We start from the raw sequence: 57,738 nt of genomic DNA, 5'->3' as shown, positions 1-57,738 counted from the left end.
CCTTACGATCAGCCAGGACTGTGCTACACTCTTTGCACCTGTTACTCTGTCCGCTTCCCCTTCTAACCATCATGGCGTAGAGGCTAGGAGCTCAGGTGTCTCACATGAGTCATTTACTCGGATTGCAGCGCAGGGACCTGAGGCCCGGCTCTGGGAGGGGCCAGGACAGAGTGGGGAGGACAGGCCCTCGAGGAGGCCCCACCTGCCTGAGACTCAGGGAAGTGGACACCCTGAGCCACGGTGGAGCCAGGGCCCTGCCCAGTGCCCCCTCCAACGCTCTGCCCGCGTGGGCTCGTCTCCAGAGCCCTGGCACTTGACACCATCTCATTTGAGAGACCCTCCAGGTTCCAGAACAGAGAAACCCACACCCCCTCCCATGTGAACCTCACCCCCTCCCATGTGAACCCCACCTCCTCCCATGTGAGCCCCCACCCCCTCCCATGCGAACCCCCCCACCCAGTTCCCATGCCACAGTGTGGCTGGGGGTGGGGTCCTGCCTGGAACAAGAGCGCTGGCTTCAGGATCACCTAGCCCCGCTGTTGCAGATAAGCCAGCTGAGGCCCCGAGAGCCACTCGGTAATGTGGGCAGAGTGGGACTCAGACGCAGGAGCCCACCTGGCTAGCGCACCTCCGCCACCTGCTCGCCTCTCCGCTGCCCATCCAGGGCCAGACCCAGTTCTGTGCCCCTCCTTCCCCTGCCCAGCCCCCGCCAGTGATCTGATTGAGCAGGAGCACAGCTGGGGGAGGGGACGCACTGCCTAAGCCGGGGTGGAGGTAGGGGTGCTGCAAGACCTGCTCCCCACAGTGGGCCTCCCCCCCTCCTGGCTGCCGAGTACGGGCATTCAAGCCTTCAGGTCCCTGAGTCATTCAGCAAATACTCTCAGGCTCTTCCTGCCCATCTCAGAGCAGAGGCACCTCCTCGGGCCACCAGGCACCCCCAGGTCTCCGGGACCATCCCACGTATCCATTCATTCATTCACTCATTCATCATTCATTCAACAATCACTGAGGTCCTACTATGCACCAGTCACATGCCAGGGTCTCCTCTCCTCCCGCCACCCCTCCTCCCTTCCTCCCTCCCTCCGTCAGCTCCCCCCCTTCCCCACTTAACCCTGTGGCCCCTGAGCCCCGGCGAAGAGGACAAACCCTGGGGGTGCTGGGGCGTCAAGGAGCCCAGAGGAGCCCAGGCCGCCGCGGGCTGTCCCACTGACAGGCGCACACACGCCCCGCGGTTACCTGGTGTGGCCGGGGCAGCAGGCAGCCGCTCTCCAGCGGAGGGAGGCCCAGGAGGTACTGGCGCCGGCCTGGGGGCTGCCAGCCTCTGCGCCCCCCCCCGCCCCCCCCCCCTTGCCTGTGGCCTCCACCCGGCCAGGCGCATGGAAAACCCAGCCCAGCCCAGGTGACTTCCTCTTGTGTCATGGAAAGTGAGGGTGACGAGGGCAGGAAACCCCCGCCAGGGGTCTGGGGTCTGAGTGGGGGCAGGGGGCCTGAGGCCTGGAGGGGGAGAGCAGGGTAACTGATGGGGCGGGGGCTGCAGGGAGGGGCTCGAGGAGGCATAGGAGGGGGCCTGGGGGGCGGCTGGAGGGGGGGCCTGGGAGGGCCAGCGCCCCTTGCATGGGGATGGGCAGGGACCAGCCCGCGGCCCGAGGCCCGAGGCCCGGGACACAGCAGCCCAGCCCTGAGCTGCCTTCAGTTTTCCAGGGACAAACAAGTAAAAGAGACGAGAAACCGTAGCCTCGCGGGCGAGGAAGACTCGGCTCAGACAAGAGGCACAGCCTCTGCCTTTGGTTCGCGGGGGAGGCGGGCGGTGCCCAGGGCTGTGAATGGAGGGACGTGGGTTCAGACTCCGCAGGCCAAGGGGGGTCCCTGCTGAGCCTCAGTTTCCCCGTTTGTGACACGGAAAACCCCGCCCCCTTCTCAGGGAGGCTGGGAGGACGGAGGAGGCCACCCCGGCTCCCCCAGGGGCTCAGTGGCAGCTCTTCCCTCTCAGGCTGCAGCGATGGAGCCGCACGGGCATCAGCGGAGGCTGCTCACGGTGCAGCGGGGGCTGTGAGTGCTGAGGGGCCGCTGGAGGCCGGCGGGCGGGAAAGCTCACCGCTCTGCGCCTAGAGCTCGGCCTGGACAAAGATGCGTTGAATGAGTGAACGAACAGATGAATGAAAGTGCTGGGGTTACCAGAGTCCCGGGACGCCGCAGTGCCACCTCCAAACCCTGTGAGGCGGTGCGTGTGGCCCCCAATCGCACCTATTCCCTGAGCCAAGGCCTCAGTCCCCCCCCCCCCCCCCCCCGAGGACCTGGTTCGAGTGCCCGCCACCCCAGGCCGCCCGGCTCTGGCATCTCGGGCAGGAAGCACGCAGGAGCCAGGCCGCCATGCGAACTGGGCCAGGTGGTTTCACCAGGAGGAAGTTGACAGTTCAACTTCAAACACGGGCGGCGGGGCCCCGCTGCTGCTCCGGTGCCACCCAGCCCACGCGCCGCCCCGCCCTCCTCCCTGAGAGGGAGACACGGGCCAGACGGCCTCACCCACCGCCAAGCTCGCGGCGGAGGCAGGAGGAGGCCGTGCCCATGGAGTCGCTGCCAATGCCGCTGGCCGCCCTCTGCCTGCTGGGGGTGCTGGGTGAGTGCCCCGGGGGCGTCCGCCAGGGTCCCTGGGCTCGGGGTGCCGGGAGGAGATGCAGTGCGCCCCTGGGTCTGACTCGAAGGCCCGCATGCCCCTCTCGGGAGAATCACGCAGGCAGGGCAGGGCCACCAGGACTCCTGTCTGAGCCCCCAGCCCCTGCTGCACCACCCCCTGACCCCACTCTGCTCTCTCCTGCCCTCGTGGGAGCCTCCAGATGAAACCCATGCTAAATCGGCTCTCAGCATGGAAACCAAGCCTCAGGGCGCCCCCCCCCCCCTATGCTGGCTTCCCTCGCAGCCTCCCTGCCTGCCAAAAGGCCCTGGCTCCGACGCCGTCTCCAGGACATTGCCCCTCTGGGCTGTCCTGATGATGCTGGTGGAGTGGCTGAGGCAGGGCGGGGACCGCCTCTGAGAGCTCAGCTGAGCAGGTGCCCAAGAGGCATCCTCCGTCCCTGGTCGCTCTGGGTCAGTCCCGGGGGCCCAGCCAGGCCCACCGGCCAGGCCGCTAGGCCGGGCGCTCAGCCTGGGTCTCCTCCCGGCGGAGAGAGGGGCTTCTGAACCCAGCCCTGCCCCGCGCCCCTCCACTGTGGGGACCGCCGGACCTCCTGTTTGCAGGGGGGGGGATGGGGCTGGAAGCTGCGGCTCGTTGGCTCCGACCACCGCCCTGCGTCTGGGCCGGCACTGGCTTCTAAGCCTGAGCACGTGCACCCAGGATGGGTGCCCGCGGCTCTCCCGGCCGCCATCTCCCCTCTGTTCATGCCGGGGGTGAGCTGGCCGGGGCCTGAGCGCTTCTCACGGGTTTGGAAGGAGCGGCGGGGAGAGGTGTGGGAGCTGGAGGGATGTCTCAGGAGACGGTGCTGCTGAGAGAAGCTGTGAGCAGGTGTGAGCAGGTGTGTGAATGTGTGTAAGTAGGTGTGTGTGTGTGTGTGCGTGTGTTTTCATGGGCCAGACGTGCCTCCAAACGTTGTCTTACCGTCCCCCGAGCGTGACAAGGCACGTGTGCACGCACATTCCCTTGGCTGCTCTGCACGGAACCTCAAAGACACAGATGCCTCTGTCCCCGGCGAAGGTCTGGGGGCGGCCCTCTGCCTCCCGGGACCCTCTGGGGAGCTGCTGCGGCCTCCTGGGCCTCGGGGAGCCCTAAGACCGGGCCCTTAAACCCCACCTGCCCTTCACCTGTGGCCTCTGACCCTGCCGAGCAGGGGGCATGGGTGGGGGGTCCTGCTTCATGGGCCTCCCTCCCACCTGATCCCATGGAGGGGGGAGGTCCTGGACGGACTACACGGCCGCGGCCCGAAGGAGCCCACAGTTAGGAGGACTGGAGGCAACGCCTTCACCCCGAGTATGACGGGGACCATCTGGGACCCCAGGGCATGTGGTTCCCAGGGGGTGTGTGTGCGCGCGTGTGTGTGTGTGTGTGCGTGTGCTGGCGGATAATAAACATCCCTGTTGCTCAGTGGGTCACAGCTTAGAAAATACCTTTAAAGCCATTTTCCTCTGTAAGCTCTCAATAGCCTCTGAAGTAGGCCAGCCCCTTTCACAGAGGAGAAGACTGAGGTCCAGAAAAGTCAGGGCGAAGCAGCTAGTGCGCAGCAGAGCCGACAAGCCGACCCTGCCCATCACTGCTGCTCTGAGGGAGGCCCCTCTGGCCCCTCAGCTGAGAGCAGGGCCCACAGAGCCGCTCCCGGGAGGAGGAAAATGGCCGCGGACACACCGTAAACCAGTGGGTTTGCAGCCACCAAGGTCTGGGGCTCAGGTCCAGGGCTGGAGCCTCGGCAGCCAGCGCAGGCACCTGGAGCCACGCCGGGAGGAGCTGCAGCCTCGGCCCTGGGCCATGCCCGGGACTTAGGACCTTTGGGGCAGATGCCCGTGGCCTGGTTGGGGCGACAGCGACATGGCTTCCCACGGCTGCTCCCCTCTGCCACTGCCCTTAGCCCTACCCTGCCGGGGGCTCGCCCGCCGGGATGGGTGGGGGGCGGCCCTGAGCGCTGCCCCTGGGCCTCCAGAAGCCGGCACCGGTGGAAGGGCCTGCACGCCGCAGTGCGAACTCCGGTCCACCGCCTGCCAGCTGGGTGGCCCGGGCCTGTCCGTCAGCGTCAGTTCTCCCTGCAGATGGGAACGTAGCACCCCGGCCTCGTGCGGGTTTGCCAGGACTAAATGAACCGATGCACGCAGCGTGTTAGGAAGAATGTCGCATGAAGGAGAGGAAGTGCTCGAGAAGCTTGAACAATAATAATAATAATTACCATTATTGTTCCCACTATCAGAGCCAGCGAGAAACAGGTGAGGTGGGACTCAGTGGGAAGGGGCCCTGCCCGATGCTGGCCTGGCCGTCCTCCTCCCAACCCACCCTCCTGCACAGGCCACTCATGCATGTTCTCACCTGCACGTGTTTACTGAGCACCTACTATGTGCCCAGCTCTGTGCGAAGCAGAACAGGACGGGATGCCTCCCCTCGCGGGCCTGGTGCCACGCACGGGCTGACAGAGGAGACCGTTAAAGACACAAGTAAACGAGCCCCGAAATCCACACTAATATCATGACAAGTGCAGCCAAGGAAACAGCAGGGAAAAGTGGCCGAGTTCACGAGGGGCAGCCCCAGTCCGCAGGGCGGGGCGTCCCAGGCGAGGAGGGCGCGGGGCTCCAGCTGCGAGCAGGCCGCCCGGCCTGCTGTCCAGCTGCAGAGCGGAGGCCCTGCTGGCACTGGGCACTGGGCACAAGGGATCCGGCCCCAGTGAGGGGCGGAGGGACCAGGGGGTGTTCAGGGGGGTTTTCTCCATAGGGACCAGGGAGGGACTTCAACTCCGCCTGGCAACACTGATTGACCACCTACTGTGTGTGTGTGTGTGTGTGTGTGTGTGTGTGTGTGTGTGCGTGCGCGCGTGCATACATGGGGGACGCCCGGGGCCTGCCGCGGGAGGCTCTCCCCGTCATCACACTCAGCGTCCGTCAGGCACTCACACAGTGTGGATTGAGCACCCACTATGCGCCAGGCCCCGTTCTCAGTGCCGAGGACAAGGACCCCCGCCTGGTGGATCCGACATTGCAGTCGGGTGTGATGGGGGACAGACACGAGGTGAAGTGGCCAGTGACGGGGGGGGGGGGGGGGGGGGGCGTGTTCAGAGTCCTGAGCGACGTGGGTAGTGGGGCTGGGAGCGCTGGGGCCGTGCTGTGCCTGGGAGGGTGCCGGGGCCTCACGAGAAGATGTTTGAGGAAACGGGCAGGGAGGGCAAGTGTGCAGGGGCGCGGGCCAGCCTGGGGGACCCCTGGCAGAGCGGCTGTGAGCACCAGGCCGAGGGGCCTCTGGGAGGACGGGGCGTTTTCCCCCTTGAGCTGGGCGGCAGGAGAGGGTGCTGAGCACTCTTCTCTCGGGGACACAGCCCCTGGCTGAACCCCGCCGGGCGATCTCACCAGCCAGGTCTGCGGCAACAGCTCCCGGCGGGAACTCACACTCAGAGGGACTGAGGCCTCAGGCCCCGCAGCCGAATGCGTTAGGAGGTTGGGGTCTGCATTTTGAACGGCAGCTGTGGTGGTGGCCACTTCCTCTGTAACCATCGTCATATGTACCCTCTCGGGCTGGCCTCCCAGGCCTCCCCCAGGCACCAGCACCCCCTTTGCTCTGGGGGCACAGCTAGGCGAGATGTGGTGGGAGTCCTCCCTCTTCTCGGCCTCAGTTTCCCCTGCCTGTACCCCAGGGCGAGCAGGCTCTGGGGTCTCCCCGTGGTAGATGCCCAGGGGCCCTGGCAAGTGATGGTGATGGCTTTTCTGCCTCGACTCCGCCATGAGCTGTGTGACCGCAGGCGAGTCGCTCAGCCTCTCTGAACCTCGGTTTCCTGATCTTAAAGTGGGGGTGAGCCTGGTCCCTTCTGCACAGGATTGTGGGTGGGAAGAATGAGCCCCTGTGTGACATGAAGCTCTGAACAGAAAGGGGGACAGTGGGGACATATGTGTGGCACGAGACTCATGCAAAGTCCCTGAGCCACCAGGCCACCCGGAGACAGCAGTGAGCCAGATGGTGAAGGCCGCTGCCCCCATCGGCTCGCTCTCCGGCCACTGGCACAGGCCCCAGTGAGCGAGGTGAGAGGCCCGAAGCTGCTCTCCCTCCGCGGGCCCCTGTCCTCACGCTCCCCCGGCGGGAGCCCCGTGTGATTCTCTGCGTGTTTGGCACATAAAAAAGCTCCTAATCCTAAACCGATCCCTTCATCTGGGCTCGGCCAGAGACACAGGACCGGGCCCCCGTGACCTGTGTTCCCCAAGCGCTGGCACAGATGCAGGTTGGATGCGGCTCCCTGCCTGGGGTCCGCCCGGGAAGTGGGGGTCCTGACCTTCCAGGCGGCCGCTCCTCAGAGGGAGAGAGGCAGCAGACCCAGGACACCCCACAGGCCGCCAGGCAGAAGGGTTCGCCGGAAATCGAGAGGTTCCTGGACAAGGAGGGGATCATTATTTTTTGTTGTTGTTTTAAATATATTTTTATTGATTTCAGAGAGAAAGGGAGAGAGGGAGAGAGATAAACAATGAGAGAGAATCACTGATCGGCTGCCTCCTGCACGCCCCACACTGGGGATCGAGCCCGCCACCTTGACCAGAATCGAACCTGGGACCCTTTGGTCCGCAGGCTGACGCTCTAGCCACTGGACCACACCAGCCGGGGCGAGGGAATTCCTGTGTGTGGGGAAATGGACCCTCTGACTTCAGTCCACACGACACCAGGCGGCCAGTGTCCTCTCTTGGTACAGCGACGCAAGCCCCACGGCCCGAGGCTGCCAGGGTTTCCGTGGTGAACTCTCGCCCGCCAGGCAGGAGCTGTGCCGCCGGAAGGCCGTTCCTGGCCGGCCAGGTGCAGGGGCTGTGGGCCCGGCTCCCTCGCCAACGGGCTGCACACCTCGGGCAGGTCCCTCTCCCTCCGAGTCTGAGCCTCGCTGTCCCCGCTGGAGCTAGGAGCCCGAGAGAGACTGCTGCCCCGAGTCCTGCGGGGGGACACTAGGCAGGAGCAACCCCGTCTTGGACTCACTTGCGGGCTCATTCCCCGTTCCCTAGGATTGTGGAGGTTAAGCTGTTTTGAGTGGAAGCAACATACAGGTCATTTTTGCTTTGCTACCTAAGGCACAAACTCGGTCCTCGCCCTCACGGCGCGAAGTGCATTCTGACCACCGCTATTCCAGTCCATCTGCTTTTTAAAGAAATCGATGCTTGTGACAGGCTCATCGCTGCACAGGGAGAGCGGGGGCCGGGGGGGGGGGGGCGGGGGGGCGTTGGGGGCGATGAGACTGCCGCAGGCCTCAGCCGTGCTGGTGACCACAGTGACCTACAGGGTGCTGACATTCACGGGCTTGTGCACGGAGGGAAAGTCAATTTCACTGCACGTCCATTTACAAAGCAAAGTTTTAGGACGAGAAAGGAAGTGATGGTTGCAACCACTGAATGGGTTTCGTGGCCACTGAGGGGTCCCCAGGCCACAGGCAAAGCCTTGCGCCTCGGCCACTGCTCGGACGGCGGCCACGGGAGCGGAGGCAGCTTCCCTTCCTGACTCCTCTCTCCTTCCTGCAGTCACCACCTGCCTCGGAGCATCTTCCTGGTTGGAACCAGGTAAGGAAGAGCCGCCGGGGCCTGGGTGGCGGGTGAGGGGAGCAGGGCTGTGTGTCTATCCGACTGTCGGGGGTCCTGCCAATTAAGAAATCAGCACCTCCGCCAGGGTGAACCCCCCCAGAGAATAAGAGAGGGTCCCCTACACATGCACACACACACGTAACATGCCCACCTGCACACGGATGCCCCCATGGCTATAACGCAGCACACACATGCTGGTTCTCAGGATAATTATTATCATGACTCACTCACGTGCACAGAAAACATACCCATCATGCACCTTGCGAGGTCCCGTTTCCCGCCCAGTTCTGCCAGCTGCTTCCTGGTCTAAGACATTTGCAACTGAGGCTGCAGGGCCCGGCTACCCCAGACTGTACAGCACACCGACTGTCCTGCCTCTAGTTCTGGAGGCTGGTGTTTCCCACATAGGGGAGGCAACCGCACCCCACCTGCTGGAGACGGACCATGTACCCGGGCCTAGCAAAGGCTCTGAGAAGGCCTGTAGCAAAGAACCCGCTTGAACTTTTTTTTTTAACTCACCAGTTGCCAGGCTCGTGTCCCTCAGGCCTCTCTCTTGCACATTTCCTGAGGTAACATCATGTTGAATGCACTTTAGGAGAAATGTGGCCGGAGGGAACCACCGTGGGAAGAGGGGGGCCACAGGAGCCTGGGCGGGCCCTGGGCTGGGCCCTGGAAGCAGGCAATGGCCTCCCAGCTCCAAGCTCCAGCAAGTTGCTTGGCCTCTCTGAGCCCCAGGTTCCCCACCCTCAAAACGGGGGGAGAATCCCCTCCCTGGTCCGGCCTCCGGGGGCCAGCACGCTGTGCTGTGCCGACATCAGCCGTGGGACGAGCCCCCTGAGCCTCTAACGAGCCACGTGGCCTGGGCCAGCCCCAGCCCTGTGCTCTGGGGCCCAGGGACCCTCACCTATGGGCAGAGAAAGGCAGCCCGACCAGCAATTCCCGGCCAGGAAGAGCTCCCGGTCGTCAGACTCACATGGACGACCTTTTCACGTGTAAGAAAACATTCTTGAACAGGCGATGCAGCCGCATGGCTCACACCCTCACACCTAGGAGAGAGCGACAGGGAAGAACCTCCTCTCCCGTTCTGACCCCGTTCGCCCACTCTTCCCACCCCCACACCCGAGCAGGCCCCACGCGCATTCCTTCCTTGCCAAGCTTTCCCGAGTCTCGTTAGGCAAATGCAAGCGTGTGTCCTCACTGTGTCCAGAAACCACACAAGCGTGTCCCGGCCTATGACCCGGCAGCTCCGCGTCCAGCTGTTCCCCGGGAGAAGGGGGACCTGTGCCCACAAAGAGACAAGATGGGTACAGGACGCTCACAATAGCCCAAACCTGGAAGCCACCCAAATGGCAAAGGGCTACGCAAGCTGTGGCCTCGCCACACGGCGCCCAATGCCAAGGACGAGCCAGCTACACGCAGCGGCACCTCAGACGCCGCGTGAGGAAGCCAGGCGGGAAAGGCCAGAGGACACACATGCCAATGACCCCACTCCCGACATTTTAGAACCGGCCGGGCTGATCGTTAGTGACAGAAAGCGGGTCGGTGGTTGCCCGGGGCTGAGCTGGCCATGGAAATGCTCTATTCTAGGGCGGGTGGTGACAGGCACGTACGCATTTGCCTAACACCACGGAGCAAGCGCCCTTTCCAATGAGTGCGTTTCACGGTATGTAAGTCGCACCTCAATAAAATTGATTTAAAAGCGAGAGAGAGAGAGAGAGAAAGAGAGAGAGAGAGAGAGAAGCGGGCGCCCGGCCTCTCTTGGGTCCGTGGAGACAGGCGTTCCCAGAGCGGGCAATTCCACTGGCCTGGCCGCCCAGGACCCTGCCCACTGGTCCAAGTCACCCTTGGCTCAGAGGTCTGCCCCCCACCCTCCCGGACCGGCCTCAGCCTGAGTTTGGGCAGTCCCTGCAGTGCCCCAAAGGACGCGCTCACAGGAGCCCGGCAGGCAGCCGGTGGGGCAGGAGCCTGGCTGGGTTGGGGAGCCCGGGCGGAGAGCGGGACAGTGAGGTACTGAGGGGCCCTTTCCAGACTGACCCGCCCCCATCTCTTTGACCCCTAGGGTTCCAGGTGAACCTCCGGGGCTCCAGCTCGCAGTGCCAGGGCCAGATAGAGGTCCTCTTAGATAGCCAGTGGCACACAGTGGACAGCCGGAGCTGGGGCCGGAGCCCGGGCCGCGAGTGGCACCCCAGCGTGGCCTCCCCGCTCTGCCAGAAAATGAAGTGCAGGGAAGCCTTGTTCTTTGGCCCGGTCCCTTCCTTCAGCAGCCCCCGGAACCACATCACCTGCAACGGAATGCTGGGGTCCTTCTCCCACTGCAACGCCAGCGACGCCCGCCAGGCGGAGCCCCTGAGCCTGATCTGCTTAGGTGGGTTCCCTTGGCCTGGGCACCGCCCTGTGGAGGCCGCCCAGGGCCTGTGATCTGTGGCCCCCAACAGGCCGGTGGAAGGGGGTCCGGTGGGGACCTGGAAGGGGGTCCGGTGGGGAACTGGAAGGGGGTCCGGTGGGGAACTGGAAGGGGATCCGATGGGGAACTGGAAGGGGGTCCGGTGGGGAACTGGAAGGGGAAGGCGAGGGATTCTGGCTCCTGTCCAATAGGATGGAAAAGGTTGAGGACTTGCTAACTTCATTGTCTCCTCCTAACCTCCATTTTCCCAACTGTAAAATGGGCTGGTACCGCCCACTCACGGGAGACTTAGAGACAACGTGTGGGGCGGGTGGTATTTCCATCATGAGTTCCAGGTCGTCCTCACCACTGCCTGCTGCCCTCAGCGCCCCCATACCCCCTCTTCCCTCCTCCCAGACCTTTCTCCCTCCAGGACCCCTTGCCCCTCCCTCACCAGGTGTCTCATTGCAGAACCACTGAAGACGACCCCTCCTCCCACAAGGCCTCTGCCCACAACCACTCCAGAGCCCGCAGGTAAGAGGTTCTGAGGCCCCTGGGGGAAGGGTGTCGGATTTAGCAATTAAACACGGGGGGGGGGGGGGGGGCGGGGAGGGGGCCGAGGGGGGAGGCCCAGTTAGGTGCCACCTCTGGCGGACAGGAAGCGTTCCAGTGGAATATTCGGGACCTCACCACTTCCCAGGGCCGTCGGCCAGTCATTCATTTGTCCCTATGTTGGAGCCAAGGATCCAGGAGCAAGGAGGGCCCACTGCTGGAGGCCCTGGGCGCTCAGACGCACCCCTCTCCCCTCCCCCAGCTCCTCCCCGGCTGCGGCTGGTGCCAGGGCCCTGGGGCCTGCGGTGTGCGGGCGTGGTGGAATTCTACAGCGGCCGCCTGGGCGGCACCGTGGGCTACGAGGACCAGGACAGCACCGAGGCCCTGGGGGACCGCATCTGCGAGGCCCTCCAGTGTGGCTCCTTCCTGAAGCACCTGCCGGAGGCGGAGGCAGCAGGGACCCCGGCCCCAGGGGCGCGCAGGCCCCTGCCCATCCGATGGAGGGCCCAGAACGCCAGCTGTGCCTCCCTGGAGCAGTGCTTCCAGAGAGCCCAGCCCTGGGAGGGCGGCCGGGCCCTCGCCCTCGTCTGCTCTGGTGAGTGAGCCGGGGCAGGACCCATGGACATCCCTGGACGGTCAGGCACCACCGATCCCGAAACCCCTGCGGGTAGCACAGGGCACTATGGAGAAAGGGGGGAGGGAGAGGGCAATGTCGGCCTCTGAGCAGTGGGGTGGTGGTGGTGGGGCGGGGTTTGAGGAGCAGTCACGGCCTAAAGCAAAGCACACAGCCTGACCGCCCGATGGCACACGGAGGCGGCCCGCGGGGCCTGCCGGAGGAGGCAGGGTCTCCTGGAGGGTTTTGAAGGAGGAGCGAGCGCGGTGGAGCCAAGGAGAGAAGGTTCTAGGCGGGAAGCGTGGCCGTGCGGGGCCCGGAGCAGGACAAGCTCACGGGAGGGGAGTTTGTAAGCCCCAGACACCGACGAGGTTGCAGCGATGGTGGGAGTGGGAGGCCCGGGGAACCGCAGGCAGAGAGAGTGCAGAGCCGTCCCCGGAGGGCCTCCCGCGGAGCCGGTGTGGTCGAGGGACGGTGGCCGATGAGGCTGGTCCGTGGGTCCCCCACACCAGGGTCGGTGAGAAACGGAGGGGAAGGAGACACAGCTCAAAACTGGGAAGAACGGTCCTGGCCTGCGGGGAGGCGGGCGCTGCCGTCGGAGGGAGGGTGGGGCGGAGTCCGAGTCAGCCAGGGGCGGGGCCAGGGATGGGCAGGGCGGAGCCAGGGATGGGAGGGGCGGGGTCAGGTAGGGGGCGGGGTCAGGGATAGGCAGGGCGGGGCCAGGGATGGGAGGGGCGGGAGGGGCGGGGTCAGGTAGGGGGCGGGGTCAGGGATAGGCAGGGCGGGGCCAGGGATGGGAGGGGCGGGGCCAGGCGCTTTCTTCTCACCACAGCTTTGGGAGGTGGTGCTACTGTTCTCCCCACTTTACGAACGAGGAGGCTGGGCTCAGAGAGGCTCCAGTTCCTGCCCAATGCCAGCGCCTGGCTGCGATTGCCACTAAGCAGGGTCACTCCAGAGCCTGCGGGCTAAGCCTCGGCTCCTCAAAGTGTGGACGTCATGGGGCGGGGGGGGGGGGGGGGGCTGGTTAGAAAGGCAGACTCCCAGGCCCGCCCCGCCCTGCAGCCTCGGGTCTGCATCTCAGCAGGGCCCGGGGTTCGAGGGCACAAAGCTGGAAAGCATGGCCCTGGACCGGGGGCTCCCCTGCACACACGCCGCCCCCGCCCATTGGGCACCTGGTGAGAATGAGCCAACGCTGCGCCTCCAGGCCAAGCAGCCCCCGAGGGTCTCAGAGATTCAGAGATCCCGCCCCCCCCCCCGCCCCCCCCCCCCCAGCCCCCTGCAGGCGGCAACCTGCCAACCACCCCAGGGGCCTGGCCTTTGACAGTTGTTGTAAGTGGGAGATGTAGGGCTTGCCATGGAAACTGGCCAAAGCTGGTGCGATCACAGTTCCTCCAAACGGAGCAGCGGGGACCCTGACCGGCCAGCAGGAAGGTCCGCACTCCTGGCTTCTGTCCCACTGCGATCGGCCAGGACTCAGAGCAGGAGGCACTTCCCAGGCCCGGCCTCAGTTTCCCTTTCTGAAAAGCCCTGCCGCCTCCCAAGGAGCAGAGGAGAATGAGAGGACATGTCCACCGCCCCCTGCTCTCCCCTCAGCGCCACGTGGGCAGGGGCCAGCTGCTGGCAGCTGCCAGAGAGGACGCCAGGTGCAGGGAAGGACAGAGGAAGGTCATCCCACTGGATGCCCCACCCCCTGCGAGGTGGCCCCTCTCTGCCGGCAGCGTGGGCCCCCAGCGGCCGGCCTGCAGGCTCGGGCCAGGGGTTCCCTGCAAAGCTGCCACCTCACCTCCATTGCTTCCTCCCCCAGATTTCCAGCCCCAGGTGCAGAGCCGCCTGGTGGGGGGCAGCGGCGTGTGCACGGGCTCCGTGGAGGTGCGCCAGGGCCAGGGCCGGCAGTGGGAAGCCCTGTGCCACAGCCCCTCGGCCAAGAGCATGGCACGGTGGGCAGAGGTGTGCCGGGAGCAGCAGTGCGGGCCGGTCAACTCCTACCAGGTGCTGGAGGCCGGCGAGAAGGACACGCGGGGGCTGGTCTGCTTCGGGGAGAAGCTGTCCCAGTGCCACCAGCTCCAGGAGCAGCGAGCCTACTGCAAGCGGGTGTTCCTCACGTGTGAGTTGGCCACAGCCCGGCGGGCGGAGGGCAGGCCTGGGTTCCCCCCTAGGGCCCAGTCAGGAGCACGTTTCCTTAGAACAGGCCCCCCAAAAAGGAGATGGCAAATGGGGGCAGAGGGGGCAGGCGTGCTCAGGCGCAATGAGCCATGAAGAGGGACCAGCCTGTGTTGTTAGGCAGCCGATGAATGCCAGCTCCATCCTATCGTCTACTCTCTCAGGAGGGAAGACAGTCAAGCAAGGGACAGAGGGGAACGCATTTGCTGCATGAACAGTAACCGGGTAACACGTTAAAGAGAGAAGCGGCTGTGGGTATATGACCATGTACTGGGCCATGTATGATGGCGATACTCGTCACTGGCGAATGGTAGAAAGCGAAATAGTTGATTGCAAAGCGGCCAGTGGCAGCGGGGTGGTCAGCTGTTAGGCGATAGAAGGTCGATGGGCGAATGTGTAGCCAGAATCCCCGAGACACTGGAGAGGCGGCCAGATAGACCCCTGCCGTCTGCAGGAGCCGGCGACTCCCTGGGAGAAGCCAGTCCGCAGCTGCCCTCCGAGGGGACAGGTTGATAGCGAGGGGCGGGCCGTCCTGACTCCTCTGCCCCCCCCCCCCAGGCCAGGACCCCAACCCGGCAGGCCTGGGCACCGGCACTGTGATGAGCATCATCCTGGCCCTGGTGCTGCTGGCTGTGCTGCTGGTCACGTGCGGGCCTCTCATCTACAAGAAGCTGGTGAAGAAATGTAGGTGCAGGTGCCCCCAGCGCCCCCCCTCAAGGCCCTGTGAGGGGGGACGTGGAGGGTCCCACCTCTGCTTTGCCCCCTGCCCCCCTTTCCCCCTTGCGCTGGCCTTTTTCTGCCCAAAGTAACAGACACAGGAAGTCAGGAACGTTGCAGTTGCTGATTCACCCATGTGGGGGCCCATCTGAGACCCACTCGCGGCCCAAGGAAGGGTGTGGCCATTCTTTAGACGGTGACAGGCCCAGAGGGTCGTCTGCATGGCCGCTGACCTCAGGAGACACATGCCAGGGCCACCCCTACCAGTGTGCACAATGGTGACTCAGCCACTTCCTCTCTGAGCCTCAGTTTCCCCATCCACCAAATGGGTGACTGCCCCCCTAGTGAGGAATGTATACCGCAGGCCATGGCCCTTGTCTTGCAGACGCAGGAGAAACTGACTGAGGTTAGAGGGCTGCAAAGGGCAGGCCCCAGGCGGCAGGCCTGGCAGGTCCCTCCCGCCCTCCCAGGTCTTCTTTCTGGTTCTAAACGGTTGTTTGGGCAACCAGCGCCTCTAGCGTGAGAGGAGTTCGGTTTCCTCCCCAGCAAGTCAGAAATCGGAGGCCCCCAGTGATCCCCGGGGGTTGCGTCCAGCAGTGCCCCCTTCAGCTGCACCCGCCTCCTCCCCCCCCACCCCTGCCCCCAGCCCTGCCCTCACCTGACATGCCTTTCCGTCTGCCGCCCAGTCCGACAGAAGAAGCAGCGCCAGTGGATCGGCCCGACCGGGATGAACCAGAGCAGTAAGTGTCCGGGAGGCAGGCCTCCCTCAGCCCGGCCGGTGCCCCGGGCCCCGCAGGAACCTGGAGGCAGGGATGGGCCCACTGCTGAGCGCAGGTGCAGCCGGTGCAGCCGGGGCTCTGACCCCCACGGCTCTCGTTAAGGAGTGGCTGTGCCCACGGGGATTGGCAGTGGGTACTCAGAAGGGGGTCTCCATGATCACGTTGACGTGGGGATCCGAGAGCTGGGCAAACCCAGACACAGTTCTTTTATTTTTATATATAACACTGGTTCTTTTTTAAAAAAAATATATAGTTTTTTATTGATTTCAGAGAGGAAGGGAGAGCGGGAGAGGGAGAGAGAAACATCAATGATGAGAGAGAATCATGGACCGGCTGCCTCCTGCACACCCCACACGGGGGATGGAGCCTGAAACCCAGGCCTGTGCTCTGACTGGGACTCGAACCCTGACCTCCAGGTTCACAGGTCGACGCTCAGCCACTGAGCCAGGCGGGCCGGGCCAGACACAGTTCTTTCCTCCAGGACGAGCAGAACCTTCCCGGCATTCTGCTTTGTCCATCTCAAAGCGGGGCACAGGAAGAGGGCTGTCAGGCTCGCGTTACCGTGCGGTGTCTGTCACGGGGCTTCCGAAGGCCAGTGGTCAGCGTCGGATGAGGCAGCCCACCTCCCACCGGCCTTCGTCTTCTCTCCTTGTAGCCACAGCCAGGCCCCCTCCTGGGGGCACCACAGCCCCCTCCTCCCTCCCCCGCCACAGGCTCCCCCCTTTGTCAAGAGCCACATCCTTCAGGAAGGCTCTGTGCTGCCAAGTCTTTTTTATCAACAAAGGCCCTCAGCTCTGGGGGCAGGGGGCGGGGTACAACCAATTCCCTGTTTAACCCGTGTCTGATGACTGACTGACAGACCACGGAAGGCCCAACCCGCCCATCAGCTTGCTGGCCAACCCAAACCTGCTCTAAGTCTGAGCGTGGCTAGTATGAGCCCGTCCAAGAAAGGAGGAGAGGGGGTGCTAGAGGAGCCATGGGTGCCCTTGCAGCCGCCGCCCCCCCCCCCCACACACACACCAAGGGAGCAGGAAATTAAAGCTCTGGGCCTGTTGGGAAGGAGGAGGAGGAGGAGGAGGAGGAAGGGGAGGAGGAGGAGGAGGAGGAGGAGGGGGAGGAGGAGGAGGAGGAGGAGGAGGGGGAAGGGGAGGAGGAGGAGGAGGGGGAGGAGGAGGAAGGGGAGGAGGAGGAGGGGGAGGAGGAGGAGGAGGAGGGGGAGGAGGAGGAGGAGGAGGAGGAGGAGGAAGGGGAGGAGGAGGAGGGGGAGGAGGAGGAGGAGTAATTGCGCTGTCTCTGCATCATCTGCTCAGTGTCTTTCCATCGCGATCACGGGACGACTGTCCGCCGGTCGCAGGTTGAGAACCCCACAGCCGCGCACCTGGAGAATGAGTACAGCCAGCCCCCCAGGAACTCCCAGCTCTCCGTGTACCCAGGTGAGCCCCGGGGAGGGACGCGGGGGCTCAAAGGGGAGGCGTCTGGGGAGGGGGGTGCCGGCCTGCCCAGTGCTCGCAGCAGCGGGTGGAGGGATCCGGCCCAACAGGCCGCTCAGCCGGAGAGAAGGCCATGGCCCAGGCCGTGCCCACAGCTGCTCCTCTGCGGGCCTCAAGGCCGGATGGTCACAAGGCAGAACAGAGCCACTGTGGCCGAGGAAGCCCCGTACTGACAGCTCCCTGACCACAAAGCCCAGGGAGCCCTGAGTTCAGTGGGAACCCCGAGTTCAGCGTCATTAGTGAACCTTCGGATGATTTGATTAAAACAGATCCGGGGCTGCCAGCCACCAGCCCCAGGCCCCTCTGATTTTCCACACCCACGGCGCTGGGCTCCGGGGGGCTCTGGGCTGGGGGGCTCTGGGCTCAGGGGGGCTCTGGGCTGGGGGGCTCTGGGCTCAGGGGGGCGCTGGGCTGGGGGGGCTCTGGGCTCCGGGGGGCTCTGGGCTCAGGGGGGGACTTTGGGGGGTTTTGGGCTCTGAGTTCTTAAGGGCTTTGAGGGGCTCTGGGAAGCTCTGGGTTTGGGGGGGCTCTGGGCTCCGGGGGGCTCCGTTGGCGTAGCTGGTGGGTCAGCCCCGCGGTGGCCTCCTTTCTGCCCGCAGCTCTGGAGGGGGCCCTGCGCCGCGTGTCCGCCCAGCCCGATAACTCCTCCGACAGCGACTACGACCTGCATGGGGCTCAGCGGCTGTGACAGGTGAGGCCGCACCCGGGAGCCCTCACCCCCCCCCCCCCCCCCCGACCCCTGCGACAAGCAGAGCGCTGGCTCCTGCCTCCTGCCCGCCCATCGGTCAAGGGAAAGAACGAGAGCATCGAGGGTGTGGGTGCGGGAGCTGATCCGAAGTCAGAGCCGGGGGACTCGCCCACCTCGACACCCTCCCGCCCCAACCCTGATGCTGAGCCATCTCCAGGGCGGAGATCCCGCCTCTGACCATCCTTCTCACCCACAGACCAGGGACCGGGAGCGAACGGGAGCCAGCCGGGTCCTGAGAGCGCCCCGCATCTGCCGCTTGGAAACACAGCCGAGGGCAAGGGCAGGCCTCCCACACCCAGCCGTCCTCCCGCAGGAGCCGCAGCGAAGCCCGCAGAACAGCTGGCTGCCCGCGTGGCAGCTGGGAGGACAGAGCCCGCAGACAAGCAGCCCCTCCAAGCAGAGACAGGGGCGGGTGTGGGAACCCCGCCTCGTCTGTGGGGAGCTCTCTCCTCACGCAGGGGCCCAGGGAGGACTGACGGAAGCGGACACGGGGCAGGGGTGGGAGCCGAGGTCTCTCGTGTATTTAATATGTTCTTTGTAAATAACGGCTCTCCTGCTTCCTGAGGATTGAGCGCCAGGCTCCTCGGTCCAGAGTTCTCTCTGTCCCTCCGGGATGCCCCAGGGCGGGGGCACCTGCGGGGCGAGCAGGCCTCGTGGTCAGAGCTGCCCCCCGACCCAGACAGCCAGGCAGGCCCAGGCGGCAGCCCCCAGCCCCCAACCCCCAGCCCACAGCCTCAGCCTCCCAGCCCCCAACCGCCAACCCCCAGCCCCCAGCCCATAGCCCCCAACCGCCAACCCCCAGCCCCCAACCCCCAGCCCCCAGCCCCCAACCCCCAACCGCCAACCCCCAGCCCACAGCCTCAGCCTCGGTCAGGAGGATGCCAATCGCCAGGGAGCACTCCCGGCGGCTCCTCGGCCCTAAAGGATGCCGGCAGCCTCGGCGGGTGACCTGGTGCCTCTGAGTCCTCTCCTGCCTCGAAGCCACTGCCCGACAGAGCAGGGCACCTCAGCCAGAGGGGGCAGCGCACCCTGTCTCCCCTAAACTGCGCTTCCACCTGACCCCAGAGGCAGGCGCCCGTGCACCTGATTCTAGCACTTTCTCCTCGTGTGAAGTCAGGGAAACCAAGGACCCGGAAGGACAGCCCTGAGTCCCCAGCAAGTCTGGCTTCACGTGGTCAGGCCTCGGGGCTGGGCGTGCCGGCTGGGAGGGACCCCACAGCCACCCTCGCGTCAGCTCGCTCAGCCGCGTCCTTGCTCACTCAGCTGGGAGCCCCTCCGAGGCTCTGAACTTGACACTTAGGGTCCCTCCCGGCAGCCCATTCCGTGGCCAGAGGACACCGTGGTTCCCGAGGTGCATGCGGGTTGGGAGGGGGCTGCAGAGAGCTAGGCCCCAGGGGTGGGCAGCCGGGAGGAGAGTGAGGGCAGCGGGGTGCCATGCGCTGAGTGACCAGGGGAAGCAGCTCCGGTCCAAGTCCTTTCTCAGAAAGCGGCGCTTCTCCTCTGCGCCCCTGCCCCGCCCCCGCTCCGGACCCACCCAGAGCCAGTGACCCGAAGGTGCCCCTCGAGGTGTCAGCTCTCCCACAGGCCGGGCTGCCTGGTCCCCCTGGTGTCCTGGTGCTCAGCCCGGGCATTTGCAAGGCCAGGCCGCAGTCCAGGAAGCACAGGCGGGACATCTGCTGGGGCCCAGGGGGTCTCCACCGTGGGCTCGGACCCCTGGGGCTGTGGTACCACAGGGCATGGCAGGGGCCCCTGCGGCTGGCCAGAGCTGGTGCCAGTCCCACCCGCACCCCCAGACTGTGCGCCCACATCACTGAACCACCGCCCTTGTTTAAAATGGGGGGGGTCATAGGGCTGCTGAGAGGACCCGAGACAGGCACATTGACTTCACGCAGCCACACAGCCCTGCTTAGGGGAGAAGTGCCCCCTGCCCCCCAGCCCTCTGCACTTCTCACCCCCAGGGAACCACAACGCGGCAGAGCTCCTCAGTTTATTGGCAATTATTTATACAACATACAAGCGATGGTTGTCCAGTCCCAACACACTGGGCCCCGCAGAGCCCATTAGTGATTCCTCTTTATAAATAACTTATGAGAAGCAAGCACGATGGGCAAGGATCCCCGTCGCGAAGCGAGCCTCTGGCCACGCACCCACTGCTGCACGCGGGCTGGGGCGCCAGGCACCAGAAGGTCGTCTCCCGCGGGCCCCAGCCGCCGGGTGCCGTGATGTGGACGTTCCAAGGCACATAGGACCCCCCCACCCCACCCCCGTAGCAGCTCCAGGCTCTGCCTCGAGACCTGGCTCACTCCCGCCCACCAAGCCCGTGCTGTGGGCTCACACCGCGGTCTGTCGTTTTCATGGCTGAACGTGCTGCGCCCCATGTGCTGTGCTGGGGCCCGGCAGGTCCTTGCCCTTTACGTTCTGAGGATGAGAGGGACTCCGACTGGCGAGGTGTCCTAGCACCACTGGGAGGCGCTGTCAGGCGTCTTTTGATGTCTGTCTCGGAGGGTGTGGGGTGGGGAATTCCATCGGGGAGCCAAGAGGGGCTGAGGGCGGGGTGGTTCGAAGGAGACTCAAGGCACTGAGGGGTGGACAGCTGGGTGGGCCTTGGGCAACGCCCACCAGGAGAGGGTGGCTGGGGAGGCATCTGGCCCCACTCCTAACCGAGCCCCCACGGGGCCATGACCTCCTGGGCCAGAGCTGCTCCCTCCTGTCCAGCCAGAGGGCCCGAGTTCCCCCAGGATCCCCGACCAGCAGGCGAGGTCTGGCCCACCCTCACTATCCGTCTTCCCACACGCTGCTCAGCTGCTGTCCCTCAGACCGCACACAGCGCGAGTGTATCCGACACCAGCCCGTCAGAGCTCAGTTATGGCTTTTTGACTTAAAATCACGAAGGGTGTTTCCTAACTGTTCTCCCTGCGACCCAACCCTGACCATGTGTGTGGCGCGGGCCATCCTCGAATGGACCAGAGAGACACAGAGCTACGCCCTGGGTGCGGGCACCACGTGGACATGCCAACCCGGGGCGGGGTGAGCAGGGGCCGAGACCAGCCGCCCCCAGAGCCGTCGCACCGTTCAGAGTGGGAGGCAGACACAGCAGACCGACACGGGCGCACAGCGGTTCCTGCAGACGCCACGGAGAGGCGCGGACTCCCGCCCGGCAGCACAGACAGGCTAAGCCCAGCAGCGCTGTGACCGCCGTGCCTTTCCGGGGCCTGCAGGCCCCCAAGTCCACGGGGCGAGCCAACTCCACTTCCAATCTAACCTTGAATCTCAGCAGAGGGGGGGCCAACGGTGCGGTTCAGGCGGAAGGAGGGGAAGGCCGAGGCCAGGGCCCTAATACCCAGGCCAGGCAGGACCCTGAGGCGGCGGGAACCCGTAGGGAGGGGCCGGCCCGCGGGGGTAGGGAGGCTGAGGGGGGCCTGTGGGCTGGGGCTGGCCCGGGAAGCTGGGGAACTGGGGCTGTGTCGGGTAAGGAGGTTTTCCTCCCGCCGCGGGGTAGGAGGGCTGTTGAGGGTAACCAGGACTTTGAGCCCGGCCCCCCGACAAGGGGTACCCGGGGCCAGAGGCACCAGAGGCAGGCGCGGGATAGCCAGGCCGGGGCGGTGTGCTCCGCTGTGGGGACCAAGAGTAGCACCCAGCGGCCCTGGGCCCCGGCTGGGCTGACGGGAAGGGGGGGCCCAAAGGCCCGCTGTAGGAGAAGGACGGCTGGGACATCACGGGGAAGGGCGCCGGCGGCAGCGCGCCCTGGGCGGTGGGGCCCATGGGCAAGCCGGGAGACGGGCTGTAGGGCAGAGGGTAGGGAGGCACCCCCGACGCCGGCGGGGGCTGGGGTGGCTGCTCCTCGGCCGCAGGGGGGGTGGCCTCGGGGCCCGGGCGGGATGGGGGAGGTGGGCGGAGAGGAGGGGTGCCGGTGCCGGCGCCCGTGGGCTCCTGGGAAGCTCTGGGCTTCCTCATCACGTCCTGGAGCTTCTCCACGCGAACGCGGCGCAGGTGCGACAGCCTCCTCATGGCCGAGAAGTCCTCCAGGAACGTCTCCAAGGGCACCTCGCCCTCCAGGAACTTCTCAGCCATGGCCTGGAGCACAGAAGGTCGGTGACCACTAGGGCTGCTTGGACCAAAGCCACCCATGCCCCGCCCCCCGCCCCGGGTCAAAGATGAGCTGAGGCCCTCCCACCTCGCACTCCCCCCCCCCCCCCCCCCCCGCATTCCCCACCTCCCTCGGCAAATCCCTGTCCATATGCCCTCATGTGCTCATTCTGTCTGGCACTGAATGTCAGCTCCTGGGGGGCAGGGGCTGCCGGTCAAGGTCCCACGGCCCGGCCCCTGGCCCTGTGCGGGCCCAATGGCTGCTGCACGGATGTGCTGAGTGAGTGGTGAACACTGGCTACCGGGTCTAGTGCAGTGGCCCGGGGCTGGCAGGACCTGACAGCTTCCTCCCAGTGCACGCAGACATGCAGAGAGGCGGCCCCCGGAGACAGAATGCTCAGAGGGGAGCAGGAGAGAGGCCAGGCAGGCCCAGGTGGGGGGCAGGGCGCCCCAGTCCTCGGGGGCTCCTGCTGCTCTGCCCTCCGTCCATCCTGGTCTGCCAGCTGCCCATGACCTTGCCGTCGCTCATCCATTTCTGCTTCAGCCAGGGAGCCCTGCTCTCTCCGTCCCAAAGGGCCTCCGTTGGGACAAAGGGTGTGACTCATCTTTGCCACCTACTCAGGCGCCCTCGCCCCCTACAGACACCGGTGCTCACGACAAGGGCTCAAGGAGGGGGTGTCAGGCCACCTCACCTCAGACTCCTCTTCTATCTTCATGCCCTCGATCTGCAGCAGGTCTAACAAGGCCCCCGGCTGCAGCGCCGACGAGAATTTCTCTGGAACAGAGGGCGCGAGGGTCAGCATCTCAACGGTGCCTCCCGCTTCGGCCCTGGAGGCCAGGTTTTGGTCACGCTCCAGCGCCCGTGTGCCGAGGCCGAACCCCTGGGCTGCTCAGCGGGCCCAGCCCCAGCCCTGCTCTGCCTCTTGGGGCGGTCCAGGCCAGGATGCGCCTCCCATGCTCACAGCGGTCCCGGGACAAGAAAGCCGCTCGGCTCTGTAGAGCGCAGATGCGGAGCTGGCCCCGCCGACAGCCGTGGCAGCGCAGGGCAGGCTCTCTGGGTTCAAATCCCAGCCCCACCTCCAGCCAACAGCCTCCTGGTATCACCTATGAAATGAGCCACAGCGGGACCACCCTCCAGGGCAAGTGAGGAAAGCACGGCTAGACTGGGGCCCCCTGCCCTTGGGGCGAGCGGGCTCCACTCTCCCAGGCTTCCCAGCAGCTCGCCCAGGCCCTCCCTGACCGGGCCGCTCCATCAGCCTCCCTACCCAGCTTGGCCTTCTGCTCCTGGCAGCGCTCCACAAGCTTCCGGAGCTCCTGGTACTTGTCCGAGAGATTCGAGCGGCTGATCTCCAGGGGGCCCTGGAACTCCAGGTTCCGCTCGGCCAGGCTGCGGTTGGTGGCCAGCGCCATCTCCCGCTCCAGCTGCAGGTCCTGGACCTGAGGGACAGGACACCTGGCCTGAGAACCACCCCGCTTAGCCGGCGGCAGGCTGGCCCAGGGCCTCCGGGGAATCGCAGAGCTCAGCCGGCGGCGAGAGCCGAAGGACCTGGGCTCACCCCTGAGCCAGCCTCCACCGGCACCTCCCAAATCCCGGCCCATCGGCCGGTGTGGCGGGGACACCTTGGACACTGGCCCAAGGCCCAGGACGGCGCACCGTGGACTGAGCAGAGCAGGAGGGGGTTGGGGGGACAATTTATAGGAAAAGCCCCAGGCTTCCCAGGAGGGAAGGGACCAAGAGCCCCAACCGCTTTCCCACAGGATTCAGAGTCAAGAGACCCAGTCTGAGGCGGACTAAGGTGGCCCAGGCCAGACCACAGGCCCCAAGTCAGTGACTCTGAGGGTGAGCGAGCCAGGGACAGACCGCGGCACTGACCCGGGGGACGCCCCTGCCTCCTGGGCCACGTGTGTCCTGCAGAGAACTGTGCAGATGAGCTAACAGAGGGGCCCCCAAGAACCATAGGGGAGTCCCCACGGCCAGAGGACTCCCACCAACAGGGACCCAATGCCAACCTCTGCCCCTGGACATGCCCTGGGAAGGCACTTCCCCAAGCCGGGCGGCGCTCCGCCCTCAGCCCAGTCCTGGCCACCAGCCTGAGGTGGCAGCCACAGGAACCCTGGCTGGACCTGCGGTGACCAGAAGCTCTGCTCATTTGCCAGGGAATCGTCTTTACGAAGAGGAGGGCGAAGAGTCAGAGCCCCCACCCTGAGACGGGGGACAATCCCCCTCCAGCACCAGGTGGCACCAACACCCAGGCCGACGACACCTGAGCTCCGTGGCCACGTCCGGCGCTGCCCTCTCCTACCTGGCAGGGGAGCCATAGGGCCAGAGCCAGGAGGGCGGGCAGGCCCTTCATGACGTGGGAAGCTCTTTATTACTGGTGACATCCCAGCTGGGCAGCAGACGGAGGGCGCTCTCACTCCTGGGCTGGGCGGGTTCACATGGGGCCCCGGACTCCGAACTCCCAGGAGCCCCGGGAACTGGGCTGACATTTCAGGGGCGTCTCCGGTTGGGTCCCAAGCAGGGGGAAGGCCACAGAAAGGGAGATGAACTTGACCCAACTCCTAGCCAGCCAGCGTTCTCAAGCGCCTGGGTGCCCTCTGCAGGCCTCCCGCTACCTCAGGGGCCTCCTGGGCCAGCCGGTCGATGGCCTCCGGGTCGTTCTGCATCTCCTCCAGCTCCTGCAGGGTCTTGTCTTTCAGGGTCTCCATCGCTCCCTGTGGACACAGGACGGTGCTGACGTGAGGGGAGGAGCTGGCGGGGTGCGGACAGGCGAGCTTCTTGAGGGTGCTCCCCGCCAGGGCGGCTCCAGGGGGGGCAGGGGTCCCATTTCCTGTGCTCCTGCCGCCCTGCCCAGCCCTCTCCCCAGGGAGACCAAGGAGCTGCTCCTTCCGCCCAAACATGGCCAGCAGGACGTGAGAACGCACTCGGAGGCCAGAGGGAGCACAGATGGCGCTCCCCGAGGAGCAGTGGGAGAGGCGAGCGGAGAGCGCCACAGCCAGGGGCGGGGAGAAACTGGCCCCAGGCGATGCCAGCGCCCACCCTGGCGTGTGTCTATCTCCATCCGGACCAGGAATACGCCCACCCCCACCTGGGCCTGGCCGGCTGCGCCAGCACAGCCCCCAACGCTGCTGCTGGTTACATTTAGGCACCGGCAGCCTCGGGTCCCCTCGGGGTTCTCTGAAATGCCGTCCTCCCCACGTGCCACAACGGACTGTCACATTCATGTCCTCATCACGACAGGGAAACAATTCCCCGACTGGCTTCCCAGGCAGCCAGGAGGAAGAGAAACAGCGACCTGCACAGAGCGATGCTCTGGCGAAGAGCCGCCATCTGCCCGGGGCACACTCACAGACTGTCTGTATGACAAGGCTCGCAGCCAGACCCGGGGGCCAGGAGGAGAAGGCACACACAGAACACCCACGGCTCGCTGGGTGCTGTGCTTATCTGTCTGTCTTTTCCAGAAGGTGCTGCAGAGTCTGCCTTCGTGTTGGTCTGCTCACTCCCAAGGCCACTCGTGTCCTGAAGATTCTGACGCTGCGGAAGCTGCAGCCCCCCACACCCCGCCCCGGTGCTGGTCCAGTGAGTCCGCCCCCACTCGGCCCAGGGGGTGCTCTGGGCCACGGTGACGGCCAGGGCAGCCTTCTGTGGGTGGCGCCTGGCGGCAGGAGCAGCGGGCCTCGGGCGGGGCACCTAGGCTGGCGGCCCCTCCGCTGTCACACAGGCAGGTCGCATGCCTCTCTGCCTTCATGTCACACCTGCGACAGGACATGCAGGCTTGAGAGGGAAGCGGTCAAGAAAACAGAGGAGGCGGGATTAGAGGAAGTGCTACATCCAGTCCCACGGTGGCCAGTGACATCGCAACCGAGAACGTGCTGCCCGGACAGAGGCCGCCTCCGTTTCCCCATCTGTCACAGAAAGGGAGTGGCACCTCCGAGAGTCACAACAGGTGAAGACAGGAACAGAGAGACCCGACCACACCCCCACTGGCCAGGAGAGGCCTGCTTCCCCGTCGTGTCCCCGCGCAGCCGCGAGTGAGGCCCCTCTCCAGGCTCACAAACGCCCCGCTTCCACACGCCCCAGGCAGACCTCGGAGATACGCGGTCTGGTCACCCCGCAGCACAGCCAGTGTCTCGGGAGTGGGCCTCCTCCTCCTGCTGGTGGAGGGCCTCGCCTTCGTTTGTAAAACACACCTCTGAAACACGACGGAAGAGGGTGCCGTGTACAGCGCCCCTTTTAGAGAGCCACCAGGCAGGGTCACGTGGCGCCGCTATCTGCCTGGCGGAAAGAAAGGGCGTCTGTGGTGTGCGCCCCAGGACACTCGCTGACCACGCCAGTGCCTGTCCGCGAGCCGGGCGGGCCCCACGTCGGTCTCTCCAGGAGACGCCGCTGCAGCCTGAGTGTGACGTGCGCTGTCCCTCCCAGCCCTGCCCGGTGGCCAACAGCCCATCTGCAGGTGGCAGAGTCAAGTTCAAACCGCACTCTGTCCACACTCCCTTGCTGCTCCCCAGCCCGTGGTCCAGCAGCTGGGCAGGGCACAGCGGGCTGCAAGGCCCCGGAGGAGCTGAGCTCCGGAGGGTGAGAGGGGTTACGCTGCACGTGACCCCCAGGAGGGGGACAAGCAGAGCAACGTTCTGAAGACCAGAACCACGTCAGGAGGTGGCTCGGGAGACAGACCCGCAGCAGCTGCAGGACCTCGCCCAGGTGCGCGCTGAGCCTCGGGTTCTCCCCAGTGAAATGGGTTAGTGCAGGTTCGATGCGATGAGGTAGGCAAAGCGATGACGCAGAGGCCTGAGGTCAAAGCCCTTTGCAAACTCTCCCGTGAAGTCAGCGACGTCAGCCCTCCTTACCTCTTAGCGTGGGGCCTGCCCTGGAGCCAATGTGAGCAAAAGGCTGCACCACAGAACCCAGTATTCCCCAGGCTCCACGATGCCCTGGGAGAACCTGCCGGGTCTCCGCGGCACAGTGCCCAGCCCTCTCCACCCGGGGGGACCTGCCGCTCTGCAGGGTCCACTCGCTCCGCAGTCAGGCTGAGCACGGAGACACCCCGGGCGAGAGAGGAAACAGGGCAGGGGCAGCTGGGCAGCTGGCCAACCGCACACGAACAGGACGGTGGGCGGTGTGATCGGCACAGGCCCGGCGGGTCCAGGCGCACTCTCATTGGAGGGTCTCCATGCGCCCACCAGGAGAGGCCTGGGCAGAGCCGCAATTCCCTAGGACAGTCCCCACCTCCCCCACCCCCCCCCCCCCCCCCGCCATGGGAGGTATCATGATCTGGATTTCAGCTGTCAATGGGCCTCTGTCCGGGCAACATGTTCTCAGCGGCGATGTCACTGGCCACAGTGGGACGGGATGTAGCACTTCCTCTAATCCCAGCTCCGCTGCTTTCTCCACCGACATCCCTCTCAAGCCTGCATGTCCTGTGACAAAGGAGGGGACGCCGGCCTAGGTGCCCTGCCCGTGGCCGCTGCTCCTGCCGCCAGGCGCCACCCCCGCTGCCTCCTCTCACCCACCCTCAGGGCCGTCCTGGCAGGGGGGTGCCCAGGCCCCACACCCACAGGCGCCCACACGCTCTTTCCGAGGGGCTTGTTTTCCTCGACAGTAAATGGGTGAGCAACCCCGACGGTCACTTTCCTCCGAGGGCAAAGCCCTTCGCAAACTCTCCCGTGAAGTCAGCGACGTCAGCCCTCCTCCCTCACAGCACGTAAGCTCATCGCTGCCCTCCTGCGGGGGGCACACCAAGAAACACGTACATTTTGCTGGTCTGACAAAAAATAGGTGTAATTTTGACTCATTCACACCGGCTGGCTGTTGTCTTTATTTCACAATCACAGGAAAGAAGAGTCAGGCCCTGACGTAAGAGTCAGGCGGTGCATGTTTTAGAAACCCTTGCGGCCACCAGCTGAGAGTCGCTGCCTTACATAACCACTCTGGTGAGTAAAGGGAACACAGGCTAATGACCCCTAATTCAGGGAGGAAAGCAAGACCAGGAAGAAGGGAAAGTATTCCAAAGGGCGACAAGCCAAGCCTTGGGTACTTAAATCTCACAGGCACCTCTGCCTCCCGCTCCATCGCCCTGACACGGAGTCAGGAGGGGAGCCCGAGATGCTGAGATAGCAGGTCGGAGAGCCCCGCCCGTCTGGCCCTCTGACAACATCTCACACCCCGGCAGGCAAATGCCTGTCTTGGGAGCAACAAAGGCCCCTGCGGCTGCCGAGCTGCCGGGCCTGCCTTCCTGTCCGAGCCGCCAGTGGGCCCGGGGCAGCAAGCACTTCTCTGGTCCCTAACTGGGAAAAGGAGAAAGGGGCAGGGCGATACTCTGCCCCGAGGCCTACAGAGCAGGGCCGAGGCCTGGCACCTGCTGCTGGCAGGGCTCGGCCTCCCAGGCACCCACCTGGCAGCAAAATCCCATCCAGCCCCACTCAGTGCCGCAGCCACCAGGAACATCCCAACGCGGAGGGCGGGGTCGGGGCTTTTGTGTCTGGAGGCCTGACAAGCCCAATGACCTCGCCCCTTGGCACCCAGGCCCAAGCAGGACCCCCACCACCTAGCAAGGTGCCCGGGAGGATGCCGGGTCTGGGGGTGCGGTGTCTGAGTCTGCTGCCTGGAAGGAGGGAACAGGAGGGAGAGGGAGGCGAGAAGAAACCACAGGCAGGAAAGTGGCCTGTTCACCCCGCTATTCCCGCGGTGCCCAGAGGGCCCCCAACAGGGAACAGACAGACAGGGAGGGAGGAAGCAGCGCCTCCGGTGGCGACTCACCGAGACAAGGGGTGTGAGGCCAGGCTTCTCCCACTTTCCGTCCTCACTCCTTCCTCGGCGCTTACTGAACAGACATCTAATGCTATTCATCGCGTCACGCCAACACTGAACAAGAACCCAAAGAAAGGAGGAGGGTAAAGGGACAGAGGCTGTAAGTAAATGTTTATTATGCGCCAGACGCGGCCGTAAGATATCAAAGCTGATGCAATTCTCCGGGAACTGTTTGGTTTTAAAAGGCAAAACAGTTCACAGCGACCTGGTGCGAGGGGCCGTGACAGAGGTGGGGACAGTGGCGTGAGGAGGGCGCCCCCAGGCCCCCTGAAGGGGCTGCTTGTGCTGGGAGGCCCAGGGCCCAGGACAGAGGCTGCGGGGCCACGTGGGGCCGCATGGCCGGGAGAGGGAGAAGGCTGGTGGGGAAGCGGGGGGCAGGCACAGCGAGACGACACCTCTTTGGGGGGCGACACCACCAACTCAAAGGAGGTCAGACAGGGAACAGGGTGGAAAGGCAAGGAAAGCGAGCGCTAATCTGTGATCCCTCCCCCATGGCCAGCAAATGTCACTCATCCCGCACACGATCCTAGGAGGGAAAAGGCTTTCTTCTCTTTCTTTTTCTAAATATATTTTGTTATTGATTTAAGAGAGGAAGGGAAAGGGAGAGAGAGGAAAATCAATAAGAAGAGAGAATCATTGATCAGCAGCCTCCTCCCCACCGCACACTGGGGATTGAGCCCCAAACCAGAGCATGTGCCTTGATGGGGAATGAACTGTGGCCTCCTGGTTCAGAGGCTGACGCTCAGCCACTGGCCATGCCAGCCAGGCTCTTTTCCTTTTTTTGTTTGTCTTGTTTTGTCTCCTCTGCAGCTCACCTCCACCAGAGATCCCTTAGCACAAGCCTGTGCGTACAAGGGCGAGGCAGGCGCACCGGGGCCAAGCCTGTGGCGGGGGGTGCGGCCTGTGGCGGGGGGTGCGGCCTGGGGGGGGGGTGTGGGCACCACCTGTGGGTAGAGGGAGGTGGCTTTGCTAGACCTGCCAGGTTCCCAGGGGAAGTCAGGAGCCTGAACTCGAGTGCTACCTCCCCATCGTTAAAGGCCAGCAGCCCGTTCACAGTTGTGAGAAACACTGGAGGGCTGAGGTGTTCACCTGAACTCCACACGCCCTCCAGGGGAGACAGGGCCGGGAGGGCAGATTCCGCAGACGGGGGCGGGCAGGGGGCCGGGTGACACTGCAGGTCCTGGCTGCACCGGTGCTGCCCCCCGGCCCTTGCGCTGGCCCCTGGGTCACAGCTTCTTCCCATTTCCTTGTGTCTGGCCTGACTCAGCCTCACATGCCCGCTACACGGGGACGTGACCGAGCAGAGGGTATTAGGCCAAGGAGGCTGCCTGCACCTGGGGCACTCAGGCCAGAGGCGAAGCATCCTTTCTCGCCCCAGGGGCGGGAGGGCTGCAGAACGTCCAGGTGGAGAGGCGATGCTGGCAGGAGCCCGGACTCGGGGCAGCCTCGCAGACCGGTCCTTACAGGGAAGGAAGAAAAAGCCACGTATCGTGGGTGTTGCTCAATGAGGCGCATTGCCGAGCTGCTCAGCTCAAAAAACAAACAGCTTCGACTGATACCAGATCCTTTAAAGCAGCGGTTCTCCACCTTCCTCACGCCGCGACCCTTTATACAGTTCCTCACGTTGTGGTGCCCCCAACCATAAAATTATTTTCGTTGCTACTTCATAACTGTAATTTTGCTACTGTTATGAATCGTCATGTAAATATCTGATATGCAGGATGTATTTAGGCGACCCCTGTGAAAGGGTCGTTCGATCCCCCAAAGGGTCGCAACCCACAGGTTGAGAACCGCCGCTTTAAAGAATAAACTCGGGGGGAGAGGCAGGAGATTAAAAACAGAAAGCAAAACGCAGCACTTCCCATGCGAGAGCTGCTCAGATCGGAGTAAGGCTTGCAGCCTTCGAGAGCAGTCAGGTCCACTCTCCCCCAGAACGCGAGGAAAGCACAGGATTTGGAAACAGGCGCCCTGGCTTCGCACTCGGGCTCCCAGCTGTGGAGTGGTGTGAGCTAGAGCCAGGCCCCTCGCCTCAGCTTCCTCCTCTAGAAATGGGCGCGCTGCTGGAGCGCCACGCTGGGGCTGTGAGCCTCAGGTGAGCAGGCCTTTGCAGGCTCCTGAGCACTGATCGGATGCTCATCTTTCTGCCTCGTGGGGGTAAGCTGATCATCAGGGGCGACTCCTGACACCCCTGAGCTCAATACTGAGTCAAGCAAAAGGACCGCTCTCACTGAATCATAACGAAGGGTGACTGGGCCGGCGCCTGCTGTCCCCAGCGCTGGTCCCCTCCTCGGCGTTACACTCAACACTCCGTTGCCAGCTACTTCCAAGCCCGAAGTCACAGGGCCAGGGGGGCTCTAAAGGCCTGGGGTCACTTGTAAATTTCCCGCATCCACCTAGGAGAGCAGAGGGCGTCGTTACCATAGCAACCTGCGCAGTTCAATCCCAGAGTGTGGTACAAGTCTGGCCTCAACCCACCCCTCAGGTCAAGAACACGTGTGGTCCCGGAAAAACCGTCCTAGCCCTGCCTCTCCGTGAGGAAGTACCTGGTGACCTGACCTGCTTTCCTTTTCCCAGAAGGACTCCAGCTTCAGACGGCCGACAGCACACGGGAAGTAATGACACCTCAAACCACCACGCCCGTCTCACCTGGCCCCAAGCACCATTGAATTCACTCGCCGCGATTTTGAAAAGTTGGCATGACAGCCCCAGAGGGAGACCCTGCCAGCACCCAGTCCTTGTAGGACCCTCTGGAGTTGGGGGAGGGGGCCCCTCCCGCCCCAATGCTGAGGAGCTAAGAGGCGTCGGGGGTAGAAGAAAGAGGTCAGGGCTTCGGAGCCCAATGGTCCAGCGTTAAATCCCAGGGTGACCTTGTACCAGCTGCTTGACCTTGGGCAGATGACCCTGCTTCTCACTAGGAAAGTGGGCTAACCCCAACATGGCCCTCGGGTCTTGGCAGGATGGAATGGGAATTATACCAGAGAACCTGTGGCGGCCGGACGAAGCACCGAGCAGGCGCCAGGAGCACCATTCACACACTCACGCCTCGCCTCGTTGTGTGAAGGTCGCCTGGCAACACTGCCAGGCCCCCAGGGAGGCAAAGGGTGTGACCTTATGAAGCAGGCTCCACGGAACCGGAGCCAAGGCCCCCGACTACACGCGTGCCCACGCGTGCGTGGGGGGCGCAGCCCTCAGGACAGGCTTCCGAAGGAGACGGGCGTCCACAGAAGGCTCCTGGGTCCCCTGAGTAACTCCACCCGACCCCCTCTTCCCAGAGGCAGGCCCGCAAGTGAGAAGACCCAGGAAGGATGCGCCCAGTGGCCATGCCGGATGGGGGAGGGGCACTCTCATCACCTATTTTTTCTGCCCAAACTAGAAACCCCTCCCAACCGCCCGCCACCTCTGCTTCCAGCAGCGCCCTCACTCCCAACCCTCCAGGCCGCTTGGGAGCACAGGCCTCCCTAACCTCTGACGTCCAATCACCCGGCTTTATCTAGTGCCTCCATCCCTGTCCTTCTGCAAACTCCACACAGGTCTTCCCACCTCCAGGGCTCTTCCTTACAACCATCTGGACTAATTCTTTCTTAACGGCCCCTCCCCTGCCTTCCCGAAAGCTAGTCACCTCGCCCGCCCCCTCCACCGTCTCCCAGCGGGAGCATCGGGACAGGTTGCAGGACGTGCCTCCTCCATCTTTTCCCACGTGGTGAACCCACTCCTGTTGTTTTCACAAACCTTTGCAACTTTTTTTCCAAAGGAGAATATTTTTGTTTTTTTCAAACATTATCCCCAAACCCGCAGCGCAGAGAACAAACCAGAGGCCACTCTCTGGGCAGAGAGGTAGAGGGAGAGCCCTAGTCCCCCGAAGTCTCAAGGGGGCCCCCCAGGCACTTCCCCAGAAAGCGGTTTGAAAACCACTATCCTAACCCTCACCTCTCTGATCCCAGCTCTCCCTGCCTGGCCCCTGCCCAAGCCCTTCCTTTGCGCCCTTTCAGAGGCCATGGCTCACCTGAAGGCCCAGGGCGGAGGGAGGGCTCTGCATAGGAAACGCTACCTGGTAGCCCTGGTACCTACAGAGCATGGGGGGCGGGGGAGGTCAGGATGAAGTCTTGGGAGGAGGAGCAAGGAAAGTGCCGCAGAGGAGCTGACACGTGAAGGACAAGCGGCGCTCTCAGGAGGGAGGAGGTGTGGGACAGAGGGTTCCAGGCTGCGGGAAGGCGGTGCAGAGGAGGGCGGCGGATGGGGTGCCAAGGGCGGTGGTGGAACCATGCTTACCACCTTCTGCGGTTCCCCGCTCCCAGCCTCGGGGTCCCACCACCGAAACAGAAAGAGGGCAGTGCCAGAGCCACTGTGCACAGAGTACCGTCCGGGGCACTCTCCCCTCAGCGCGTGTGGCCCTCACTGGGTCTTCGCCGGGGAGTCCCTTGGTTCTCCTCCCTTGACAGACAGGAGCACGGCTCCGAGGGAGGTTGGAGCCTGGACTTCACCCAGGGCAGTCCACCCAGGGCGCTCGGGCTCCGGGGCCCGCCCTGCACACGGCACCTGCCGCCTCTTAGTCATACAGGGGCGCGTCTCTCCTCTCCTGCCCATCCTAAGCCCCCCCCCGGGGGGGGGCACTCCATCACCCCAACAAACCTGTTTGGTATTTGCTCACGTTCTCACATCAACGCGTGGGAGGGGAAGTTGTGAGAGAAATGCCCTGGCGGAGCGCCTGCTCGGCAGACATGCCGTCACGCGTCACCCATTGCGGGGTCAGAGGTCTCTCTGACGAGGCAACGATCCAGGAACAAACCAGAACCTTCTGAGAACTCCAGGCCCTAAGCAGAAGCTAAGAGAATTCCCAAACAACAGAGATCTGATCAGATTAAAACCAAGTCTTCAATGGTCCGATTGTGAGATTCTGGAAAAACCCTACGGGTCCCGGCCAACAGTGTCCGAAGATGATTCAGGCGGCTAGTCACCCCAGCGCCCTCTGAAAGGCAGACTTAGGTCTGATGAGCCAATCTCACAGCAACGAGAAAAGGAAGAACAGGATATCCTGGGGGAAAATCGCACGTCGAGCTCAGCAAACCCACAAACTCCTGGAGGCAGTGCTCCCCGCAGCTGCCTTGTAAGAATCACTCCGTGCACATGTTAAAGACACAGGTCCTTGCCCGAACCGGTTTGGCTCAGTGGATAGAGCGATGGCCTGCGGACTCAAGGGTCCCAGGTTTGATTCCGGGCAAGGGCATGTACCTTGGTTGCAGGCACATCCCCAGTAGGGGGTGTGCAGGAGGCAGCTGATCGATGTTTCTCTCTCATCGATGTTTCTAACTCTCTATCCCTCTCCCTTCCTCTCTGTAAAAAATCAATAAAATATATATTTTTTTAAAAAGACACAGGTCCCTGAGGCCGGCCGGACAGCCTACGGGAGACTCTCCAGAGGGTGGCTGGGCTCTTAGTAAGCATCACAGGGGATCCTTAAGGTCCATCAAGTGCACATTCTCTTTGAAATGAGACCAGCAGGTCAAAAACCCCAATGGGGCCGCTGCCTGGCTCTGTGGGGCCCGGGCCAACTACCTCCCACCTCTGACTTTCTTCACCTGTGAAATGGGGTCAGCACGCACCCGGAAGTGTTCTGCGTTCACTAGGGTCGCACAGCCCCTCAAGCAGCACCAAGGGCGCAGCCACGTAGGAAATCAGTTGCCGCCATCTGAACCCCCACCGGCAGCTGCCCCGGTGAAGACCCTGGGATGGAAATGCCCCACCGAATGGCAATCACCGAGGCCCCAAACCAGACTCCCGAGACCGCATGAGGAGAAGAGCTTTCCTGGGCCCTAGGACCGCCAAGAACAAAGGCTCTCACTTCAGGGTCCGGATTCAGCCTCAAGGTCCTCGCTCCCATCCAGAACCAGAGCCCAGGCCTAGACGGGGCTGCAGCTTTGGGCAACGGCCAAAAACAGGCTTTCCGTCCCAAATCCCTCTCTGGCCGTCTCCTCCAGCTCCAGGCTGACAGCCTCAGACCTGCGAGTCGGGAGCAGCATCGTGGGTGACCAGTGGGATACGGGATCCGGGGTAAGAGGCTGGGAGTCCCGGACCTGCTGGGTGCAAAGGGCATTGGTGTCTGTGTGTGTCCGTCTGTCTGTCTAACTCCATATGCGCCCGCTTCTCCTGGGTACAGGGCCGTGCGGGGAGTGGGAGAGGCCTGAGTCAGCACCGGGATGGCTGGGATGCTGCCGAAGCGAAGGGAAGCGCCTCTGAAGTCCCCAGAGCGAAGGTGGGCACCACTCAGGTGAGGGAGCCCAGACGCCGCCAGGCTGAGAGCACTGACTTGTCTTGGGGGCCGAGACCTGAGGTGCAGGGTGACCTCTGCCAGGAACTCACAGCAGAGACCAGCCACGTCTTTCCCACCCCGAGCGGGGAATGAGCACCGAACTGGCAGGGGTCGGCAGGAGGACCGGGCACCGGCTGCAGATACACAGAGAGCCCGACGCACAGTGTTCCCGCTGGACGATGGTGCGGAAGCGACAGGCATGATCAGTCACAGGAGACGGGCTGCAGTTCATTATAGAAGAGGCAATGTCAGACGGTTGTGCCCAACTACAGGCTATGCCCGTGCTCTGAGCTCATTTACTCATCAGGGGGGCGAGGCTGCGCTGTACGCTCAGTAGGTCAGGTGTAGTAAATGCATTTTGTATCATTTTCCGTTTACGATGGATTTATCAGGATGCAAGCCTGTTGTAGGTCAGGGAGCATCTATCTATCTATCTATCGCTATCGTGTAACTATGGATCTGTAGATACACACACACACACACACACACACACACACACCCTTTCTTGCCCAGCAGGTCGGGGATAAGGACTGGTCAGTGATTCGGCTGGTCCTAGTCTGGGTCCAGGAAAAAACAAACAGATAAGAACAGAGTCAAGGCATAAAGCCCACCAGTCACTGCCCTGGAGAAAGGGCACGTGTCAGGGAGGCAAAGAGCAGGGGCCCTGCGACCCCACTCTGCCACCGCCCCCCGCGGTCCCCCCGCAGGTCAGGCTCCGCCTGGGGCCCGTTTCCTCTTCGGTGCAATGGGCGCGCCGCCCCTAACGTCTCCAGGACCGAGACCAGCAAAACGCGCAAACGTGGGGCTGGGGGTAGGGGGCGGCGGGGGGCGGGGCTGGAGGCCGGAGCTGCGGGGTAGCCGGCCGAGCCCGCGCGCTCCCCTCGCTCCCCCCGCCCGCCCACGGCGAGGGGCCGGGAAGCCGACCTCGGCGGCGGTCACGCGCCCCTCGCGCCCAATCACCGGCCTCCACCGCGCGAGGCGGGAAGGACGGGGCGCGCCGGCGGCCGCCGCAGCACCACCCCCAGCCCCGTCTTCGCCCCTCCCCAGGCCCCGCTCACCTGCCGGGGCCGCAGCCGCGCCGCCACAGCCGCGGGTGAAACCACAGCCCACGCCCACACTTCCGGGTCCGGGAGGCCCGCCCCCTCTTGCCGGATGTGACACCTGCTAACTTCCGGGTCTGGGAGCGGGATCCACGCCGCTCGTCCCGCTATCACGGTGGGTTCCCCGCGCGCCTCTGAGTCACGGCACCGGTTCCCCCCCGGCCCCCCCCGCACAGGTACACTCGCGGCCACGCGGGGCCGCACCCACGACTCCTGGCCCCGCCCCCGCGGGCTCCTGGCCCCGCCCCCAGGAGGACACCGCCCAGGAGGCGGAAACCAGGCCGCCTGGAGCGAGTGCGCCTGCGCAGGCCCGGCGGGCCAGGGGCTGGTGTCTCACTGCGCTCAGCTGGGGGCGGCTCCCCCAAAGCAGCCCTGGAGGAGCCGAGAGAAAACGAACGGACCCCCAGGATGTAGGGGACGCCCTGGGTGGGATGAGCTCAGACTGCGGACACCTCCCCCCGCCATCCCCCGCCGTTTGGCCTCTAGATCAGCGGTTCTCAACCTGTCGCGACCCCTTTGGGGGTCGAACAGCCCTTTCACAGGGGTCGCCTAAGACCATCGGGAAAAAAATATATAATTACATATTGTTTTTGTGATTAATCACTATGCTTTAATGATGTTCAATTTGTAACAATGAAATTGGGGGTCACCACAACATGAGGAACTGTATTAAAGGGTCGCAACATTAGGAAGGTTGAGAACCACTGCTCTAGACTATGGTGACCGCAGAACTAAGTGCCCCCCACCCCCTGGCGAACATCAGTGCCTGTCCGTCCAGGGGCTCTGCAGGGATGGGGAGCAGGATGCTTTCTTGCTGCTCTGCCACCTCCACACGGGGCCTCCATCTTGGGCTAAGATGGCTGCTCTGGCTCCGGTCATCATGCCTGCATCCCAGCTGCCAGCAACTAGAGAAGGGAAAGCTTGAAGGCAGCAAGAGACGTTGTCAACCATCCTCCCACTCGCATCCCATTGGCTCGATGATCCTTCCACTCGCATCCTATTGGCTCAGTCATCCTTCCACTCACATCCCATTGGCTTGATGATCCTCCCACTTGCATCCCATTGGCTTAAAAGAAGCCGCAGGGCACTTGTAGCTGGAAGAGTGCCTGGGACTGGAAGAGTGCCTGGGACGTGCATTGTGTGGCTGGGTGGGTCTAACAGCGGTTCTCAACCTGTGGGTCCCGACCCCTTTGGCGGTTGAATGACCCTTTCACAGGGTTCACCTAAGACCATCCTGCATATCAGATATTTACATTAGGATTCATAACAGCAGCAACATTACAGTTATGAAGTAGCAACAAAAATAATTTTATGGTTGGGTCACAGCATGAGGAACTGTATTTAAGGGGCCAGAAGGTTGAGAACCACTGGGACTCTGACGGGTTTGATGACCACAGGAAGAAGACCATGAGCAGACGCTGTTGTGCCCCCTGTCTCAGTGAAGACACTGAGTTCCATGCATCAGGAAGAGGCACACCCCCAATGCCAGTGTTTCACCACAGCCAAGGGTTCTCTCCGTTCACACCCCACACAGGCTGGCAGGGAGCCCTGCTCCCCAGGCCCCGGGGGAGACACTGGTGCAGGAGAGGGATGTGTGGCAAATGGACTCTGGTTCTTCAAGGCTTCCACCCACCTGCCCGGCCAGCGGCTCAGTTGGTCGAGCGTCACCCTGTCCACCGAAAGGTTGTGTTCAATCCGAGTCAGGGCACACGCCTAGGTTTCAGGTTCAGCACCGGTGCTCACGGGAGGCAGCGGATTGATGCTTTTCTCTCACATGGATGTTTCTCTCCTCCCGCCCCCCATCCCTCCCTTCCACTCTCCCTAAAAAAATCAAGGGGAAAAAAATCCTTGGGTGAAGATTAAAAAAAAACACCCCCACCTGGAAGAGACACGCATCACCTCTGCACAGGCCACGTGCCAAAGCAAACTCCACAGTCACAGTCGTGGCACACCTGGTGGGGGAGTGGCTGGGGGAGGGGACGCGTTGACAACGCCACCATTTATTCTCACGCCTACCATTTATTCTGCACTGGTCCTTCCCACCCTGCCCCTCAGCCTCTCTCCGCCCATAGATACCGACTTGGATAAGATTATATGAAAAGACATACACTAGGGCCTAGTGACTAGGCTGTTAATAAGGCAGGGAACCAAGCCAAAAAAAAAAAAAAAATCAAAAACTATACTTTAAGAAAGCACGTTTATAACCACAATTTTGTATTTATACAAGAGTACATGTATGTGTGGGTTATGCATACATTTAATTAAATGATAAAAGAAAGAAATTCACAAAATGTAAATTTATTTTCCAAACCCCACAAAATAATAATAATAACGCTGTGCCATAGTCACTACATAGTATATGAGGTTTGTGTTTGGGTGCAGGCTACAGAAAGCCTAAAGAACTGTAACTCAAACAAGATAAAGCGTGACTTTTCTCCCACTTAAGACAAATCTGGAGGTAGGCCATCAGGGCGTGGACGAGAGAGAAATGAAACTGTGCTTTATCAAAACCTCCATTAGTTATCCAGGCTTTGGCTGCAGCCGCGGAGCCGGTCACCTAATACCTGTCACCTAATCCCTAACCTGTGTTACCCTTGTCTTAACAGCAACACTTGGTGGGTGGAGAGCTATCTGCTTCCACTGGCTTATGACTGAGCGAGAGCCCGCCTTCCGGAGCACGTGTCCACAGGGCTTTCGGGAGTGAAGCCGGGACAAGCCACGGGCAGGTACACTCCGGGGGCCCCTGGGAGGGAGCCTGAACAGGTCAGGTGCCTGAAGTGGGGCGTCTCAGGTCAGGCTTCCTGGAAGCTGCCCCAAGAGATGCGTTTTCACCTGCCAGTGATTTCTGGCAAAGTTGCTCCCAGAAACAGCAGGGAGGGAGCAGGGGAAGCAGGCGGGAAGGGTGGGGGTCCGGCAGGCAGGGCGTGGCTCATGCAAGCCCTGTGGAGGGCAGCCGCCTGCTCCCACAAAGAATTCTGGGGCGCTAGAACTCAAAAGTGCCGAACCCCAGGCCAGGGCGCTGGGCTCTCACGCTCCCCGCCATTGGCTGGAGTCCTCGTGCCTACGGCGGTTGCATTAGTTCCTCCAAAGGTCCTCCAGGCGCCACAAGAAGTGAGAGCACAGGGAAGCCGGGGAGAAGGCGGCCACATAACACGCGGTGGTCCGCACCCCCTGCTGTCTCCAGCATCTGTCAGGACTCCCACCCCCCCAGGCTGCGGGGAAAGCTTCTTCCAGTCTGGGGAGGCACAGATGCCCTAAAGGTAGGGAAGTAGGAGTGCATTCTGCCCCAGCAGCACCCACAGCACTTAAATCCCCGCCTGCCTCCCCGCTGCCCCCTCCCCACACAGGCGCAGGCAAGTTTTTTAAGAGCAAGACGAGGGGAGCCTGTGACTGCTGATGGGGTGCTCAGCCGGGACGGGCCCAGGAACTGTGAGCCGTCCTCATGCTCCCAGCCTCCGTGACCACAGGGTCCCAGGAAGTCACACCCATCTCCTCCCCGCTGGGGCCCCTGGGTGGCAAGAGGAGAGGACAGCACCCCCAGGCAGCCACGGCTTCTCCTGCTCAGGCCTGGAGGCCCTCCCCCTCCACCTCCCCACCCCCATCGAGCAGCCTGCTCACCCCACAGCCAGACAGCCGCGTGGCCAAGCTCACACAGTGCCCTGAGCCCCCAGCCCAGCTCTGTCTAGGGCAGCGGTTCTCAACCTGTGGGTCACGACCCCTTTGGCGGTCGAAAGACCCTTTCACAGGGGTCGCCTAAGACCATCCTGCATATCAGATATTTACATGACGATTCATAACAGTAGCAACATTACAGTTATGAAGTAGCAACAAAAATAATTTTATGGTTGGGTCACAACATGAGGAACTGTATTTAAAGGGCCAGAAGGTTGAGAACCACTGGTCTAGGGCGACCTTCCCCAAGTCCTTTCTCTCTGGGCCTCGATTCCCCGTCTGTAAGGCCAGAGACTCAGCCAGATGGTCCCTCGACATAGGACACTGCACTAAAAGGCAGCTCCCTCGTAACCCTCACATCCCAGACAAGCTCCCCACTCACGGCAGGTATAACAGGTATGAATTCCAGTCCAAATACATGATTGCTTTTTTAAATAATTTTATTGCTTTCAGAGAGGAAGGGAGAGGGAGAGGGAGGCGGAAACATCCATGATGAGAGAAATCATGGATCGGCTGCCTCCTGCTCGCCCCACACGGGGGATGGAGCCCACAACCCGGACATGCACCCTGACCGGGAATCAAACCATGACCTCCTGGTTCACAGGTTGATGCTCAACCACCGAGCCACGCTGGCCGGGCCATGACTGATTTTATGCAAGACGTATATAGCACTTCCCACGCGTCTACGCACCCTCCACACACTAACTCACCGGGCTCTGTTACTCTCCATCTGAGGACGGGAATCTGAGGCCGAGAGAGAAAGCCACCTGCCCAAGGTCACACAGCGAGTAGGTGGCCAGGCTAGGATTTGAGGCCAGCACTGGGTTCCTAAGTGCTGTGCTGTGCTCCCTCAATGTCACGGTCCTGCATCGCTTTAACTCAAGTTCAGTCTCCCCTGAGCCTCCTCCTGTAGGCCAGAGAGCGCGTGTGTCCCACCTGGAGACTTCAGGCTATTTAGTTCCAGACAAAAAAATGTGGGGCATGGGGTCCAGACACCACGGGGTCACCTTCATAGCCACAGCCCCCTGACCACAGGGGACATGCCAGTGCCCTCTGTCTCCCAGCAGGTGGCAAAGGTGCCCCTCCCGAGGCCAGGCCAGAGCCAGGGCCAGTCCTAGGGGGTCCCACCTGCTCCTCTCACGGCCACATGCTCGGTAGTCAGGTCTCGGCACCCACTCACCTACAGTCGGAAAATCTGCCCCTCCAGGCGGCTGCAGGCTGGGGGCATAGCTCAGCCATGGGCACCGACTAGATTAGGGCACCTTCCCCCTTCCCCTGGCACCTGTGTTCTGGGCACAGTCTGCATGCTGTTCACCCCTGCCAGGCTCCCCCATATAAAGCAAGCACTTGGGGGACTTGGCTTAGAGCATCTTCAAGACATGTTCACAAGCCCTGGCTGGTTTGGCTCAGGGTATAGAGCGTCAGCCTTCGGATTGAAGGGTCCCGGGTTTGATTCCGGTCAAGGGCACATGCCTGGGTTGCCGGCTCGATCCCCAGTAGGGGCCGTGCAGGAGATAGCCGATAAATGATTCCCTCTCATCATTGATGTTTCTATCTCTCTCTCTCTCTCCCTATCCCTTCCTCTCTGAAATCAACTGAAACAACAACAAAAAAAGTGTTCACTAAAAGAATGGACAGTTTTCATGGACGAGACTCCCTTATCGGTTACCCCCGGCAACTCCCATCCCCAACTCCCGCTCTCTCCTGGCATCAATTCCTGGCCCTCCACCCGCAAGCAGCAGAGTGGTCCACAGCATGCACTCTGCAGTCAGGCAGACCTGGGTTCGCATCTCAGGCACTCACTAGCCATGTGTCCTCAAGGGAATTTAACTCCCCAGCCTCGGTGTGCTCATCTGTAAACTGGGGACATTCTCAACCCCATAGGGCTCCCATGCAAAGCACATGGGAACATGCATTCGGTGTCTATGGGGCTCCTCAAATGAGCCAGGGCCTGTGCCCGCGAGACCTGCGTGGCCAGCGCAGGCCTCACCGAGGAGGGGGCAGTGCAGAAGGACAGCTGAATATGAAGAAGGAACCAGCCATGCAGAGCGCTGGGAGAAGAACATTCCAGACGGAGACTAGCAATTGCAAAGGCCCCCGGTAACCAAGCCCAGCAAATTGCTACTTCTCCAGTCTCCCTTCCACATTGGACACACCAGGGCATCTAGGCCACAGGCACATCACGATGACCTCATCCTACATTTGGCAGTGAGTCACTGCCCTTCCCAGAATAGCATCCCCCACGCCCACCCCCCCACCCCCGTGCCCCGTGCCGCAGCCTGAGGCAGGAGAGCAGGGCTATCAATAGAATAAGTTTCTTGGCGCCCTGTGCTGATAAGCTGGTGGCCGTGCTGATAAGCTGGTGTCCATGAGGATAAGCTGGTGTCCGTGCTGATAAGCTGGTGTCCTTGCGGATAAGCTGGTGTCTGCAGCCCCACCACGCCCTGGAGGCACAGTGGACAGCTCACTACTGACTGGCCCTCTTGCTCGCTGTTCTGGGTGAAAGCTCAGCACCCACAGGAGCAGGAGGAAAGTGAATGGTCTGTGCACTCTCCCCGGTGTGGTCCTGGGGCCCTAGGAGTGGCCGTTCCCTGCCAGAACCTGGTTCCTCTCTTCCTTCTCAACAGCTGGCCGCGAGCATCAGCAGGAGCACCTGACCCTGAGGCCGGGCCTCAACCTGCCATTAGCTGGGACCCCGGTGATGCCCAGCCTTGCCCCCTGGTGCCCCAGCCCCTCCCCCTCTGAAATCATATATTTACTTACTTATCTATTTATTTCAAAGAGGGAGAGAGAGATAGAAACATCCATGATAAGAAGGAATCATTGATTGGCTGCCTCCTGCATGCGCCCTGACCCGGGATTGAACCGTGACCTCCTGGTTCACAGGTCGATGCTCAATCACTGAGCGCCTCGGGCCGGGCCCCTTTTCTCCACAGGGACCGTAGCGAAGTCCCCGTACGGCATGAGCGGCTTCGCCCCCGGCCGGGGCCTTAAAGCTCCAAGGTCCTTCTTGAACCTCCAAGAGGCAACAAGTTCCTCCTGACTCGGCCCGGTGCTCCGGAATCACAGGGAGACGTGGGCCTCAGAGCCAAAGCCTGGGCGGAAACTGCTCGTTGCTGTAAATGTGGGCCGGTCCTGTCCTGGGTCGGGGGTGTCGGGGGCACTGCCCAGCTGGAATGGAGCCAGCGCGGCCTGCCGGCCCGCCTCCCGCCTCTCGGTGCACCTGCCCCTGTGCCTGGCACCCGGCTCTGCTGCCCCCAAGATCACAGGTCCCAGAGGCGGCGGGCGGGACTCAGGAGGGAGGGGAGGGCTTCAGCTCTGGCCCCTGCAGCCTGGGAGAGCTGCCCGGAGGTGGCAGCCTTCTCCGGCCTCTCCCTGCACAGAGCTCTCCCAGCCCAGAACCACAGCATCTCCCTGCACAGAGCTCTCCCAGCCCGGGAACCACAGTCTCTCCCTCAACAGAGCACTTCTGCCCGGGGGGCCAGGATAGGGTGGCAGACCAGGTGCCGTGTGACTGCCCCATGGGCGGGAGAGGCCCTGGGCCTGCCCGGTAGACGCTGCCACGTGACTCCGTGGGCTCCACAGGGTCATCATACGGGGAGGCTACCAACTGGCAGGGGCGGGCTCTTCAATGGAAACCCAAGCTGGGCCCGGCCCTGGTGGCCCAGTGGTGGGGGGTCGGCCTACGGACCAGGAGGTCTCAGTGTGATTCCTGGTCAGGGCACATGCCCAGGTTGCGCGCAGGAAGCAGCCAATTGATGACTCTCTCATCACTGATGTTTCTGTCTCTCTCTCCCTCTCCCTTCCTCTCTGAAACCAATAAAAATATTTATTAAAAACAAAAACAAAACCACAAAACCAGAGCTGGGCTGAGGGGTCGCCTCTCCTAACGGCCTGGATGCCAATCCCAGGGCTCGGGGTCCCGGGCCAGCAGGATGGCGAGAGCAACCAGACGCTGTCCTAAATGCTTCCAGCGACCTGCTGACCACCTCCCTGTCCAGCAAGGGGGGTGGAGGGGTGCCCCGGCACAGGGTGCCAGAGGCGCAGTGGCACGGGGCACTGAGCTCCATCCCTGCCCAGGCCTTCTCCCCCCCCCCCCAGGGCCCAGGCGGTGGCCCTTCTCTGTTACTCGGCTGTGAGCCCCCTCCCTTCCCTTCCAAGACCGCGGCTCACTGCTGGGCGGTGCCACCCAGGCCCGTGCCTTCCCCTGCAGCAAAGAGGAGGCAGGTTTTCCCTCAGTTTCCTCATTCCTCCCGTCTCCAGACCCTGACGTGGCTCCCCAACATCCGAGGCAGCCCTGGGGGTGGTGGGTCCAGTTCACAGGAGGAGCCAGGAAATGGGCGGGTGTGCCTGGCCCTGGAGGCTGCCTCGTCCACTCCGCTTGGGCCCCTCAGGGCATCGATAACAACAGAAACTAACTCCAAAATGACAGTGTTTAAACCTCTTATCATTTCAAACATAAGAGCTTTCAAAACAAAGACCATCACAACTGCTTTGTTCCGTCATTTAGCGTAGAGAGAGACAACTTTCTTTCTTTCCCCCAGGCTGCCCTGGGCCAGAGGCCTGGTGCCCTGCTGGCCTGGGCCGAGCTGGGCGTCAGTTGCACCCAGCCATCTCTCACTGTCTCACATCGCAGGGGCAGGGGCAGGCACCCTCGTGACCTCACCTCAAACCAATCACTTCCCATGGGGGTCAAATCCACCAACTTGACTTTGTTTTTCAAATATATCTTTATTGATTTCACACAGGAAGGGAGAGGGAAAGAGAGATAGAAACATCAATGATGAGAGAGAATCATTGATTGGCTGCCTCCTGCACGCTCCCTACTGGGGATCAAGCCCACAACCTAGGCATGTGCCCTTGACCAGAATTGAACCCGGGACCCTTCAGTCTGCAGGCTGATGCTCTACCCACTGAGCCAAACCAGCTAGGGCCCAAACTGACTTTTAATGTGCCACGGGGAGGGTAGGACAGAGCCCCCACCCACCTGCCACCTCAGCCCGGGGCGAGGCCAGCCTCCGTGCTGGGGACAGACCTGGGCGGCTCTCACACGGGACCCGGGGCCGGGGAGGAACCAGACACCCCCTTCTCCTGGCCTGGCCAGAAGGTAGCAGGTGCTGGGCAGCCTGTTCCTCAGGCTGAGCAGGAGCTCTGGCCCGGCTGCGCCTTCCCGGACGGTGAGACTCTTTAAAAGCGGTTACTCCTTCCTGGTCTGGTTTGGCAGACAAGTTCGCTCCAAGGCCGGGGCCTGCCTGGGGCTCACTCGGGGGATCGAGAGGGGCAGCTATTCCGTCCGTCGGGGTGTCGGATGCTGGGGGTGTTCTCTCACCCGCGGAGGGAAGGTTGACATGGTTGGGGGTTTCCGCCTCTTAGCCACTTGGCCATGAGTGGAACACCCTCGTCCCCCCCACCCCCTCCACCCCCCGCACTCCCACCTCTGGGCCAGAAAGAAAAGCTGCACAGCCTGCCAGCTGCATCCAGCCCTCAGCTGTTGGATTTTGAAAAAAAAATTTTTTTTTAATTAGTTGCTAACATTTAAAAATCAAGGGAGTCCACATCAGTATGTAGACTTCAGACTCCCCTTGAAAGCTTGGCCGACCGGCCCGCATCCTACACTATCCGAGCTGAGCAGGGGCTGCCCTATGGGATGGGGCATGAGCTGCCCAAGCCCACGCAGCCCGCCCAGCCCTTCCGTTCCGTTCCCTTTTCTCTGGGCCTTGAGCTCAGGAGCCCTGGCCTGGCCTGCAAGCTGCCTGGAGGCAGGGACCACCTGTACCTCCTGACTTGGCAGCACCCAGCCCCGCCCCGCCTGCTGGGTCCTCGGTGCTGCTGGTGGATGAGTCCCTCCTGCCCGCGGGCACCACTTCCTCCAGCATCAGAGTCGCAGAGGGCAATGCTGCTTGGGCCCAGGTGTCTGAAGGAGACTGGATCTCAAGCGCCCCCCCCCCCACCGCCCCCCGCATTCGTACGTCTGCACCATCACCTAAAGCCACTCCTACGCCAGGGGCTCCCCGCTGTCTTCCCTCTGCCTGGTGACCCCCACTCCTCTCAGCATGCTCCTCCCCGATGCGCAGCTCACGGGGTGGCTACGAGGAGGACATGAGACCAAGGATGCCAAGCGTGATCGCCAGCACTTACTTTATGACACGATTAGCGAGCTTTCCCTCCGAGCCAGCACCCATCTCCCCACCTCGCCGAGGTCATGTGGTTTGGGCTTGTCCCCCAGCCATGCCCCAAGGAGGAGATGACGATAGAGATCTCTCTATTCCGAATTTTTCTAAGTCCTCCCCCCTCTCCCCCCAATCGGGAACGCTGATGGGAATAAAGATCTTATCGGGAGGTTAGTTTTTTATCAGGGCCATCAGCAGCCCTCCCAGGGGATCAGGCACAGGTCGGAGGGTACATATGGGCAGCGCTGGCCCATCCCCGCACAGTCCACACCCGAGCCTTCGGAGGACGTGACCCGGGGAGAACGCACGATGAGGTGGATTGGGTTCCTCAGCCTGGTGGCCCTGTCCGAGTGCCTGGTGATGTGAGTAGGGGGCCCCCTGTCCCCGGCCTCTCTCTCACTGTCCCCTGATCCTTCCACCGCCCAGGGGTAGAGAAGGGAGTACAATCATTCCCCATCATAAAGTCCGCATCTCCAATTAGTTTTTATTTTTATTTTTATACATCCTCACCTGAGGATATTTTTCCATCGATTTTTTTTAGGGAGAGTGGAAGGGAGAGGGAAAGACAGAGAGAAACATCGATGTGAGAAAAACACATCAATGGGTTGCCTCCTGCACGAGCCCCCACCAGGAACTGGGCCGGGTAGGAGCCTGCAGCCGAGGTCTGTGCCCTTGACCGGAATCGCACTCGGGACCCTTTGGTCGGCAGGCGGATGCTCTATCCACTGAACCACACCGGCCAGGCGTGGCGGGCCCCATGGAACTGCGGGTGGGGAGCTGCTGTCTTACTTCTTGTCTTTTCCCGCTGAAAGCGTCCCTCTGACGAAGATCAAGTCCATGCGGGAGAGCCTGCGGGAGAGGGACCTGCTGAGAGACTACCTCCAGCGGCACCCCTACAGCCAGGCCTACAAGCTCCTGCGCCAGCCGCGCGTCACCGTCCAGTCGATGAGGAACTACCTGGACGTGAGTGTGGCGGACGCAGTGCACAGCCCTCCCTAGTGCTGGCCGGGCTCTGGGGTCCACCCAGGGGTGGCAGCCAGGATGTGGGGGCGGTGCTGCTGCAGGCAGCAAAGGGGAGAAGGCACTCGCACCCTCAGGGCTCGGTCTGTGGTGACTGGGTCCAGCAATGACCAGGCGGCAGGCAGACTCCATCTCGTGCCCAGGATCCGGCGCTGGGCACCTGCGAACCTGGTGCTGGTTGGACACATTCTGCTCCTTCTGAACAAAACCGCTGCCTTAACGGGGACTCCAGATGGATGCCCCAGGCAGAGGGCGCTCAGCCTCCGCAGCCCCGAGAATGACCCCAGCAGAGTCCCTGAGCCCCTCCAGCGTGGGAGGCTGTTCACACCAACAGTGTGGTTCCGGTTGTGGATCACAGAGGGTCTGGCCTGTTCTGCAAGAAGATAAACGCCAATTAAAGGGCCGCCTGTGTGATAGTGACACAACTGGCGCTGAGTTGGGAGTCAGGGGCCTGGGTGACCTAGGAGGGCTTCCTGGAGGAGGGAGCACTCCAGCAGGGCCATGAAGGCTGTGGATTTACAGAGCTGTAGGGGAAAGTGGGAAACTTTTCCAATGAAGGCACCGCCTGAGCCGCAGCCATGGAGGTGGGGTGATGGGAACTCGATTCCAGGAGACCCGGGACACTCTGGTCAAGGCCGGCACCTGGGGACCAGGTGTGACCTGGGCACACGGCCTTGCCTAACCCCCCTCCCCCACCGGCAGATGTACTACGTTGGCACCATCAGCATTGGAACGCCCCCTCAGGAGTTCAAGGTCATCTTTGACACAGGCTCGGTGGACTTCTGGGTGCCCTCCATCTACTGCTTCAGTCCCGCCTGTGGTGAGTGCCCGCGCCCTGTTGGGGCTCCCGCCCCCGAACCCCCTTCCCCCGACCCCTGGGCTCTGGCAGCTGACTGACCCCTGCTCTCCGTCTGCAGTGACACACAAAACCTTCGACCCTCTGCGGTCGTCCACCTTCCGGTACACGAACAGGATCATCGGGCGGCTATACGTGTCCGGCAGCATGACCGGGCTGCTGGGCTACGACGATGTGCAGGTGAGTGGGGGCGGGGCCTGGCGGCCTCTGCCCACTGCTTACGGGGCCCGATGCAGGGTCAGCCGGACCCACCCATCTCCCCAAGTCCTCCAGCGGCTGGCCGTCTGCCTCTGGGAGACAGTGCCCGGCTGACAGCTCCCCGAGTGGCCAACGCAGCAAGCGGGTCATGGCACGGAAGGCGGGCATTTGCAGCTCTTGCCCTGTGGTGAGCTGAAGCCTGATTTTGCTGGGAGCAGGGAGAGGGGAGGGCAAACTCATTTTTATTTATTTTTTAAAAACATATTTTTTAATTAATTTCAGAGAGGAAGGGAGAGGGAGAGAGCGATAGAAACATCAATGAGGAGAGAGCATGATGGATCCACTGCCTCCTGCACACCCCCCATGGATCGATCCCACAACCCGGGCATGTGCCCTTGACCGGAATTGAACCCAGGACCTTTCAGTCCACAGGCTGGCGCTCTAGCCACTGAGCAAAACGGCCAGGGCTCCATGCAGTCTTTTCACAAGAACTCGGCGGCCCTGTGTACACCTGGGGTGCAGAATCCACAGGGAATCGCAGGGAATTCACTGGGTTTCTGCCACCAGATCCCGGAAACACCAAACACTAGACGACCCCGCTCTTTGCTCACGGGGCCTGCAGGGGAACCGCCTGGCCCACTGTGCCCCAGGGCCCCAGCCGTACCGAGGGATGAGGCTGTTTCACCACCCGGGGCGGTGCTAGCGGGAGGGCGGGTGTCGGGGAGACTCCTCAGCAAAGCACAGTGGGTGCTGCTTGGGCACCTCCAGGCGCAGCCACACCTCAGCTGGTCCCTGGGGTGCTGGTGGCATCGCCCCGCCCACTTCTCCCTGGCCCAGCCCCAGCTCCGCTTCCCAAACGTTCCCATGAGGCCACCTTCTTCCCCCAGGTTGGAGGCCTTGTCTGCAAATCCCAAGCATTCGGCCTGAGCACGACAGAGTCCGGCATTGCCTTGGAGTTCGCAGCCTTCGATGGCATCCTGGGCCTGGCCTACCCCACCTACGCCTTCAAAAACACCACCCCGGTCTTCGACAGCCTGTGGAAGCAAGGCCTCCTGCCTGACAACCTCTTCGCCTTCTACCTGAGCAGGTCAGCCTCCTCCCCCCTGAGCAGGTCAGCCTCCTCCCACCTGAGCAGGTCAGCCTCCTCCCCCCTGAGCAGGTCAGCCTCCTCCCCCGTGAGCAGGTCAGCCTCCTCCCCCCTGAGCAGGTCAGCCTCCCTCCATCTGAGCAGGTCAGCCTCCTCCCCCCTGAGCAGGTCAGCCTCCTCCCCCCTGAGCAGGTCAGCCTCCTCCCCCGTGAGCAGGTCAGCCTCCTCCCCCCTGAGCAGGTCAGCCTCCCTCCATCTGAGCAGGTCAGCCTCCTCCCCCCTGAGCAGGTCAGCCTCCTCCCCCCTGAGCAGGTCAGCCTCCCTCCATCTGAGCAGGTCAGCCTCCTCCCCCCTGAGCAGGTCAGCCTCCTCCCCCCTGAGCAGGTCAGCCTCCCTCCATCTGAGCAGGTCAGCCTCCTCCCCCCTGAGCAGGTCAGCCTCCTCCCCCCTGAGCAGGTCCACCTCCCTCCACCTGAGCAGGTCAGCCTCCTCCCCCCTGAGCAGGTCAGCCTCCTCCCCCCTGAGCAGGTCAGCCTCCCTCCATCTGAGCAGGTCAGCCTCCTCCCCCCTGAGCAGGTCAGCCTCCTCCCCCATGAGCAGGTCAGCCTCCTCCCCCATGAGCAGGTCAGCCTCCCTCCACCTGAGCGGGTCAGCCTCCTCCCCCCTGAGCAGGTCAGCCTCCTCCCCCCTGAGCAGGTCAGCCTCCTCCCACCTGAGCAGGTCAGCCTCCTCCCACCTGAGCTGGTCAGCCTGGCTGGGCAGGCCCTTTGCCCAGAAGCCTTCAGTCGCCTGAGAAATGGTAGATGACCCGGCCTCCCCTCTTTCCTGAGGGGCAGCCTAGTTGAGGGGTCAGCAACTAGTGGCCCTCGGCCACATGTGGCCCACCACCTGCTTTTAGAAATAAAGTTTTATTGGAACACAGCCCTGCTCCTTCAGTCACATCCTGTCTGCGGCTGCTTCTGTGCTACAATGGCAGCATCGAGCACTTGCCATACAGATCGCGTAGCCGGCGAAGCCCAACCTGTTGACACTCTAGCATTTTTATTTTATGTTGTTAATCCTCACCCGGGGACTTTTTTCCCATTGATTTTTAGCGAGAGTGGAAGGGAGGAGGAGAGACACAGAGAGAGAAACATCAATGCAAGAGAGACACATCAATTGATTGCCTCTTATGTGCGCCCCGTCCAGGGCCAGGTGTCGAATCCGGGACCCTTCAGTCTGCAGGCCAATGCGCTATTCACTGAGCCAAACCAGCTAGGGCATAATCTAGCATTTTCTAAAGTTTGCCGACCCCTGGATTTCTAGTCCCTCCTTTGATGGATGGGGAAACTGAGGCTCATAGAGGAGCTTTGCACAAAATGGCCCAGCCAAACACTGGCAGTGGCAGGACTCGAGCTCGGCCACGGGGCTGTCCCCTCTGCCAGGTGGTCAGGCCATCAGCAGGTCTCCAGTCACTGGGCCAGCAGTGGAAACGCCCAACTCCCCGGCTGGCTGAGGGTCTGGAGGGGCTGGAGGGAGCAGCACAGGCCGGAGGGGGACCCAGCGGGCAGACCGTGTGTAGGATGCAGAATGTGGGTGAGGCTGTGGCCCTGTGGGGGCCTGAGCTCCAGGCTGTGCAGCATGAGCTGAGCCTCTGGGGTGCTTGTACCAAATCAAGTAGGTGAGCCGTTTCACAAATATTCATTGAGCACCTACTATGTGCTGGGTACTGCTCTGTGCACGTGATGGAGACAGGTGAGAGGGAGAAACGGCAAACAAGAACTAAGTAAATAAATGAAAGGAAAAGATAACACATGCCAGGCAGTGACTGGTCCCGGGAAAGCGGGAAAACATGGTGATAGGACGACAGAGATGAGAGCGCGGGTTCAGATGGGCAGTGCAAGGACCTCTCTGACCTGAGGCCGGGCGAGGGGGGAGAGGAAGAGGCCCAGGCTCCACAGAGGACCGGCAGGGGGCAGTGTGGCTGGTGCGCTGGGAGGGAGGGAGGGAGGCAGGCAGAGGGAGGCCTGGAGTCTGAGGGGCAGGCAGGGGCAAGGCTGCCCCAGGGGTTTGGTTTTCGGTGGGAGTGGAGGCCTCTGCAGGGACCTAGGCAGGGAGAAGACATGATCCCATCTCTGTTTCTGAAAGCTGCCCCCAGGCACTGGCTGGAGAATGATGGACCAGAGAGGAGGCACGGAGGCCAGGGGCGAGGCTGCTCAGCCTCTTTGGAGAGAGAGCAGGAGCTCAGACCTGGGAGGGAGGGAGGGGGCAGGTGTGTCACAGGCCTGTGACCAGCCTGGGGGAGACTGACCCCTCCGCACAGCAGCCTCCGGCTGTGCCTCGAGCGCTTGGCTGCTGGAGGGGACCTGGCCGGCCTCAGAGAGTCGGGTGGCCCAAGCCCAGCCAGAATGTCAAGTTCACAGCTTGGCTGTGCTCCTCAGTAGCCAGGGGACTGACCTTGGGCCGTGCTCGGCACCCGTGCCCCAGTTCCCTTCTGAACAGTGGGGGTCACAGCAGTGCCTGCTCCGCGGGGCCCTGTGCTGTGTGGCTAAGTGGCAGCTGGCCAGTGCCACCCTCGGTCACTGAGCTGGAGAAACGCCACCCACCGTCCTCCCCTCACAAGAGCCTCCCCCCCCCCCCCCCCCCCCCCCCCCCAGCAATAAGAGGAACGGCAGCGTGGTGATGTTCGGCGGCGTGGATCACTCCTACTACAGGGGCGAGCTGCAGTGGGTGCCGGTGAGCGAGCAGGGCTTCTGGCAGGTCACTGTGGACAGGTAAGAACCCCCCCACCCCCGGATGCTGAGGGCCACGCCAGTGACAGCCGCACCTGCAGGCGCAGTGCACACGCACACACTCGGACAGACACAGGCACGCACCCCAACACGGGTTCATAACCGCCCTGACCAGGGTCCTGACCAGAGAACCAGGATTGGGCCTGAGACGGACACCAGGAGCGGGGACAGGCCCGGGCCGAGCCGTCAGGGCGGCGGCCGGGGCAGCGGGGGAGGCCTGCACCCCCCAGGCCGGGGCAGCCGCAGCGAGAAGGGGTCAAGGAGAATTCCCCCGTCTGATCAGGGACATCCAGGTCGCCCGGCCGAGGGGTTCCCAGCACACAGGGCGCCAGCGTGAAAAACAGGGGAGCCCCGGACACATGGGAGGGCGCCCCGCCTAGGGAGACGCTCCCTGGCCCTGGAGACACATGGGCGCCATCCTAGGGCCTGAAAGCAAATCACACAAAGGGACCCCCACCCACCGGGCCTGGGTGCCCAGGGCCAGGGGATGGGACCGAGAGCATCGGGAAGCGGGGACCCGGGAGGCTGAGACCAGGGGCGATCACTGAGGGGGCCCCGTGATACTGTCACACAGAGGCCTAAACTGTGCTCAGAGCCCACGTCCGCGCCCTGGGCCGGCTCAGGCGTCCCCCGGCCAGGGGCCTGGGGGAGGGGGGGCGTGAGGCAGCGGGGGAACAACACACTCCCTGCCTCCTCTCCGAGCCTCTGATTCCCGGGAACCTCCGTCTTTACCGTGTGGCTTTCATCACTGGCCGGACAGCAGGTCCATGTCTCCAGTTGACCCTCATTCCTTCACGTGCCCTTGTCATTCCCTCGGCAAACACAATGGAGCATGCGCTGTGCGCTGGGCACGGGCACTGGAAGGGGCACTGAGGGCACAGCTTGCTCTCCGGACTAGCAGGGCAGACACGCGTGAGGGATGGCGTCGCAGCCATGGGGAGTGCCCACCCCCGTGCACGCTGGACACCAGGAGGGTTTGCCGTCCAGTCTGGGGAGGAGAGGGGCCTGATCTCCTCTGGGGGACACTTCCCTGAAAAAGTAGTGACTGACCCGGACCCTGGAGGGCAGGAGGAATCAGCCAGACAAAGGGGACGGGGTGGGTCCAGGAAAGGTGACAGTGCGTGCCAAGGCCCTGAGACACCGAGAGCACAATGCATTCAAGACCTGAGAGGAAGTCCGTCCAGGAAGGTCGGTGTGGCCCAATACAGGGAGACAGGACGGCAGGAGCTGCAGGCTGTGCTGCAGGCAGCTGGGAGGGCCGCTGGGGAAGAGGCCACGAGTGACCCTGGTGCCTGCTTTGTCCCTCAGCATCTCCATGAACGGGACGGTCGTGGCCTGTCCCGGCGGCTGCCAGGCCATCGTGGATACCGGGGCCTCGCTGTTGATTGGCCCACACGACCCCGTCCTCAACATTCTGAAAAGCATCAACGCCCAGAACACCAGCACCGGGGAGGTGAGGGGTCACGCCCCGGGGTCACTCTGGGCTCCCCACACACAGAAGGACCCGCGGGCCAACCCCCCCCCCTCTCTCACACAGTACATCGTCAGCTGCGATGACGTCCAGAGCCTGCCTGACATCGTCTTCACCATGAACAATGTCACATACCCAGTGCCAGCCAGCGCCTACATCCGGAGGGTGAGGGGCCGCCCTGGGGGCTGGCTCTCAGATCTGGGGCTGGAGGGACCTGTGGGCCGTGGCTCAGAGAGGCCCCCTGGCGGCCAGGCCGTGCCATTGCAGATGCTGCCCAGCAGCCCTGGCTGGAGGGCGCCTCCCACAGCACAAGCCTCTTTTTTTAAAAAATATATTTTATTGATTTCTTACAGAGAGGAAGGGAAGGGATAGAGAGTTGGAAACATCGATGAGAGAGAAACATCGATCAGCTGCCTCCTGCACACCCCCTACCAGGGGTGTGCCCGAAACCAAGGTCCATGCCCTTGACCAGAATCGAACCTGGGATCCCTCAGTCCGCAGGCCAACGCTCTATCCACTGAGCCAAACCGGTCAGGGCAGCACAAGCCTCTTGGTAGCAGAGTATCTGGGGCATCCATCAGCCTCGGAAAAATGCGGAGCGGCCGCCCAAGCCAGCTCCGTGCTGGTGCCGGGTCCAGGAGAGGGCGCTAATGGCCTCGCCCTCAGGCAGCATCAGTTCAGTGGGGGCACTCAGACCTCTGGGCTGGAACTTAGGCGGGAACCCCAGAGACAGGCAAAGAGGAGGGACCGTAGGGCTGGCTGGGGACAGCCCCAGTGGCCCCCGTAATCATGGGCTGTATTGCCTTCCCATCTCGAAGTGACCTGATTTGGGTGATAAATCATAAGATCACCCTAGTCCTGGGGTGCAAACGCCCCCTGCTAGGCCCCAATTCCCTCGCTGTGAAATGGGGTCCCCAGCTCCCCCTTTGCAGGGCGGATAGACGCTGACATGAATAAAGGTGCCCAGTGACCGGGCTCAAGAAGCGCCGGTCCCCATGGCGTGCCGAGAGGGCGTGGGGCAGCCACGGAGAGAGCAACTGGCAGCCTCTCAGCCCTGAACCAGGGAGGCCCCGGGAGCTGAGCTCCTCATAGGCCCCTGTGCTGAGGCTAACGACACAGGAGCTCAGGCAGGCCCCCCCCCCCCCCCCCAGCCCGCAGTGCCAAGGAGGAGGCATGGGCCCGGAAGGGCTGCCCAGGCGCTGGGCTGGGTCTCGAGGACGAGGGGGATGGCGGGGAGAAGGGGGGGATTCTTTCAGAGCCAACAACAGAGCATCGGGGTGGCGGGCGGCGAGGGCGCGGCTGAGGGCTGCACCTCCTTCCCCTCCAGGGTAAGACCGACATCTGCTACAGCAACTTGGACATTGACACCTCAGGCAGCTTCAGCCACTGGATCCTGGGGGATGTGTTCCTGCGACTCTATTTCACCGTCTTCGATCGCGCCAACAACAGGATCGGCCTGGCCCCTGTAGCGGTGTAGACGTGGGCGCCGCTCCAGGAGGCCGCCGGGCCCGCCCCAGGAATCGCACACACTCCCTGCGTCCCCGCCCAGGGGACCCGGCTACAGCTGTGTCTGGGCTTTGCGGAGCCCTATTCTCAATGGATTGAGCCTCGTCCCGCGCACTCAGAGGTCACTGGTTTGATTCCTGGTCAGGGCACAGGCCCCGGAGGTTGCAGGCTTGATCCCCAGGAGAAGGCATGCCATAGGCAGTCCATCGATGATTCTCTCTCATTGATGTTTCTCTCTCTCCCTCTAAAAATCATAAAAACATTGATTTTTTTTTAACGTATTGATTTTTAATAAACGGTCTCATTTCCATGGCACTAATATGAGTGGTGCCTCTGCTTGGGCCTGGGAAGTGCGTCAGAGTCAGGCAGGGCTCTGGAATCCAGTCCGGACCACCAGGGCGGGGAACCAACTCCAGCTGGCTTAGTCGGAAAGGACGCTCACTGGAAGGATGTAGGGCCCAGGATGCAGAACCGCAGCAGGTCCGCGGAGCTCGTTGGCTGCGCCCAAGAAATCAACACCCACCAGCTCCCTACCCCTCCCAACCCCTTCACCCAAGGGCCTCTGTCCCTTCCGTCATCTCTGATTCTCTTCTCCTGCCAGCTTTCTCTCGGCAGCCTCCTCCTGGTAAAGGGCCCTGCCACCCCTGCCCCAGCCCTTGGCATCCTTAAGGCTTGGAAATGAGCAGAGCACCAGGGAGGTCTGATTGGTCCACCTCAGGTCATGTGTCCAGCCCTGGACCAATCATGTGGCCAGGGCACGTGGCACTATGATGGGCTCCACTTGGCCACCTGGTCCCCACGCTGTGGATGGTGATTGACAGGTTCCTCCAGAACCGCTGGCTGCAGCTGGGTAGAGGCGGCCCCAGAAGTGAGAGATGCTGTAGGACTCAGCGGTCGCAAACCTTTCGGACCTCATGGACCAGCCGCGCTCCGCGGACCACCGGCTGGCGACCGCTGCTGTAGGTGACAGAAGAATCTGTGGCTGCCTCACCGCCTCCGCCACCCCTCACAGTCGTGTTTGCGAACATTGGATGCCATGAGAGACCATGCTAACATGACGTTAGGAGAAAAGGGCAGAATCAGAAACAGCAGGGTTACAGGTTTGCGAAGCCCCTGGAAGACAGGGCAACGTAGGGCAGGCCGGCACAGCCCGGGGCTCTTGGTCCGGGTTCAAGTACCAGGCACACAGTAGGGCCTCAAAAAATACAGGCCTGTGACCAGTCCTGCGACCTTAGGTCAGCTCATCTCGGACGTCTGTTTTCTATTCTGTAATTCTGAGACAAGAATAGCTCCTCCCTCATTAATCACCAGGAAAACGCAAATGAAAACGCCCATGAGCTCTCCCTTCACGCCTGGGAGGGTGGCCACTGGCAAAACACACACATCCGCCCGGGCTGGTGAGACCTGGAACCCGTGCCCTGTTATGTGAGTGTCACGTGGTGCGGCCACTGTAGGAAACAGCATGGCGGCTCCTCAGAAAGTGAACAATAGAATTTTTATAAGACCCAGCAACCCCACTTCTGGATTTTTATCCCAAAGAATTGAAATCAGGGTCTCGGAGAGATAGCCGCTCCACGTACCCATCACAGCGTCATTCACAATAGTGAGATGTGGAGCCCGGCAAGCGTCCACCAACCGATGAACGGATGGAGAAGCCGTGGTACCGACATGCAATGGGGGTATTATTCAGTCACGAAGAGAAGAAAACCCTGCCATTTGCAACAGGCCGAAACCTGAGGATTTAGGCAAAGTGAAATAAGCCAGTGCCCGAGGGATGAGTACTATATGGTCCCAGGTCTCTGAGGTATCTTACATCGTCACACTCAGAAGCAGAAGCGGCATGGTGGTTGTCGGGTTAGGGGGAGAGGGGAGTGGGGAGTTGCTATTCAACAGGCCTATTTCAGCAATGCAAGTTATGCAAGATGAATAAGTTTAGGGGTCTGTTACGTAACCTTGTGCCTATAGTTAATAATACTCCACTGTGCACTGAAAATGTTGTTGCGTCCTGGCCAGCATTGCTCAGTGGTTAGAGTGTTGGCCCGCACACTGACGGGCCACAGGTTGAACTCCCAGTCTAGAGTATGTACCTGAGTTGCAGGTTCAACGCCGACACCGGTCCAGCATGTGCGGGAGGCAACCAACCGATGTTTCTCTCATATCAATGCTTCTCTGACTCTCCCCCTCCCTCCCTCCCTCCCTCCCCTCCACTCTCTCTAAAAATCAATGGAAAAAAATCCTCCGGTGAGGATAAGAAAAAATTATGTTACGAGGGTAGATCTCATGTTAAATGTTCTTACTACAATAAAAAGCCATCCATTCATTAATTAATAATAAAAGAATCTTCTCTTCTAGTTGGAAAGGGCAGGGCTGGAAGTGACGGTTGACTATTAATGTGTACCGCATTTCTTTTTGGGGATCAAAATGTTCTAAAATTAAATCATGGGATGGCTGCACAGCCCCATGAATATACTAAAACGTACTAAACTACACCCCGAAACGGTGGCATTTATGAGATATCACATACATATCAATCAGGCTGTACAAATGCTATCTATAAAAGAATGACGGGGAAAATTGTCCCCCCTTCTCAGTCTGGGGTGAAGATTCAATGCGTTAATCTATAGAAGAGCTTCGGGACGGTGCCAGTCCCAGAGCAGCAGGAATTGTTGCTAACGTCACACATAGGGCAGAAAAAGACCCGAGTACATATGACGATAGTTATATCCGGGAGGCAGCACCTGGGCAATTGCCCCTCTCATCTTTGTTATTATTTTCTCCAGTGAGAGCTTTTAAGATCAGGAACATGCTCAGCATTATTCTCCAAAAGACAGCGGCTTCTGCCCAGCCCGGGTGGCTCCGTGGCTGAGCATCGACCTATGAACCAGGAGGTCACGGTTCGATTCCCGGTCAGGACACAGGCCTGGGTTGTGGGCTTGGCACCAGTGGGGGCCGTGCGGGAGGCAGCCGATCAGTGATTCTCTCTCATCATTGCTGTTTCTATGCTGCTTCCTTCCTCTC

General features: G+C 62.3%; 3 protein-coding genes across 8 annotated transcripts; 2 read left to right on the top strand and 1 right to left on the bottom strand.

Moving 5' to 3' along the window:
* Positions 1 to 2,538: 2,538 nt before the first annotated feature.
* On the top strand, positions 2,539 to 18,250 carry CD5 (CD5 molecule). The gene is made up of 11 exons (XM_070426369.1): positions 2,539 to 2,617; positions 8,167 to 8,205; positions 10,286 to 10,591; positions 11,081 to 11,143; positions 11,424 to 11,756; positions 13,579 to 13,878; positions 14,493 to 14,618; positions 15,338 to 15,391; positions 16,741 to 16,863; positions 17,520 to 17,611; positions 17,865 to 18,250. The coding sequence occupies exons 1-10, from the start codon at positions 2,566 to 2,568 to the stop codon at positions 17,606 to 17,608; spliced, it is 1,485 nt and encodes a 494-aa protein (XP_070282470.1). The 5' UTR covers positions 2,539 to 2,565; the 3' UTR covers positions 17,609 to 17,611; positions 17,865 to 18,250.
* A 1,391-nt stretch (positions 18,251 to 19,641) lies between these two features.
* Positions 19,642 to 36,006, bottom strand: VPS37C (VPS37C subunit of ESCRT-I). 6 transcript variants are annotated; one of them, XM_070427245.1, is made up of 5 exons: positions 35,928 to 36,006; positions 24,371 to 24,469; positions 23,020 to 23,191; positions 22,447 to 22,529; positions 19,642 to 21,742 (listed from the first exon to the last, which is right to left on the bottom strand). In XM_070427245.1, the coding sequence occupies exons 2-5, from the start codon at positions 24,461 to 24,463 to the stop codon at positions 21,002 to 21,004; spliced, it is 1,089 nt and encodes a 362-aa protein (XP_070283346.1). In that variant the 5' UTR covers positions 24,464 to 24,469; positions 35,928 to 36,006; the 3' UTR covers positions 19,642 to 21,001. The 6 variants fall into 6 exon arrangements, with proteins under 6 accessions (XP_070283346.1, XP_070283348.1, XP_070283351.1 ...); XM_070427247.1 differs by lacking the exon at positions 35,928 to 36,006 and adding an exon at positions 33,192 to 33,882; XM_070427250.1 differs by lacking the exon at positions 35,928 to 36,006 and adding an exon at positions 32,832 to 33,030.
* LOC139018625 (pepsin F-like) lies at positions 35,969 to 54,997 on the top strand. The gene is made up of 10 exons (XM_070427251.1): positions 35,969 to 36,084; positions 38,576 to 38,695; positions 46,624 to 46,774; positions 47,534 to 47,651; positions 47,749 to 47,867; positions 48,773 to 48,972; positions 51,609 to 51,725; positions 53,052 to 53,196; positions 53,281 to 53,379; positions 54,542 to 54,997. Exons 3-10 carry the CDS (start codon positions 46,649 to 46,651, stop codon positions 54,689 to 54,691), a joined length of 1,074 nt encoding a protein of 357 aa, XP_070283352.1. The 5' UTR covers positions 35,969 to 36,084; positions 38,576 to 38,695; positions 46,624 to 46,648; the 3' UTR covers positions 54,692 to 54,997.
* The last annotated feature ends 2,741 nt before the right edge of the window (positions 54,998 to 57,738 follow it).

The sequence above is a fragment of the Myotis yumanensis genome, unplaced genomic scaffold (genome assembly GCF_028538775.1).
Source record: "Myotis yumanensis isolate MYYU_CA2020_CCGP unplaced genomic scaffold, mMyoYum1.0.hap1 SCAF_10, whole genome shotgun sequence".
Taxonomy (NCBI): domain Eukaryota; kingdom Metazoa; phylum Chordata; class Mammalia; order Chiroptera; family Vespertilionidae; genus Myotis; species Myotis yumanensis.
The sequence above is the reverse complement of the archived record's forward strand: the minus strand, read 5'-3'. Positions and strand labels throughout refer to the sequence as shown.

Coding starts and splice junctions, on each gene's coding strand:
- CD5 (XM_070426369.1), top strand. CDS start 2,566: ATGGAGTCGCTGCCAATGCCGCTGGCCGCCCTCTGCCTGCTGGGGGTG. Junction 11,757..13,578: donor CCTCGCCCTCGTCTGCTCTG/GTGAGTGAGCCG, acceptor TTCCTCCCCCAG/ATTTCCAGCCCCAGGTGCAG. Junction 13,879..14,492: donor CAAGCGGGTGTTCCTCACGT/GTGAGTTGGCCA, acceptor CCCCCCCCCCAG/GCCAGGACCCCAACCCGGCA.
- VPS37C (XM_070427244.1), bottom strand. CDS start 28,601: ATGAATAGCATTAGATGTCTGTTCAGTAAGCGCCGAGGAAGGAGTGAG. Junction 22,530..23,019: donor GGAGCAGAAGGCCAAGCTGG/GTAGGGAGGCTG, acceptor CCTCTGTTCCAG/AGAAATTCTCGTCGGCGCTG. Junction 21,743..22,446: donor AGATAGAAGAGGAGTCTGAG/GTGAGGTGGCCT, acceptor TCTGTGCTCCAG/GCCATGGCTGAGAAGTTCCT.
- LOC139018625 (XM_070427251.1), top strand. CDS start 46,649: ATGCGGGAGAGCCTGCGGGAGAGGGACCTGCTGAGAGACTACCTCCAG. Junction 47,868..48,772: donor TGGGCTACGACGATGTGCAG/GTGAGTGGGGGC, acceptor TTCTTCCCCCAG/GTTGGAGGCCTTGTCTGCAA. Junction 53,380..54,541: donor CCAGCGCCTACATCCGGAGG/GTGAGGGGCCGC, acceptor CTTCCCCTCCAG/GGTAAGACCGACATCTGCTA.